The 72,089-nt window shown below is 39.7% G+C and overlaps 1 protein-coding gene across 1 annotated transcript; it reads left to right on the top strand.

Moving 5' to 3' along the window:
• Positions 1–2,528: 2,528 nt before the first annotated feature.
• Positions 2,529–33,325, top strand: CHIC2 (cysteine rich hydrophobic domain 2). The gene is made up of 6 exons (XM_058023980.1): positions 2,529–2,744; positions 9,423–9,477; positions 9,620–9,775; positions 23,001–23,057; positions 23,224–23,283; positions 26,181–33,325. Exons 1-6 carry the CDS (start codon positions 2,626–2,628, stop codon positions 26,229–26,231), a joined length of 498 nt encoding a protein of 165 aa, XP_057879963.1. The 5' UTR covers positions 2,529–2,625; the 3' UTR covers positions 26,232–33,325.
• Positions 33,326–72,089: the final 38,764 nt, after the last annotated feature.

Here is a 72,089-nt window from a genome sequence, read left to right on the forward strand (position 1 = left end):
GTTGCATCCAGAGGGTGGAGGTCAACAGCTCCTGATGGACATCAGTGGTAAATGATATCCCTCAGGGGTCTGTATTGGGACCAGCACTGTTTAATATCTTCATCAGTGATGTAGACAAAGGGATCTAATGCACCTCCAGCAAATATGCAGGTGACACTAAGCTGAGAGGTGGGGTTGACACACCTGGAGAATGGGGTTCCATCCAGAGGGACCTGGACAAGCATAAGAAGTGGAATCTTCAAATGTTTAACAAGACCAAGCACAAGGTGCTGCACCTGGGTTGGGGCAGCCCCAGCATGAACACAGGCTGGGGATGAACAGATCCAGAGCAGCCCTGCTGAGAGGGACTTGAGGGTGCTGTGAGAGGCTGGACATGACCCAGCCATGGGCACTCACAGCCCAGAGAGCCAAAGGTGTCCTGGCTGCATCCAGAGCCCCGTGGGCAGCAGGGCAGGGAGGGGATTCTGCCCCTCTGCTCTGATGAGACCCCACCTGGAAGGAATTTTGCACCCAACTCTGGGGTCCCCAACACAGGAAGGACATGGAGTTGCTGTAGTGAGTCCAGAGAAGGGCCCCCAAGTTGATTAGAGGGCTGGAAAACCTCTGCTAGGAGGAAATGCTGAGAGAATTTGAGGTGTTCAGCCTGGAGAAGAGAAGGCTTCCAGGTGACCTGAAGGTGGCTTGCATACCTGAAGGAGGCCTACATGAAAGATGAAGAGGGACTTTCTACAAAGACATGTATTAGACATTAGCAAGAAATTATTTACTGTGAGAGAAAGACACAGTTTTCACATTTTTTGTGAGGGTGAGACATTGGAACAGGCTGCCTGGAGAAGCTGTGGATGCTTCATCTTTGGAAGTGTCCAAGGCCAGGCTGGATAAGGCCTTGAGCAACCTGGTCTAGTGGAAGGTGTCTCTGCCCACAGCAGGGCAGGATGGAACTTGATGATCTTTAACATCCTGTCTAACCCAAGGCATTCTGTGATAAGCAGATTTGCCTTTTTTTTTTTTTTTTGACTGTTTCAGGCTGAACCCTCTGCCATTATATATTAGATACTGCTGTAAGTACATAATCCACCACTCCAGTTCACTCTGTCAAATAAAAAAGATCTGCTCCCCGTTTTTAAAATGCCATCCTACTAGTGCTATATCCCATGTCACACTGCCTTCCACTGTAGTCACACCAGCTGATGGCCTACCTGTTGCTGAGGTCATTATGCCCACACTGGCATTTTCCAGTCTTTGTCTTAAGTTTTGGTTATGAAAAATACCAAAACTGCCAAGAGAGAAGAATCCCTGCCATTTTTAGGGTTTTCTGCTTAGCATTCATCAATGTAGTCCTAAAGGGGCTGTTCCTCTGCAAATTCATTGTTCCTCTGCTCTGCAAACAGTGGTCTTAGCATGATCCTTTCCATGGAGGATCCAAGGCTGCCGCAGGAATGGCAGATCCAGGAACTGATAGCACCAAAGGACATGCTGGTCTCAGCCTCCACATGAGCAGGTAAGCCTTGGCCAGGGGCCACTTTCCTTACACTGCCTGCTCCAGAGGCACTGGTGGGCAACCCCTGAGCTCACAGCAGATGTCCAAACACACCATCCACACCACCCTCTGCCCTCAGCCATGGGCTTCATGGACACCCAAAAAAGGGTTAAAGTCTCGTAGTGAAGAAGGCCTATGGTATTCTAGGCTGCATTGGGAAGGGCAGGCTGAGGGAGGTGATCCTGCCCCTCTACTCAGGCCTGGTGAGGCCACATCAGGAGTGCTGTGCCCAGCTCTGGGCTCCTCAGGGCAGCAGAGACATGGAGCTCCTGGAGCAGGTCCAGTGGAGGGCAACAAAGATGAGTGAGGGATTGGAGAGCGATTTCTCTCTCTCCAAGGTCGAGCAAAGGTTGAGCAAAGGTCGAGGGAGCTGGTCCTGTTCAGCATTGAGAAGAGATGTCTGAGAGGGGACCTAATCAGTATCTATCAGAATCTTCAAGGGAGCATGTCAGAGGATGGAGTCAGGTTCTTCTCAGGTGTGCCAAGCAATAGGAAAAGGGACAACGGCCAGGAATTGATGTATAGGAAGCTCCACCGCAGTGTGGAAGGAGGAAGAACTTCTTTACTGTGCAGGTGACCACACTCCAGAACACATTGTCCAGAGCGGCTGTGGAGTCTCCATCACCGGAGACACTCAGGAACCGTCTGGACACAATCCTATGCCCTGCGCTCTAGGAAGACCCTGCTCGAGCAGGGGGTTGGACCCGATGACCGCTGTGGTCGCTCGCAGCCGTTCCGTGCCCCTGGGAGCACCGCGCTCCCGGAGCCCCTCACACCCCGGCTGCCGCCAGCCCGCCCCCGGCCCGCCCCGGCCGGCGCGGCCCCGAGCGGGGGGGCGGGGCCGGGGCCGGATGTTGTTGTTGTTGTTCCTGCCCCGCCCCTCGCCCCCTCCCCCCGCGGAGGGTGACGGGCGCTTCCCCGCCCGGAGCCGCCGCCGCTTCAGCCGCTGCCGCGGCCCCGCTGCCGCCCGGCCCGGCCTGGCCCGGCCCCGGGGCGCCCCCGCCGGACCCTCCTGTGTGCCTCCCTGGCCGGCTGCCGTCGCGTCGCCCCGGCTCCTGTGGCTCACCGGACGCCCCGGCCCGGCCATGGCGGACTTCGATGAGATCTACGAAGAGGAGGAGGACGAGGAACGAGCGCTGGAGGAGCAGCTCCTGAAGTACTCCCCCGACCCGGTGGTGGTGCGCGGCTCTGGCCATGTCACCGTGTAAGGGCCGCGCCGGGGCCTGCGCGGCCGGGGCGGGCGGCGGAGGAGGCCCGGGCGGCGGGACGGGGGCGGCTGGAGCGCCGGGCTCGGGGGTACAACTTGGGGCAAGTCGGGGGGTGGGCGTGGGCAGCACCGGCGGGGCTGCCGCCCTTCCCCTGCGTCCGTGGGGCTGCGAGAGGGCTCTTGTCGGCCCCACTGGGCAGCCGGGAGCCGCCTGGAAACTCGCAGGCGGGTGCAAACCTCTAACTAGAGATGAGGAAACAAGACTGGCTTGGGCTGTGACTGGCAGAGGAATGTGAAGTATTTGTCCAAAATGATGAGCTGTCAGGAAGTAAGGTGCCTCAGTTCCTCTGTGTAACAGGTATCTGCCAGCACATGACCGTCTGGACTATTGAACAAGGTTGTTTGTGTTCCTGTTACCATTTAACTTGTGGCTGCTAATAAACCTCTGAGGATTTTAACAAAGAGAAAGGCATCAGTTATTCCGATAGCTATGTGTAAAATGATGTTGTGATTACTGTGTGTTGTTTCGCTGTGTTTGACATGGAAGCAACTTTGTTTTGTGTGTGTTTGATATCTGCATCTAGCAGCAAGTGACCATGAGCTTGTGTAGTACTTGTCAGTAATGTAAGAGATGAGGGTATCATTCCTTCCATCAGTTCTGTCAGGCTCACTCCGTTGAAGTGTAGTAGTTGTCAGTTACAATGTATAATGTCAGAAGCTGAAATACAAACCTGGAGACAAGGCACAGTAGAACAAACTTTTGTACAAACTTGGTTTCTTTTGTGTTCAGTGTTCAGCAGAACTAGGTTTGTAGCACAGACATGAAAGCTGAACATACAGTGATTGGCTTCTCTGAGTCTCATAAACTCTATTGATTTTCAGATACTGACTTGACAATTTTTTTGGCACTTGGGTGTATTGTTGCTTTATTATTAGGTTGACACAGGTGCTAATAGCTGGGCAGTGCAGTTAGCTGTCTAGTTAAAAATGGGAAGTTATGGATAGACAGAGAGAGATTTGGAAAGTTAGAAGGATATAGATGGGGCTGGAGGCCAAGGAGGCCCTGTGAAAGAGTAGAAGCATGTAGTCAGTGTGTTCAACTTATGGCTGTTTGTTGTGAACAGAAGCTGTACCAGTGATTCACTGAAAATAAGCCAGTAGCCTAGTCTGTTTCTGAAAAACAGAGCAAAGCCACAATGAAATAGTTTTCATATTAGCAAATGAAAAGTACAAATAACCAAAACAGAGGCAAACATTGGTTTCTTCTCCAATACTTGAAGGTAAGCTGTGCAAGACAAGATGCAGGCCAGTTAGTGGAAGCTTGTGAAGCATTGGCTGTGACTAGTAAGGGCCTTGTGGTTGAAGGATGGCTAACTTGATAATTGTTCATTAATAGTTACTAGCTCATTATTACTTTAAGATCTTCCTTGAAGTACTTGTTCTTTAGGTTTTGATTGAGCAGTGAAATACCAGTGTGTGCCTCCAAAATTAGGCAACTGATCTTCATCTACTTTCTTCACTGTGCCAAGTGTTAACAGTAAACTACATAGCATCAGCCACTTTTACCTTTGTACAGCCTATAATTTTTTTGGTCATTGATCCAGAAGCTTATTATTAAAAGTTAAATCCCTTTTAGAACATTCATTTGGTGAGTATAAGGAATAGGTCTAGTCCTGTGTACATGATGAATTAGTCTTGCCAGCATAAAAGCATGTGTGCATTTTGAAGGTCTGACAGAAATGATCAGCAGTTAAGCAAATACTGGGTTGATCTTTCCCTGGCTCTGCAGTTTGAAGAGTTGCTGACTGCTTCTGCTGTGTGTATTTAAACAGAAGCTCTCTTTTCATAGTCTGTTGTCATATCCATTCTGATCTTACATAAAGTTGAGTTTGAAATATGTCAATTCCATGAGTACATATTAACATCAGAAAGACATTTACCATTACTTGATTTCATCCAACAGAGAATGGAAATGTGTGAGTCTTTTCTAAGCTGAGTAATTAAAATCAGTTAAAGGAAAGCAGTTAAATATTATCCAAATAAAGCATATGAAGTCTTTGCCTTTTGAGGATGTGGAGCTTTTGGTTAGCACTAAGTTTTCTCCTTAAACTCACTGTTTGAAGCAGGCGGCCGGCAATGCTGATATTTTTTTTTAACATTGTTTTTTAAATATTCAGTTAAACTGTTTTCACACCAGCAGAGTTTTGATAGCTTGGTAGACAGGAGTAACATCACCCGGCTGTTGAAAATTTAGGTTCTCTCTTGTAATGGCAAAAATTTGAAAACACTGTGAAAATAGAGATCCTTACTTAAAACTGAACTGAAAGTCCAAGGTGTTTCATATTTGTTTCTGAAATCTGTATTATGGTAGGAGTGGAGGTACATGCTGTGTCTGACATCCTGAAGAGAATATTTATGGTAGGTGCCTGATTTCCAGTCTATTTCCCGGTGACTGTTTTCCTGTTCCTCGACCAGTTGAGACATGTCTCATATATATAGCAGACTGTATTAACTAGTAATACTGGATTTGTTCTTGCAGTGCTGGAATGGTGGTGAGCCATTGGGATGTGCTGATGAATGCCTTTCTGTGCTGTTGTTACAGCACCTTATATCTTAATGCAAGATAACTTTTTGTGGGGGGAAAAAGAACTTATAAAAATGCATTTATCCAAGTAAGTTCTTTATTATTAAACTGAAGTCTGCTAATGTATTTTTCAACCTGACTCTGTATCAAGGACATGTGGGTGAAAGCAGGGCTATGTGAGACTGAAAACAGGGCTATGTGAGAATCATGAAGCATGTTAAGCTTTGTGAAATGTATATTTATTTGTTAAGGGTTGGGAACATGTGGACCTAAAGAGTAGAGTTAAGGCAGTGAAAAAATGGTTTAGTGTCCCCATAAGAGAGGACAAGGAGGAAGAGGATAGCGTGTGTCAAATTTTTTTGTTAGGGTGATCTGAGCTGCATGCTGGAAAAGGTTCCAGATTGTCTGTGTACTATACTGTAAACCTCTGTACTTTAAAGTTTCCACCTCTCACCATTTCTTTCTCCACTGTATACAAGGGCAGGAATTTATCTGTACCTTTGAAGTGGAGTCAGGTTCCAGAAATGCTTGTTCAGGTCCAGGAAGGGTAAAGAAAGTGAGGTGAGCATGGATCTGTTGAAGACATGATGTAAAGTGGGAAGGCACAGAGCAAGCAGAGAAGGGTGTGTGTCACTGGAGATGCAGTATTGTACTAAAGAAAGCTAATAGGACAGCTGTCTGAGGAAATGCATCTCCAAAACATTGATTTCCAATATTTTATTGTAAGGCTTACTTTTGCTATTTTTTTGGTCACAGCAGTTATATTTACATTGAACGTGTAGGGTGTTCTGTGGAGTTTCTAATACTTTAATTTCCAAATTTCAGCTTGCAGTCAGGAGTGAAAATTCTGAGATCACATAACTACTTACAATGTATGGTATGCTTTTTTACTACCTGCATATGGTGACAAGACTCTGATGTGTCAAGCTCAAAATTATGCTGGTAACTGAGTTAGTTTCAGCTTTGCTACCCTGCCATGTATTAAACATTACCACAAGCCTTGAGTACAGGCTCTCAGTCTCTTTGCTTGTGACTTCAGCCAAGTGTAACTGCATTGGTTTGACGTTTCTGTGCCTCACTCTGCCTCAGTGTTTGTAATTTCAGGTAGCTGTAGAGCTTTTCCAGTGGGAGCTGCTTTTGTCAGGCATGACTTTTGTGAGCTTTATGAATATTTGTGTTTGATGGAGCTTTCAACATTTGAATACTTCACAAGTACTGATTTAATAAGCTAATTATATAGTAAAGTGGCATTTTAGTTTTGAGACTTGGGATGGCACCTCTGTATCTTGAGCTTGAAGTCATTCTCCAGGCTTGGGTGCTTCTAAAATGTATGTGAATCCAAGGGTTTTTTGAGACTTTGGTTTCCACTTCAACTTACTAGCAATTTTAAGTAGGGCATGACACTTAATTGATAGGGCATGACTCTGACATTTATGTAACTTTTGCCTCAGTGCTTACTTTCACTCAGCAGTTTGCAGAAAGGTGGATGGTCCTCCTGTCATGGAGTATTCAGCAAGATTTTCAATGGTAGCAATGTTTCCAGTAATTTAAGTTGCCTTTGTTCTGTGTTGAAGTAGTAAACTTGCCATATGTGTTTCTCTGTAACAATTCTCATTTGTTCTTTCACGAGTTTTGAGAGACTTACAGGCTTGCAGAGCTACTGTTCTAGTTAGAATTACTGAAATATGGTAGATTACTTCTGTGTAAATAAGGTTTCCTGTGAGATCTTATTGCAGCCTTTCAGTATGCAAAAGAGGCTTATAAGAAGGGTGGAGAACGACTTTTTGCTTGGGCATGTGGTGACAGGACTATGGGGAATAGTTTTAAACAGAAAGAGCATAGGTTTAGTTGGATATAAAGATGAAGGTGATGAGACACTGGAACAGGTTGCCCAGAGGAGGTGTGGATGCACCACCATTGGAAGTATTCAATGGAACACTTGGTTCATTGGAAGCGTTGATTGGATGCAGCTTTGAGCAGCCTGATCTAGTGACAGGGAGATTAGGCTAGATGGTTTTTTATTCCTTCCAACACAAATAATTTTATATTTCTATGATTCTACTGCGTGTAATCGCTGATAGGAAAATTACCTGCTTTCTTTGCCTTAAGACCTTATGAAAAAGTCACCTAAATCCTCCAGCTACATAGCCCAGTGTGCTGCTGCAAACTTTGGCAGCAGGTATTGCTGCGTATGGATTGCACGTGAGTCTGGCTGTTCCTGGTGTCCAGTCTGTTACTCTCCGGCATTGGCAGCTATGTGAGTGATGTATGCTTCAGCATTGTCTTTGCTTTAGTGTGTCTGTCAGGGAACCTGTGTAATCTTGCTTCAAATCCTTTGTCACTGTTTGCATCAGTAATGTCAAGTGGAAACAAACCCAGAACTTAGCTACTTGCACTTTATTTTTAGCTGCACTTTCTTTTAACTGTTTTAAACCAATTTCTGGCTAATTTCAGTCAAAGTGCTCTGTTGTGGGATTTGTGGATGGACACTCCCCTTACCATTGCCTTCCTGAAACTTTGCACTTTAATCATGTGTCCCTCTCAGCCTTCTCTTTTCCAGCTTAATGTCAGCCTTAGTCTATTGAGGCAGCTGTTTTATTCCCTCTATTATACTAGCCTTCCTTCTCTCTGTATTTTTCTAACTCCAAATCCTTCATGAAATGTGGATACCAGAGCTGCACCCAGTACTGAGTATGTGGGTTTCATGGAGAGTCAAAATTGTTAATCTCTTTCCCAGTAGTGCCCAGTATTTTATTGCTATTTCTGGTGACTGGTGCTTGCACTGAGGTGATGTTTAAGAGAATCATGAGTGGTGATGAAAGATCTGTCCTGTGAGCTGTACCTGTCAAACTTTAGTGGAGTGTCACATAAGCATAGTTTAGGAATCTCAAAATTCACCACCTTTTATATATCTACAGAGAAACTCATCTGCCCCTTTTTGTCCGCAATAGCTTTTTTGAGGTTTCCACAATAGCTTACCACATAACTGCCTATTTGATTACTTGGACAAAGTTCTCCATTGGCATGCAGATAATTCAGTTCAGTAAGAAAAAGAAAAACAACTCTAAAACTCTGGGAAGTACCTAGCTGCTCGATAGCATATTGTGAAAGCAAATTATGTGTTTAAAGTCTTCAGCTGTCAAGGCTCAGGTAAGCTTTTCTGCATACAATGCAGCAATGTGTGATACGTGTTGCTGCCAGTATTTCAAGTCTAGAGTAGTTTAGTTTCTGATTTTTGTTTGTAGTATCTGATAGACTGCTCTGTTTATATTCAGAATTTTTTTGATTACAACTTAAATTTTACACTGACTGCTGTATACCAAATTAGTAGCCAGTCGCATTAAAGATTTTATAGTCTGTATAGTCTCTACTTGAAGTTATTGTCCAGCCCAGATGCCAGAAAATAATAAGGTTGTCTTTGAGGTTCATGTATTTGTGAACCCAACCAAACAACTGTAAGGTAGAAAACGTTTTTAATAGATAAGCTGACATTCTTCTGACCTTTAAGTCTTGTAAAACCCAGTAGATTTAGTAACTCCAGCTCATTTCAAACTGCTTTACAACTTCACATTTATAATTAGTTATTGTTTAAGCCTTGTTTTGTTACTTAGCATTTTGTATTTTGAAACTTATTATGTATTTCTTTTCTGAAAATTAAGCTGGTGTTTATTCTGTTTTTATGCTTAGAACAGTTATTTAGCGCTGGATGAGTTTTTCTTCAAGATGCATCTGTACTGGTGCAGGAGAGAGGTAGTTCCAACTGTGGCCTTAAATTGCTTCCCTTTCCCCTTAAGTACTTCACTTAGCTCGCTTGCCACTCTTGCTTATAGGTTTTGCTGACTTTGGGGAAGAGTCAGTAATATCAAGAGAACTAGAAGAAGATACTATGGGCAAGATGGCTTTTAATCTGTGTACAATGGTATATTTTTGTTTGTTAGTATAATTTTAATAATTACTCTTAATAACTACTAGTGTTTTCCTGAAATGCTGTTACTGATACGGACCCTGAGAGTATTATGAGGTGCTTGTAATTTGTGGCATGGATTAGGGTTATTTATAATTTTGCTACAATCGAAATTTTGTTTTTGCAGGTTTGGACTAAGTAACAAATTTGAAGCAGAATTTCCTTCATCTTTAACTGGAAAGGTGAGTACCTTTGAATAGAGGTTTGGAATTGGAGTTCAGGTTTTATTACACAAACAAGTGTTCCAAGTATAGAGAACTGTAAAAGTAACAAAGTACAATGCTGTAGTACTAGTTTGTTTCTTCTTTTTCATTTCCCTTGTAGGTTGCACCTGAAGAGTTCAAAGCCAGCATCAGTAGAGTTAACAGTTGTCTTAAGAAGAATCTTCCAGTTAATGTGCGATGGCTTCTATGTGGATGCCTTTGCTGCTGCTGCACTTTAGGTTGTAGTATGTGGCCAGTTATCTGCCTCAGTAAAAGAGTAAGTTGAATTATTAATATCATTTTGATAGTTAGAATTGTACTGGTTTTGTTCTCATTTTGGTTTTTTAGGGTTTTTTCCTCCTTCACCATTAAAAACTGTTACTAGAACTTACTTAAATCACTTTTATTTTGTACATTTTGGTATCAATTGTCAGCTGTACTGGTTAAAGTTACAGGAGATACCAGTCAGGACTTTGAGCTTGTAACTCAATGAGAGGTTGTATAGCTGAATGCCTCCTAGAGCCATTTATAAAGCCTGCTATTGTTTTTGAACCAACTTTCAATATACTCTTTAATAGCTGAATCTTCTCTGTGATACCTTGAGATGATGAGAATTTGCCAGTGAATGAGTGGCAGTTTGTTTTTGAGGAGCTTCTGATTACACTGTGACCCTAAAGAACCACATGTTTTTTTGTTAAAAGAGCAGTTTTTAAAAAGAATAGTTGATTTTTCTTTTTAAATTTTCTTCCCAGTTTAGATGAGTAAGATGCCTTTTTTGTCTTTTTACATGAAGAACTTGAAAATAGCCTTTTGTCTATGTACTCTTGGCACTTAGAGCATTGTTCACCAGAGAAGCTCATTACACATGCCTGGTTTTCACTTCCTTTTCTCAGTGCAGTTAATTAGACTATCCTGCCACCTTTTCTGTGTGTGTAAAAATTGTCTTTGGCTAGTTCTATTTCACTAATGCACAAGAAGTCTCTGTGCCTCCCCATCATCTCCTCAACATTTAGTACTGTTCATCTTTCAATTTCATGTCATGGTTCTCTCTTGTGTTATCCCTCTTAATGCTGCAACTTGGGTACAATTCGGTATATGAACATTGTCATTATTTTCTTTATCAAAATCATCATTTTTTTAGACTTAATAAGTAAAGACATTCTAAAAAAAGATTTATGGGGTGAACATTGATTATAGCAAAACCGGTATGCATTTTTGTATCATCTGACTATCTGTGTTAAGATCTTAATGCTTAGTTTCTTTTAGAGATTACTTAAGGCTAATTTTAATTGTATACAAAATAAAGTAGAAAAGCCTCCTGGTAATGTTGGAGTCTGTGGAGAAATGAACCAAAACAAAAATATTGGTGTCAGTGTGAATTATATCAAACCCTAAGTTTTTTATCTTCAAGCTGTTGCAAACTGGTAAGTATCCTGTAGCATGATCATACATTCTTAGCCCAAAAATCTGCTAGAAGAAATTAGAATCTGGTGATTGCTTCTACAGATAAGCAGGTGACTTCACTAGCTTGTAGAGAAGTCCTTTACCAGTCAAGGCCTAGCACTGTAGGTAGCAAACACAAGAGAAGCATCCATTACTACTGTCCATGTTTAACTTCTATATGTGAATGCTTCTGCTGTTATGAAGTTTGACCCAGTTTTCTCACATTTGTAGCAGGAAATGATAACAGGATGTAACTTGGTAGGGGCTGATGTCACAAGCTCTCATCTTCTAGACTGGGTCCTATAATCAACTTTTTATACAGTGTCAAACAGTGTCAGAAAAAAATACAAGGGCTTCTAGCATCTGGAGTCAGAAAACAGTTTGAAGCTGAGGAGAGAGGTTCTGTGTGGGAACCTGGTCAAGCAGCAGTTAGAGAAGATGTGTGGGGTAAGGTAAAAAGGTAAGCTCCTTCCAAAAGGATAAATCTGGAAAAAAAAAGCCCCAACCACAGATACTTTCTTCAGAGGATGCTGGAAAGAAGACAATGGTGTCATTGTTGCTGTAATATAGAATGCATAATGAGAGAAGAGTCCTGGAAATAATATGAACAGCAGGAGCATGGACACAGATTTGTGACTGAACTTGTCTAAGTCATCCTAGAGTGTGGCCCAGACTATCAGTAAATGTTGCATTTTTCCTGTTAAGGTTGGCACCAGAAGACATTTATGGACCTTTGCATCTTTTTCTGCACTTGGATATCCAGCATTAGTGCAACTAGGGCTCAGCTGCCTAAGCAAAGTATCTTGTGCCACTGTAGATGGCACAATGGCACTAGACACTGATAACAGTTTGATTATTCTTCCAGAGTAAAAGTAATTTAAATCAATGGATCAGCATCCCTTGTCCATGTCTGCAGCTTGCCAAATGAATGTGTCTTTACAGGGTTGTTTCTCAGATAGAGAACTCACAACTTGGTGCCTGTTGGACATCTGAAGAGTGTATATAGAGAATTAATTAACTTGTGTTCTAAAAGGGAAACGAGAGAGTCTGCTTTCCCAAGCTCCTAACCCTTCATCCTGGAAATGACTGAGAAGGAGCATTTTTCTGTGCTGGAGGAGTTAAGGGGGAAAACTGTGGAATATTTTTCAAGGACATGTTTGGAAATTCTAGCGTAGGAAACAAGCAGAAGAGTTTTTAATGATTCTAGTCAGGGCTACTACTTTTACTTACAGAAAAATGGTGAAAAGTTACTGCCACTTGGGTTGCTTGTACAGATATGGGTGGATTTAACTTTGTCTTGGTTGATCTATAGCAGAAAAATATGAAGTAATACAAATCCCTCTTACCTGGAATTACAGGGTTTGAACCCTGTAATAATAATAATTCAATCAGTATCGAATTGTATCCACAAGCTTCTGCATAAAGGAAAAATCTTAGGACTTTCTGTCAGTTTATGTCAAAGTACTGTGACAAGAGCAGGAAACTAACATTGCATACTTTCCTAAAGTGTAGAAATAAGAGAAACTGCATTGTGAATTACCTGGAGCTGCTTAGCAAAAACAGCAGTTGTAAAAAATACCTGGTTCATCTAGGTTCCAGTCTGTTATTTGCTCAGTAGATTCCAGTAGAACTGTGACAAGAAGCAACTTCATATTCTCCCACTATCACCTTGGTTTGCTGCTAATGCTGCAGATTTGCCAATACATAAGACTAATGTATTTGGTGTGAACTGCTCACATTTGAACTCTCAAACTGCTTGTGTCAGACTTTACCTGTGTCTTGGAAGAGGATTGTGTTGATCAAATTACCTTTCATGCTTTGACTTCTTTAGCTATCCCTTCCCTGGCTGGACTCAGCCACAAGTCACAACAACCAGGATTCTTGAGGAAACAGGGGTCTGTAAAGATGTATGCTTATTTCTTCCCTTTAATTTATAGATACAATGAATTATTTAGCACTTGTACTCATACTGTAAAACAAGTGTAACAAATGATCAATAAATAAAAGGCTGCTTCTTTTGCATTACTTGCACTTTTCTGAGAAATGTTACCCTGAGGGCTTTGCTAGCTCAGCCCTGTTCTAAGTGATTCCCAGAGAAAGGACAGTTACTTGGAGCTGACTTCTGTTGTATCCTTTGCTGCAATGATCACAATAGACTCCCAAGACTTTACAATTAGAGAGTTTGATTTCTGAAAGCATGATGGGAGTGTTCCCAACCTGAAATTTGTGCAGATTGTGTTTTAATTTCATAACAAAAATGTACAAGTCTTCATATTTGCTCTTTTCTGCTGAAACAGAAGACTAAATAATTTGTTTTGTTGCATTACAAATATAGGGAGCTAACAAGTGGGAGAGTTTCTCAAGGATTTTATTAAATGAAACAACAGTTTTAATATAGAAATTTTTCCACAGAATGACCAATTGAAATACCTGTTTGAATGAGTCTGAACCAATCTACCCTGGTCTTGAATTGCTGGTATAGTTTGTGGCTCTTTTTCAGATAAAGGTTTTTTTTCGTAATGGTTTATGTAGACAAAATGTCAATTGCAGCTTCAGAGTTAGAATAATTTTTTTAGTAGTTCTTTTCATTCTGTATTTTTACTGTCTTTCATTGACTTTTTAAGTTTTAACATGAGAAAGTTATCACAAAGGTAAGTACAAATTTTGAAATTATTGAAAGTTTGTGTATAATAGGAATACATGCTTCATTTCATGTAGTGAAATATATGGTAATGGTTTGTTTCCTTAAATCAACAGATGCTTCAAACTAGGAATTAATTAAGCAACAAATGTTTGTAAGTTTAATTGTTAATTATGTAATTTTTTTTTTGCTTCTATGCAGTGAAAGCTTTCCCTTCACTGAATTTTTCGTTTCAGTGCTGGTTTTGGAGTCCTTGCATAGTCTTGTTTCCTTTCTCCATTTGCAGTGAGATATTTGGAAGAAGCCTTCTACTCTTCAGCAGTAAAATAAGTGTTTTGTTTTATTCAGTATCTTATTGCTTCTCTCCTTTTATGTGGTCTTAATTCGATTTTAATGAATAAAAGCTGCAAGAAAGTTACAGGAAGTACAGTCCCTCATTTGCAGATCTGGATCATAAATGATCTTAAGAAGTTTTACTCATAGAATTTGCCATCTTCTCTGGGACAAATTCCAGGTTGTACAAATGAACATTTAGTCTTCAAGTTGTTGTTATTTGAATGAAAAGAATGGCATAGTGAATTATAATTCTAAAAGCACTGCAGGCTGAGGTGCCCATTTGAAGCCACTTTTTCAAATGAATTGGCACTCATTTTCAGCATTAACTAAATGCTGTAGTTCCTGATGGGTAAATAGGATATATAATTTCAACAGAAACAGTAACAATGAAAACTATGATAGCATTGCAGTACTGCTAGATTTTTTAAAAGCTGGTATTGTACAAGTAAATTGCATGTTTCAAATGATTCATGGGCAATCTTTTAAAATTAATAGAATTAGATATTTAACAGTGTGATCTGTACTAATACTTTTAAGAGTGATTTGTTTGTTTGTGAATTCACACAAAGCTGATGAATGCTGCTTAAGCCTCATCATTAGTTGTCACTTTCATAGCAGTTCACATCTTCAAATTGCTGTATAAACATAGCTAATTACAACTTCCAAAGTATAAATTAAATATGTGGTGGAGGAGCTGGAATGAATTTCCCTAAATTTTGTAGTCTTGTTTGTCAGTGGATGACACTAATGTTAAAATACATTAGATCAGTTTATTGAATTTATAAATACATTTCATTTATTATCAAAACTGAAGAAAATATATGTTTTTCTCCTATGCCCATCTGCAAGGGACTTTGCTCTCGAGGTACTCTTAATGGTACCTTAATGCTTTTCTGAGGAGTTCCACAAGGCAGTTACTTAAAACAAAAGGTGCCTTGTTTTTGAAGTGTTTAGACAGTTTATATTATAGTTCAGTTTGGAAGAATCTTTAAAATTTTAATGTATTTATTATGGTTATCCTAACCAGAGCACGTAGAATTTCTGTGTTGGCTCTAGTCAACTTAGTAAAACTTTTTTTTAAAGTGGAACTTGTATATATCAAATATGCATTCTTGACCATTGTTTTCAAATGTATTTGGAGGAGTTCTTTTAAAAGTGTTAACTATGAAAGGAAACTTAAAAAATCAGAAGATTCAGGCCTGGTGTGTTTTGCTTTAGCTGTTATTAATTATGATTTTGGTCAGAAGAGTCACTAAGTCATCTATATGCTCAAGCAGCTCAGCTTGTAGAGCAAATAAATGTAAAATCATGATGTGTATACCTGTGTGGTTATTTTTTTTTCTGTATCTGAAATCAGATTTCATTTCCTTCACAGCAACCTACAAAAACTTACCAGGTTTTCATGTGCTTTCCTGGTGCACAGTGGGCTGTGGGAGCAGCTAGTTTTATCATGTGTTTTAATTTGCAGACTTGCCTGGTGGAGGACAGGGCAATAAGATTGGCATGAAGCATACTTACAGATAAAAGGAGATCACAGAATACTAATTTGGTGCTTTATAGATCAAATACAAACCTTTTTGTAGTTCAAAAATATGTATTCTGAAGTTAAATTTGTGATTTTGTTTTTTCTTGATTTTATATAAATCCTAAATATTGTGTATCTCTGGGATGTATCATAAATATTCTAAATGCTATTTAAAATTTAATTGCATTTGTAATTAGAATTATGTCTCTGAACATTTTAATATTAATCAAAACAATCTGGGTATAATTAACATTTCTGTGTTACAGCCTCTTTTATATTGTGCTGGCTAAGGTATATAAAGGGATCGTGCAGTTACTTGGGTTTAGTGTTGCTTTTGATATTGCTCTTCCTGTCCAGGTTGATGTGTTCCTGAAACTACAAGCATGAGTTGGGTGAAATTTGCATAGAGCTATTTTGAAAGAGCATGCTAAAATGATCTAGTTAGTTGTAAGATTTGGAAATTAGTTTAGAAAGGAACATTTTTAGGGTTCTGTCTTTAGCAACTTAAATATAATCCCAAATAAGGGACATATGCAAACACTGTTGAGCAAAGTAGTAGAACACAAAATTACCTGAAATTTATATGATAAAATTAAACTAAGTAGAAAGCACTTGACAGAACAATAGCTTGTTAGACTTTACTGTAAAACATAAATGCAGAATGGAGTTCTGGCAAGTGTGAAGTAGTGACACACTTCTGTGCCTCTTCTCTTGATTTTTCTCGAAGTACCCTAGGTCTGGAAAGTATTCATGTTTGCACTTTATTAAAACAAATCACAGTAAAATGTTATTTCTGCTGAAGTGTAGCATTCTCAGTAATTCAAGCACTATATATAAAGAAAGTTATTTAATGAAGAAAACAGTAGTTCAAGAACCATTACTGCTGATAAAACAGCTGGGAGGATGAGGGGGCAGTTCTACAAAGGAGAAGAGTGAAGGAGTTAATAAATCTTGTACCATACCAAACACATTTAAGTGTGAAGTGACCAGCTACTTCTAATTTTGGAGCTCATAAAAATATTTTTTGCTGAATTTTGGAATAAATGACTGAATCTAGAACTATAGTGATGATGGGAAATACTAAGTTGCCAGATTTATTTTTTCTAAATTGGTAAAGTAGCTACAGTATTTTTCTGATTCAGCCCTCAGATGTACAAGGGACTGTAGGAGCTGTCCCTTTAAAAGGGATCATTCTCTTCAGCATGCAGATTAATGAAGTGATGGATTTTACACTCTTCTATGGAGTTTTGTGCTGCCTTTCAGTCTTTCTGGTCATGAGGCTTCCCTCCCATTCTTGGCCACTGTCCTTAGACACTACTAACAGCAGGAGTCAAAGGATTCCTATGTACTAATAAACTAAACCTGGGAATGTTCCTAGGAGTTGGTGCTTTATAATTTGTACTTTAGGCTCTGGGTCTGTATGGTGTAACAATTCATAGGCAGTATCAGAATGCTTCAGGCACTGTGAGTGGTTTGGAGGTTATGAAAGCTTACTGATAGAGATGTAAGCTGTTCCCTGCCAGCTGGCTTGAAATGAATGGGAGTGTTTCTGGGCACAGTTTCATTTCTTAATAGAGATGTAACCAGAGATTCTTTAGCTTCTCAACCTACATTGGCCTTGAACTATTTTCTGTGGCATACTCCTGGATATTTTGGAAATAAATGACAGGGACCTAAATGAACATCTCTCTAACCTTAAAAGAGGAGATGGAGGTGGAATTTTCGTTCATGTTCAGTGTAAAGTTTCCCACAGAGAATGACACCTGATGAGTTCCTTGGTGGAGATTTGATCCTATTTTCATCCCCGTTATGGTCAATTCCAATTTACATGTTCATTTTCTGTGGCCTTTTCGGTGGGAACGTCCTTCAGCAGGAGGTGGATGCTTTAGATTGTCATGTCTAGATTTGAATAATTTCCTTGGAGGGATCAGAGCTTCATGGGTTTTTTCATTATGATGACAGAATCAGAGCTAGAATTTAATCCTAGAATGAATGAGTTACAAATATTATTTAAAAGTTCAAGTAACAGGATGAAGTGTAGTCATGATCCTTCATGGATCAGTTGAACACCAGTCTGCCTGAGAAAAGTGTTTTTCACCACATTTCAAGGCCTTCTTAAGGGAAGTGTGTTCTTTTTGCCAAGGTCAAGACTATTTCTGCTACAAGGCTTCTCCATATTATGAAATTTTCACAAGTGGTTGCCTCTAGTCAGTGTTACATCCTTATAGAAAGTAGCTAGCAATGCTTAGTTGGTGACTTAGCTCTTGTAGGACAGCTAAAATATGCAATGGCTAAAATATCAGTTAGCATATTGAATCTTTTGGATTTTGTGTATTTCAGAGGAAACTTACAGAGGACTTTAATCAACTTCTAGAAACTTTCTTTGATAGTTTCTCTCTGCTGAGTGTTTCTACTGCAGACCAAAATGCCTTTGGAAAATACTTGTTCAGTATCTGTCAGTTAGCACATTGGTGATGATTCAATACCCTCTCCATTTTACTCCTGGGTAATATACATGGGCTGTATGTTTCTGCACACCTTCTCTATCCTGCACATGTTTAATGGCTTTACTACTTTCTTTAAACACTCCAGGAATTTGACAATCAAAGCAACCAGGGTAACCGAGGAATCATCTTGAGTTTAGATATTAAAAAAGTGTTACCTGCAGTAGTGTCAAATAACACTGAGCTTCTCTTTGTGTCAGCAAATAGTTTGGTGGAAGAGACCTTTCCAGAAAGTAATTGGTGTGATTTGGTTCACTAAACTTGAAGTTAATCTCTTTGTGATGTACCAAGCCACAGTTGAGACCTGTACAAATGAGTTAGTTTATGGATCGTGTGAGACCATATCCTCAGGGCTGTATTCCAGAATGTGAAGTTTCATGAAGTCAACTCGATGTCATCAGTTCTGCTCCAGAATTCTGTTGATTGAATTTCTCTCTGTATGTTATGGAGTTTTGATCTGTGCTTTAGGCTGACTCACCTTCTGCACAGAATAATCGATCTAGTAAGGCAAATGCAGCAATAGCAATCTTGTTGGACAAGGCAGTTTTTCAAGATCCTGTAAAAACCACCAGACTGCTGCATTTATTTCCAGATAATCTTCATTCTTTTTAGTATAGATTTCACTTGCTTTCTTGCATGGATGCTGAAGTGGCTTCTGGGATGAGCAGTCTTACAATGGTCTAAAATAAGAAATATCTTAGCTGCTAATAGGAGAAAGTACTCAAGATCTCCGCGTTCACCTATGTAGTAGAACAGACACCTTACCAAACAAGCAGATAGTCCAGATGCCAGGGTGTGAAATCAAGTCAGGTTTCACCTTTGTGATTTTCTCCCTTCACAAATGGAGAATTCCTTAGCAACACGGCAGTCTTACCAATTTGCAGTTTACATTGGTTTACTTGAGGTATGGTGTTCAAGATGAGGACATTCTCAGCACAGATGTGCATCATTCAGTTAAGTGTGTTTTGTGTACAGCTTTGGCATTTTTGTGGAACCACTATGGGCCTCAAAATTGGCTTAGAGTATGTTCTGGCATATTGAAAGTGAGCATATGTGACTCAGTTGTTATCTAACTTTCTATTTCACCATTTGTGGTGATAGCTAAATTACTTGGGTATAAATTTTGTAGCCAGAATGAATAGAAATTCCTGCTTCTGTAATTTCTCTCTTTGACTGAGTGGAATATAGTGATACTATAGCTCCGACCTCTCAGGATCTGTTGACTTTTTTCTGTGGTGGATAATATAAATTCTGGCCATGTGAGAAGCTAACAAAAGTCTGCCCAGTGTTGTCTCTTTGTATTTTGAGATTTAAGCATAAAGTATATTTGTTCAGGGCGATATTCAAAACCAATAATACTTGATTGTGGTAAAGTTTTGTATGAAGGAGTTTGAAAATCTCATGCTATTTACTGGGCTAATAGTGCACAAGGTATACATATGTGTGTTTTCAGATGAGAAGTCAAAGATCAAATGCACATGGGGAGAGTCTTTGGTTTTTCCCAAACAACTACAAATACAATTGTTAGTGGAGGATCGAGTTGTTGCTATCCATGTTGTTTCCCCACATAACAAAGACAAAGGGAAGTTCTCCAATTAGCACCATTTTGGGAGTCATGTAAGATCCTTTTGTTTAATATTGTACCAGTCATTCACTGATTTACAGCAGGACTTGAGGGGGCCTTGGCCCATTTGCTAGTGTGGTTTAGTGCAGTGTGCGTGTTCCTGGCTGTGCACTGCCAGAGGGGTCCTGTTGCTGCACAGCCTTCCTGTCCAGATGAGAATTCCATCTGGAGCTAACTGGATAGACCCTGCAAAGGTGTAACAGAAATGTCTTGCAGTTGGTAATATATTCAGTGCTATCCTTGTTTCTGCATGGAAAGTTCATATTTAGGCTTAGATTTTTTTTTTCCTTCTATGTTTGAGAGAAAAACTTTATTTTACTGAATCAGGAGTGATAAGCATTAGTGAAAGTGTACTCTGTGCTAGAGTTTTTGGGAGTCTGATTCTTCAAAAGATGCTGTTAGACATTAATATCTTTAAAAAAATCTGTTGTTTTACAAAAATATTTCATTAAACATTGCTTCTAGACAGTTGAAGAGGTCTGTTTAACAAAATTCTGTGGATAGCATTGAAGACGCTGTTTTTTTTCATAAAATATATTACAAAGCATATTTTCTTATCCTTGGTATGCTGAAAAGTGTGCTTGAATTGCAGGTTTTTTTCTTTGCTCAAATATTGGACTGAGTTTTTAAGAAAAAAAAAAATGAAAAGCTGGATAGCATTAAATCTTCCTAATAAGCAAGTCTCTCTTCCACTTAATTTGTGCTTTTGTTGTGGCTAACAAATAATTTGCTGTATGGGTTTTTCTGTACACCATTGATAGAATATACAAGCTTGTCATCCTAGTGCGCTGGAAATGCTACACTCAAATCAAGTGTTCCTTTCTGGTTTTGTATATCCTCACCTGCTCCTCACTGTAAATCATTGAGATGTCAAGAGCAGTGATTAATTAAGCTGCACGTGCAAGTGCTTTTTTTCACCTGTCAAGTAGGAAGAAAACTTACTATAGTGAATTGTGTGATGCTGTTTAATGAATTTCTTTTTTATTCCAAGCTCTGAGGTTTGCAGAAATATTTTACAGTCTAATTTTTATTAACATTTCTGTATTAGTGATATGGTGTGTTTGGGAGCTATGACTATTCCAGATTATACTATAGGAAGGGTAAGTAGTATTTAAGGCCCTGGGAAGATAAAGAATCATGGTCCCGAGTCTGCATGTATTTTTATCTCATGCTAGTCAAATGTCTTTAAGCTGTCCTTTTATTTGAATAAACCAATTAATAGTACCTATCAGTTTCTTATTTATATTTATGTATTGTAATATAGATGTAATTTTATTGGAATTTGAAAAGCTTGGATGTTTTTCACAGTCTTTAGGGCAAACAATGAAATTAAATTGTATAGTGATCTTAATCTATTATTAAAAGGTCCTGGAAAGGAAGATTACAAGGTAGATTCAGGTTTTGAATCAGTTTTACCATTGGTTTAGCAGCGGGTGGGCAGGCAGATGCCTGCTCAGAGTAGAACCTATTGCCATTTTTCACCATTGATAGAGTAGCCTTTCAGAGTCAATGAGCTCTGTCAATGTGAGCTTGTCAAGGCTACAACTTCATAGACCTGAGAGGCGGTTTGAGAGGTCAGCCCTTTTCAGGTTTGCTGTGATGCAAATGAACTTTAATGCTTAAACAACTATTGGAATTTTTATGTCTGCTCCTTGTTCTTTTTTCTTCACAAAGTCATTGACGAGACATTCAGTGCTTTTTAAATTGGAAGTTGCATTGTGCTAAAGACCTAGTACAGATTTACGGAGGGCTGAAAGCAGTTAGATCATGTTCTTTTCATGGTGCGATTAGAATCAAATCGATTTCCCTACAGCCTTCAGCATTCAGATGGCAATTTTAACAAAGCTTGGGGGCTAGACAAGGGACAAAACGACTGAACTGAATGTTAATTACACTCTGCAGCCTTATTTTCTTTTGATTTGGAGCTGACTGGCAACTAAATTAACAAAAGTGTGACCATAACTGCTGCCCTATTTTCATTTAAAAGGAGAGCAGACTCTAAAAGGCTATCTTTACAAAGAAACAAGTGAGGTCTACTGATTATTGTTAAAGGGCACTGTCTTTAAAAACATAATAATAAGAATAACCCGAAAATACTCAATTTCCATTTGATGTGATAAATTAGTCACTGGTATGTCCACCTTTTGATAATTCCTTGGCTTGTGATATTGAAATAAAACATAATAAAAAAATTGCTGTGATGAATGCTGATAGATAGCAATGATCTAATTTTTAATCATGTGACCACAGTACGTGTTTAGCTGTGTTTCCCTACAACTGCTTCAGTATTAAACTAGAGGATGTTTGAAAACCAAGATGTTAATATTTGTGGGGAAATTAACAATTTGTTGTCGAATTTTTATTTTACTCAGACATTTTTGTTTCTCGGACAGCATTGAGTTTGGTTTGTTAGGGTCCATTTACTGTATTTTGTAGCAATAACAGCAAGATGCTTTCTCATCCTTTCCCCTGACCCCGCTCTGCCTTGTGAGGAAGCTGCAGCTGCACTAAGTTGTATTTGATCCTTGTCATTGCTCCGTCCTTTTGCACCTGCAGCTCTGTTGGTCTCATCTTAACACCTGGCACCATGAATTATCCTCTTTTTATTCACTGTCTGTAGCAAATCCCATTTAGAGCTAAGCAATATATATTCTGGCAGTCAAATGACCATAAATGTCACTATGTATTTCTCAAATGTAAATATAACTGAATAATTATACTCAAAATGCTGTGAAACTTTGCAGCACAGAGTGTCCTTTAATTCTAGTATGCGTAATCTTAAAAAGCTGTGCAGAACAGCTTTCTGGATTCTCTGTCTGAAATGTCAAGTATGGATGACACAGGCAGTAAACCTTTCCTTTAGAATCCTAAATATTGGGTTTGCTCTCTATACAGATCACAAACTTACTAATGCTTATTTGGGGAATATACTGTAACTTTCTGCATTTGGTTTTTCACTCTCTAAAATCTGGATGCAAATATAACAAAAATTCCTCATTTATTTAGAGTACTGTGTATTTGCACTTGACATACAGCACTGCAAAATAGTTTGCAACATTTGTGAGTTTATATGCTGACCTTAGAAGCAGTACATTTAGATCACTGATCATAGGGGAGCAGTGCTCCTGCTTTTTATACTTAGATCACTTTGAAATTTCTGTGAATTTAAAGTTAAAACTGCCATAAGAACCAGAGAGCATGCATATCAACAGTTTTTGTTTCAAAGTGATTGAAAGTACTTACTCGGCTATCACAAAAAGTAGTTTCTGTTCTAGATACTTTATACCAGACAAGTTTTGATCGTACTACAGACCACCTTGTACTCAGTCACTGTCCTGTACCTCTCTCCTTTTCACACAAAAAGCAGCTGCAAAACAAAGTTTTTCTAAAACCAGTCAAGAGTAAAATTCTTTCTCATTTGTCTTCCAGACACGAAGATCGATTGAGAAGTTATTAGAATGGGAAAACAATAGGTTATACCACAAGGTGAGTGCCGCAGGGAGCAGCTTCGTACTGTTGGAGTTTGAATTGCACAGTATGGAAACAGATGCTTTTGTTGAACGAAAAATATGAAAGGTGAACAAATGGGCTAGTCTGTGTGCTGCAATAAAATACAGCTCATTTTTCTTCTTTTTCTTTCCTCCTTGTCTAGCTGTGCTTGCATTGGAGACTAAGCAAAAGGAAATGTGAAACGAATAACATGATGGAATATGTAAGTTAAAGGGCTGTTTTGTGAGTTTCTCTATTAAATGATCATTTATTTTGCTTCTGATCTTATTCTTTTCATGATTATTAATCAGTAAAGGTGTCAGGAGCTTAATCGCCTGAGTGCAAGGATTTTCTACGGTTCACAGATGCATGGTTTCATGTGCAGGACTGATTTATAAAGTTATGAATGACTTGAAAACAACGCTTCACTGTGTTCTGAAAAATAATAAATTAATTGCCAAGATAAAATAGCTTGAACATGTGCTGATGGAGTGTGAAATTTTAGATGCTGTATAAAGAATAACCACAACTTTGGTTACGCAGCAAGTCAGATATGGCTATTTTATATAATGCTAATCAAGTCCAAAAGTATGGAAGAAGACCTTTCAACTAAGCTGTTGGAGCTTAAGAAACCTTTAGCTCCTTTTTAAGATTTTAACCTTTAAACCTTTTTTAGATTTTAAGTGCCCCTTACCTCAAGTATCTTGAAAGTATCTTTATCTCCAATTGGTGTCACTAAAATATTTTCAAGTCAGTCTCTGGAATTTTAATATGCTTTAGTTTTTGGCTGAGACTCCATAAACCCATCTTGGAAATATACAGTGAGAAGTTGTGTGGTTTAAAATGAACTATGTCCTGCATAGGATTGCAGTTTATTTAGCTTGCAACTTGTTCTTTTTGGTGCTGTTCTTATTTCCATTTTCAATATATTTTGGATGTACATTGGATAGGATGAAATTAATCTGATAAAATGTAAACAACATTAGAATTTCCATAATTTCTTTTCATGCTTTAGTAGTTACTAAAGGCTGTAGGAAGGTATGCTTTTTAAAAATAAAGATTATTTTTGGAGAAACATTTACTGCATTAGGTCTAACTTATCTGTGATCTTCTATTACACAATACTTTGTCTGTTCTATGAAATAACAAATCTATAATGCCTATAAAAATTTTAAATGTGATTCAAAATTATATTAAAATTATCTTTATCTTTTAGTCTTCTCCTTTTCCCTGCCCCTCCACTGGATCTTATCTCTTGCTTGAAATACAAGGTCTTCAAAAAGAGTTTTTTACAGAATGGCTCTATTCAGTTCACTGAATAAGTACTTTATTGTAAAATTTATTCTACTGAATCTTTTAGGTTGGATATATGGGTGTGACTGAAAATGGAATAAATCAAATTTCAGAAAATAGACCTAAGCTTTGCCTAAATGAAGCGTTTGCATTTTGCTGAAAACTTTATTTTTCTACAGGAAACATTGTCAAACCCAATGTTCTGCAGATTCAATTGGAAAAAACATAATGTGAGTTTGTAAATACTATGGCCCAGCAAGATGTACAGATGAATATTCATTCTATCAAATATAATTTCAAATTAGTTGACCTGCTTACTGTAATAATATATGCATGGGCATATAGTTTCACAGGATAAAGGTCAAAGATTTTATTTTCAGTTTGTGAAATGTCAGATATTATCTTTGGGTATATTAATGAGAAAATTTTTACAAAACCTCAGTGTGACATTTTCTCGCTTTCAGTGAACTGATTTGCTAGTGTCTTTAAAAACTGCCCCTAATATGATTGTGATTTAATTTTAAATAATAAATGCCTATCCTCAACGTTTTGCTAAACAGATGATTAAAATTAGACTTTTGTACCCAAAACTTGGTACTTCACCAAACTGAGGTTTGAAATGCACTGTAGTAGATGACAAATCAAATAAATAATTGATCAAATTAAGAAAGACAAGTTTGTCTTGTACCTTTGGCATAAACACAGTGCTTCAGCTTTACTTCTTGCTCCCTTTTTGAAAACTTGCCTGAAAATCAGAAGCCCTGGTATGTCTACAGAATCCAGTGGTTGACTCAGGTCAGTGATCAGTGGATTTTGAGCAGTTTGCATTACATCTGAAGATAAGTCACCTCTGAATATCTCAAAAAATAAACTTACCTACCTAATTTCAGATTTTGTAATTCCAAAAGTACTTGCCTTAGAAATAAGATTGGAGACTTTTATTTTCTGAGGCTTTGTATGCTTGCAAAAATAGAAGTCTTTATTTTCTAAGCAGCTAAGTTGTATTCTCCTTTACAATCACAAACATTGAGAAATAATTTTTAACTTCTTAAAAAGGTGAGTTTCCCTTACAAGTAAATAAAATCCTTATTTATGTACCAGATGGATTTATTTGTTTATAAATCAGATCATGCTGCTGTGTTATGACTGTCTCCGAAGAAAGAATGTGCACAAGTCAACATTTTCTTCAAGCTTCCTATTTAAAGAGGATAAATACTTGGATTGTGTTCTGGAATGAACCCTATAGTGTACTTAGCCGGGAAAAATGCAGTTTAAATTTGAATTGAGACCATAAGAATAATCACACAAAACCATTAATCAAGTTCTTGCTAACTACTCGAACATTTGTAGATATGGGAGCTTTGCAAAAGTTGATACACTTTTAGAATCCTGTGTTAAGTGACAACAATTCTGAATTAAGTGAAATTGGAATTGTAAACTAACTTTTCATGCATTGTGCATTCAAGCGGTTTGTTAGTTTATTTTTTTAGTGAATGCATTTATATCTTTCATAGTTTTTCCCCAATAAATAAATTACTGTATAATAATTCTTGAACATAATTACTTCAGTTTGTGTTTCATATCAGTAGGCAAACTTTTCGAGTTGAATTTTATTCCATGAGTATTGGTTTTCAACCCCAAACCAACTATCAGACATGACTTTTCTAATGGTCTCCTACCTGAGACAAATGCTATGCTTTTTGTTTTTTATCACAGCTTGATATACTAATTAAAAAAAAACCAAACCCAAAACCATATGAATTGTAATTGTGATAGATAATAGGATTGCTGCCATCTTTAATACATTTTTGTTTTCTTTTTGTACAGGTCATCCTTATAGAATTTTTACCAAAGACACCGATTTTTCGACCGGATTAGCATTCAATTTATTTATAGAGACTTATTCAAGTATGTTGTCTTTCCAATGGTGCCTTGCTTGGTGCTCTCCTGGTAGTGACATAACTTTGGTTCTACAGAATCTTGTGGTGGTTTCATTTGGTTTTTGTTTGTTTTGGGTTTTCATGTTTGTTTGTTTTGGTTTATTTTTTGTTGGTTAGTTGTTTTCTGTGTTTTTTTTTTTAATAGGAGTATGTTCTAAGTGTATTTGGTCAAACTCTGCAAAGTAATTTCATACAAATGTTAATTACTACTTAAGTTATTTTTACTTTTGCTACTTCTGTTTATTAATGTATCTTGATTTTCAAAGGAGTCTTTTATATGTGTGCGCGCGCGTGTGTACATATATATATGATATAAATACACAGCTGAAAATGACATACAAGTGAACAGATATTTTTTTATCCCTATATGATACAACTGGTTGACTGTACCTTGTGTAAATTCCTTTAGTCATTTTGAAGCTGCTGAAGTTGCTTCTAAGATTTTTGGAAGCTTCTGTCAATGACTAGTCAATTGTAAATACTTTTATTTCTTTTTGGGATATTGACTAGTCTCTTCCAGCAAAAGGAGACAAAGTTCTTTTTGAAACTGTGATTTTTGGAATCCAGATATTGATAGTAGAAATCTCTATGCTTTTCATGAAGAAGTCCTGTCAACTGATTCTGAAAAAGTTTGGCTTTAAAAAATTAAAAAAAAATAAGGCAGCCATGTGGAATAATTTTACTCAGACTAGAAGAATCACTGAGAGCATTGCATGCATCTGGTTAGTAGAACTCAAGATCACAAAAGTATATTATTATTGCATCTTATAATGTAGCTGTTTTAACTCAGTCAATTGCCATGTGCCAGCTTTATTCATGCTGTTTACCAGATCTTGTACACAGGGGTGCAGAAGGACTTGTTTTAGTAAAACTTAATTGCCCAAGAAAACCTTTCATGGTTGTTTTTTTTTGTTTCTTTTAAAGCCACAGATGCAGGGAAAAAGTTCCTGAATTCTTGAACAGTACAGTTCCAGATGCAAATGCCATGTATTAAAGTAATCAAAGTAGGGTGCACCGGGCAACCTATGTTTAAATGTGTTAGGCAGTTATTTATTGCACCCTTTCTTTTGCTCATTTTAGTTTACAAGGTTTATTTTCTGCACAAGTATAAGACTTTTTTTAACTGGATATGTGATGTATGCTTGGGTCAGGCCAGTTGTATTTCATTTCTTCTGATTATACTTTAGTTTTACATATCTTCACACATAGCTTTTGGGGTTTTTTACTTGCAACTCTCATAACTGGAAAATTTACTTAGGTGTCTGAAATTACTGTACACAAAATTGATGTAAGTTAAGAACATGTTCCTTGTACAGTTGTGTTAGCAAGCAATAATGTGAATATATTAAAAAAACAGATATACTCTGCTTAATATTTTATGAATGAAAAGTTGATACCACTACAAGAATAGTCTTCTCTTTTTAATCTTTTAAATATACAAGTTTTATTTCAAGGTAATGTATTACATGTACCTTGATGCTGTGAACTATTTTTCTATGTCTTCAAAATATTTATTCTCTGTAAAATATTCCCTAGTGAGTATTATATTCCTAAATTGTCCATAGTGGGAGTGGTCTAGAAAGTTTTAAGTTTTCTTAAATCTAAGCCTTCTATATCTGTTACCAAAATTCATCTTTTGCACAGCTTTCATCTGTGGATTCCTACTGTTCACTTTGAGAATAGCTCAGCTATGCTTTTCATATAAGCCTACAAGGGTGTTTCTTTGACTTGACAGAATATGATTTTTCATAAACAAATCCCAGTGTTGTGCTGGCCTCAGGCATCTGAGTGCCACCCATGCTTTCTCTACAAAGTAAATGCTTATAATTTTCTAAAAATCAATTTCAACCTCTTCTTCAGTACAAATCTAGGTCTGCTGCCCTCCTCTCACCCAGAAGTATCAATTGTAACCTCAGAGTAGAGTCAGCCTGTGGGAGCACAGAAACCTTACATTGATGGCAGCAGGGACAGGGGAGGTTGGAGGTGCAGAGGAGAGGTTGGAATTGAACAGAAGTGATAACTGGTGATAAATACTTATGACCAGAAATATAATTGATTTATTTTGTGTCAGTTTTCAATAAAATGAATACTGGATCATATGAGGCCTAGATTTTATAAAAAAATTTCATTTGACTAGAATTTGTGTCATGGATGCAGTTTTCCACTGAAGTGGAAACCCATCCCTTCACTCTAGTGGAGGATATGGCTTCTGATATGTTCATAGCAGCTATTTGCCTTAGTTTACTTCTCAAACTTCCCATAGTATGTTCTGTCCACATCCACAGCTACCTTGCCAGCAGCACCCAAAGCCAGGGACAGTAAAGCTGCTTCAGGTGTGATGTGTGCTGAGACCAGAGCCGTGAACAGTGTGGCTTACAGGTTTACGGAGTATCCCATTAGTAAAGCTTCCTCATCAACAGTAGTGATGCTTAAGATCTTGTCTACTTCTAGGTGCATCAGCAGTCATAGGCTTGGTTGGCAGGCAATTCTATATTATACCCGTGACTTTCTTTAAGAAATAATATAAAGATCCAAAGTAGAGCTCCGAGCAACTAAAAAGTTAAATTCCTTTGTAAGGAGGCCAGACCTACTCCCTCAAAAAGTATTTTGGATATTTTATTAATACAAAGTCTCTGACTTAAAATATAATCAGGAAATTTGAGAAGATGCCTATATTGAGAGATGAATTTTATCTCAGAAGTGGTACTTTCCTGAAGAAGTAGTACACTCACCTAGTAAGAATGTTACAAAACATTTTCATACAATCCTTTTCAATTCATTAATTATAGTGATGGAAATTGAAGATGGCAGGAGCTTTAATCAACTGTTTAATGCCTGAGGCAGTTGTCAGGATTTTCTTTTGATGTTGCTTCTGAAATACTAAATCTATTTATTTTGATTGCTATTGAGAAGATAATATATTACCTTTTTTGTCACTTGGCAAAGAAGAAAATTGCAGTTTGAGCAGACCAGAAGCTGTAGTAGGACTTCCAGGACACAGCCTACTCTTTGCTAAAATAACTATTACATTATACTAACTTGTTTAGCTTCTTGCAACTCAGCAGTTCCTACAAATAAACTTACCTATTTCAAATTTCCGTGGACATTTAAGTTAGGTATCAAGTTGATAATAATAATTTAGCAAATTATGCCTGTTTCATCTTTACCCTGCTGAACTAATGGTGAAGGCATCAATGAATCCCTGTGAGAGCTAATTATTAGTTTTAGATATAGTTGCCTTTAACTGGTGAATAAAGATTTCTTAATTATTGTCATATAATAGAAACAAATTATTTTAAATTTTTAGTCATAGGTGGAAGTAAGTTCTGAGGGAGAAGGACTTTCTCTCTGACCCTACGTGAAAAATTCTGAAGAGCTCATCTGCTGTTAAATAGTTGTGACTCGAAGTTTATATTGGGATTGACAAACTTCACCAGAAATGAAAATGTTTATGGAGATACAGGAAGTCAGTACATTTTTTGTAATAGGTCAGTAAGATAATTTTAATAAACTATTTATGCAAATCCAGAATTTCCCATGATACTTAAACCCCCAAAAAATAGTTTGTAAAAACATTTTACAGTACTTAGATGTAAATTATAACCTCTGATTCAATTTGTTAAATTATATGTTTTTGTAATTCTCAAGACCATGATGTTTAAATGTAACACACTGTCTCTCAGACACAGGCTTACTTAAAAGTCAGTTTTAATTTTTTTTTTCTTAATGTCATTATTTAGCCCCAAAGATTGTGGGGAAGAGCTTTAAAATACAATCTGTACCTGCTTAGAAGCCAGGAGCCAAGGAAAAAGAACTTGTCTTTTTTCCCTTCCCTCCACCCCCTACCCTAAAGTCTTAATTTTAAATTGGTCCCCTTGTTTTGTAGCCCTAGTTTATGGGTTTTGAGCAGCTGGCAATAATGCAAATTGTCCACCAAAACCCCCATTTGAATTCTGAGCAGTTTAAAGAGATCACTTTAATTGAAGAGGTGAAAGACTTGTTAAGCAAAGAAAATCCGTGGTTCTTTTAAGTTCTCCCAGCACTGCTGTTGAGTAATTAAAATAAGGATCATGATGACCCTACATTAGGTAAAAATCCAGATGATTTTGTGTAAAAGAAACACTCAATTAGAGAGATTTCAGAGCCTCAAATGTCTTGGATTCACAGTAGTGACTTATTAAGGATAAGTGGCGCTGGCTACTTTTGTACCTGTGACTAAAATAATTTATGTTGCTCTTCAGTAACCTTGCTTATGAAAAGAAAGCATTTCAGAAATCTATATTCATCACTGCTAATTTGGTGTAATTTCTGTGCTTCTCCCTATAGCCATGTTGCATTTCCATGACAAACAGCCAAGTGTATGATCATTATAATGCCTTTAATAGCCATATTGTAGGTAGAAATATTAACTTCTCAGGGACTAATAGGAAATACAAACTTGGAATTAATGAGCTGAATGCCTATCTGCATGAAGGCTTACTTGCAAATGTCACCCTAGAAACTTGATTGTAATATGCATGACCATTATGAATGTTCTCAATATAAAGTTATGAGAGCTTCTTTTACCCTGTATTACTAGGCTGCTAAATGTCAAAGTTGGATGAGGATAAATGAAGGGGTTTTTTTCTGATTTGGATGGAGTGATTCTTTCTAATGGTGCTACCTTCTTAACTCCTGTGTTTATTCTTTGTAAAGTTTTCTCTGTAGGCTGGGTGAATCAGGGGATACTGGTGTACTAAGAAAACACTCTTATTCTTCTTAAGAAAGTAGAATAATTTCAAGGGGCAAAGTACTCTAGAATTGAAAAAAAGTCACTGCTTAAACCATGCATTTATTCTTAATTAGATATTCATTTGGACTGTTTTGTTGGTAACAGTACTTTGCAGTTCATTACTTTTTGAACTTTCATCTTCCTGATATGTCAGTCAGTGTAGGCTGAATTAGAAACCATGTTTGAAAGATTAGAACCCCCTGATTCCTTGCATGAAAGGTCATATGTTGACACTTGTGCTGATGTATATATGTGTCCCTACCACATAACACCTGGGTAATATACATTTTTATGAAACTACATTTTACTGGTTTCATGGAAGTTGTCCTTTAAAAGAAGTCTTCTGGTTTGTTTAGCTCATTAATATTTCATTAAGATTTATATTCTTGAAAAGGGGTTCATAAATGCTTGGCTCTTCAAAATACAACAGACCGGTAGGAAAAACTTAGGCAAAAGATGAAACATAGGAATTAGGAGAAGCAACCCTGAAAAGATTGGACTTGATGATTAGGTTTAGAGTTCTGTGAGTATGGCAGAAAATAGTTTTGAACTGAATGAAATTATATTGAATGGTGCAAGTTAAGCAAAAGCTAGCAGTTCATTTCAGTAGTTATGTAGACTGTGTATTAACTTCTGTTCTCTTTTTTGTTTTGGTGTGTGATTGATTTGTTTTGGTTATGCTCTAGTTGATAGACAATTCTGCTATCATGTAGAATAATAATGCAGAAGGTAAGCTTCCTTCTAAACTCAGCATCTCTTCATTTAAAATAGCCAGACCAAAATGGAATTGCTGATGAGAGCTGCACTGAGTGCAGAACAGTCTTTTCCTAAGCTGGAGCCTGTAATGCATGACTAATTGTTTCCAAAGAAAATTCTTGACCTGTCCAGACAGCTCCTGTCATGTGACAGTATATCTAAGGCCCGCCAGTAGGATCCAGTTAGAACAATTTATGTTCAGGTAAGTAAGACTTTTGTAGTTAATTGTAGTTTTTATGGAGAAGGGAACCATTGACAAATGCTCACTTTGAGGGAACAAATAGATTTTTATGTTTATTGAAACATGCTTTTTTCTTGTTCTTTGCTCCTCATTTATAACTTAATAAATGAAAGTTACTTTGCTTCATGTTGAAAACTAGAGTAGTAGTCAGCTGAATACTTTTTTTGTTACAGTATTTTAGGTTTATGAATACATTTTTTAAGTCATGTTTAGAAATGTTTCAAGAAGTCATATCCTGATACAATGTAACTGATATTTTTAGTGGCTGTATGTTTAAACTGGTTTCATTGTGCTGATATAAATATCTAACTCATCCACTCCAAGTGTGTATCTCTGATCCCTTTGTGCTAGCAATAGGCTTTCTAACTTGTTAGGATATGCAGTGTACCTACTGGTTAATATTGTCAGTGAACAGTTTGGTTCAGTGAGATAACAGGGAATGTGAAAGTGGTTCCTGATTTGAAAAGTCTAACCCAGACTCTTTTTTTCATAAAGGATGGAGTCTGGCAATCAGAATATGAACTCATTGCAAACATAAATTTGAAAGAGAATAGTAAACTACAAAACAGTGCCTAAATGTTGTGTGCTAAACTAGACCATGTGTAACTCATGTTGCAGAGAATTGAAAAGAATTTGCAGAGACTTGCATTGGACTGCGTGTGCTTAGGAAAGACCTGTTAAATGTATGAAGCAGTTATGATCAATAAGTCACTGAAAAGATGTTACCATCAAGAGGGAAACTTAAACCCCAATATTTTGTAGTATGTTAAAAATCCATTTCAAGCAGAAAATGTGTAAGCAATAATTTAACCTAAAACTGGAAATTAAAGAAGCTGCTACTTCTAGAGAGACTTGACGTTAATTTTGCCAGTTGGGCATCTCTCCTCTCACAGAGTTTAGATAGATTTGCTGTGATTTCCACTATTGTAACATTCCTCTTCAAGTATCCTAAGTCCAGATGAGAGACGCAAAGCTTAGAAGCCAGCACTGTGTTTACAGGGTGCACAGCTTTGGGAGGAGAAGATAGGAATTAAAGGACTTCTTTAAGGCTGCACAATTGTATATATGCATATTTAAGAATATTTAACCGTGTCTGCTAAATTACTGAGGCTAATCTATTGTTGACTTATAGAATAATATTTAATACATCAACATTGGTTTTTCCTGACCTGACCCGGAATTGGAAAGGACTCCAATATAACTTTTTTTAACGCGTTTCTTAAGTTGTATGTATTATAAATTAATAAAATAATTGTTTAACATACCTTCTAAGCCTTACAGTTTTTCATCTGTGTTGGGGGGAGGGTGTGGTAGGGAGAGGAAGAAAAGGAAAAACTTGAGAAACTGCTGTATTGTGCAATGGTCTCATCTTACTTCCAGTTGATACTTTTACTCTAAATGGCGGGGGGTGGGTGAGAGGGGAGAGAAAATTATTTTGGTAATTTAGGTGGCTCTAGGACTGGAGTTACCAAATTACAGGCATTGCCTGCTGTAAGTGTTTCAAACTGGTTTTTCATTAGGTCCACATTTGGAGTTCTTTAAGCTTTTCAAGCCCTAATGATAGTAGGATTTATTAAATGTGCTATCATTATGGTTGAATGGCGATTTTGAAGCTGTGTCTTTTTTTGAAGCTTTTATGTTTTATTCACGTGTCCTCTAGCTGGGGCAGACACCACCTATTCAGGAAGGAATCATTCCCATCCATGCAATTCACGTGTTTTTCAGACTATTCAGTATGAAATGCTGGTTAACCTGAACATTATGAACAAAAACGAAGTCTGTGCTCTCCGCCGTGCCGAGGATGGCCTTGGTTCTCATCAGCCGGCAGCTTTTCCTTGCATGAAACGTTTTAAGCTCGTTGGTTACTCCAGTATGGCAGTCTTGGCAGTCCCTTTACAAAGTGCATGTGTATAATGTCTCTAGCATGTATGAGAGGTGTGTTAGACATGCTCATGTCCCAACGTGCGGGTGGGGAGGGGTGCTCCTGCCCGGCGCTGTGAAGCATTCCGGGTGTTGTAATGTGGGCTTGCAAAGCGGTAGATACAATGTTGCTGAGCAGAAAAGCGCACGATAGATTTAATGTAGCCAATTGTGTACTTTTGAAAAAAAGAGTAACTGTTCAGTGTGAGTTAATTTTGGATTTTTTCAGCATCTCTCTTTTAGGCTTTGTGCTGCATTCTTCTAGACAAATGCGTATTCCATGTGGGCCACTGTTCTGCTAAATGCTCTCAGTTCTCCTTTTGCAATCAAGATTATGTTGCTAAGGAGATTTTGCTTTTATTGGTGCCATTGATTTGTGTTAATACGTTTTGAATACCTCTCGGTATTCTTCCGTAGACAAGGCCAAAAGAAAAACTTCCCTGAGTTTCCCGATTTACATCACAAATGGAGCGGTGGTGTAATGAAGCCGATATAAAGTGGGCAGTTGAAAGGGAACTAAAGAAGGGCACTCAAGTGAGAAATGAAGAAATGTGCCGAGAGCGGTCTGCGGGCCGCCTCCGGCCCAGCTGCGGGAGCGGGAGCGGGCCGGGCCCGGCGCCGGGGCAGGGGGACAGCCCGCGCCTCCGGCCGCCCGGACCACCCACTCGCCGCGCCCCGGCCCGCGGATTACGCGCGGCTGCCGCTGCTGCTGCTTCCGACCGCCCCGCGGGCACGACGGGCCCTCCCGGCTCCCCGGGGCACGGCGGGCACCGGCGGCACAGCGAGCTCGGCCTCCGCAGCCGTGTCCGCACCGCCCGTCTTCCCCGTGCCCTCCGGCCACGCCCTGTGCCCCGGCTCCCCGCGGCTCTGGGATGGGGCACAGAGAAGCGGCGGCCCCGCTCTATCCGTGCGCCGCCACGGGCAGGCTGAGCTGGCAGCCTGCACTCGGGCACTCTGGCTTTGTGGCGCCCTTGGCGAAGGGCTGGTGGCGCTTTTTGGGCACTGCCTCATCTCTGCGAGCCTGCCTGTCCTTTAAAAGGAAACAAACAGAAGAACACCGCCGCCCTGAAAAAGCAACTCCACCAGAAAAAGAAACAAATAACAAATCCCCCAAACTAGGCCCAAGAGTTTAAAAAAAAAAAAGATTAACTTTAAACCACCCAAAGCCCTTTAACCTCGTGTTCATAGATGGCTCCACTGACGCTTCAGGAGGACTTTAGGTCTCCTGCCCTCATGTACAAGGACAAGGACCTCCGTTGCCTGCTCTGGCTCTTCTGCATTGCATAGATAAGCTCCTGAATGACTCAAAGTGCAGATAGCTTATTTGTATGGGAAGATTATTCAGAGAACATTTACACCAAAAAGCCAAAGAGCATTCCCATATTCCAGGGTTTGCCATCAGAGAAATCTGGTAGTGTAAAACTCCTTCCCTGTTTGATGCCAGGAGAGCAGGGAAGGTCTGTGTCTGTCCACAAACAAGGTAAAGGAGCAGTGTTTATATGTGCAAAGCGCAATGGTGGTTGCACATATTCAGAGATGAGGATTTCTCTTACGCAGCCCCCTGGTGAGATGGGAGGCAGTGTGAGCACTGTGGATGAGCTGGGATGGTAACTGGTGTTACACCTCATTTAGATTTTGGTCTTCGCCAAGATAGAAGTGACCCAAAGTTGCAGATTCACATGGCTTCTGATTCAGAGGAGCGAAAGTGATTTATATATAGAAAAGATTGCTTTGTCTTTTATGTCAGGACCAGCAATCTCCTTTATGATATATATTGCTTACTGTGAAAATGTCCCATTGTGTTTGTGAAGGCTCAGCTTGCTTTTTCACATTGGTCAAGCCAGAGGTCTTTATTCGTAGTATGTTGATCATATTGCATGTAGAATAAACTTTGTCTTGCGTTTTTGCTCTCTGCAGTATTAAGCTCCTTCCAGGTGGATGAGAACAGAGGCTTGCGGAATGGATGGGAGTAGAACTCAGCCTCTTTACTCATTTTTGAGGGGACCTTTTGCAGACTCCAGGTGTTAAGTGACTTCTTCCTGTTTGTGTGCCTTTGAAGATCTGGATCTTGAGTAATTTTTAAAAAATTAGAGAAATAAATAAGATAACTATTCTATCTGAATGATGAAAAAATAATTTTATCAGTGAGTCTTACTCAGGATTTTATGCCAGTCTGGTTTAATTTCACAGTTGTAAGTGAAATACTTCATCATGTTTCCAGAGTGTGTGCGAAAATGCATCTCTAGTTTGTTTTTTTCATAGTTTTTGCAACATATGCTATGGAAAGGGCCTGTTTTTATATGAGATAATGAGTTTTGAGGTTAATGAGGATAAGGCCCAGAATTCGTACTGTATTGTGTGCCATTGAATATACAGTAGAAACAAATTGAGAAGCAGACACTGTTTTAAAATCCTCTTTCATTTAGGCATTTTGTTTAGCATTCAGAACACAGCCACATTACATGATTAGCTGATTTTAATGACTGTCCTCTAATCAGTTAAATGGAACTATGTGAAAAACTCAAAAAGATTATATTTATGGAGACAGTCTGTTTACATTGTTACACTTCAGCTAAAAGGATATTTGGCGTGTATGATAGAGCGAAGAGAAAAATGTGGAAGGCTAAGGAAAACTTGAAGACAATTGGATCCAGCCCATTCTTTCTCTCCCCACAATGCAAGCTCTGATGACTTAGTATTTTAATTAATGTCAACCCTTACCGTCAGTGCTCATGGGAACAATCATTAAACCAACACAAAAACATTTTAAATGGCTGGCAACCTACCAGATACTGAGCTAAGCATTCCCATGGTAGAGTGGATGGTTTCTTAGCCAATTCTGCACTGGATGAAATAAGTACTCTAACAGTACTGGCTCGAAAGGCTATTATTTTCATATTAAACAGTGCAGTATGGTTTCTAAATTCTGTTATTAAATGTTTTATATTTACTTCCCAACACTAATATCAATGTTATTTATATGGATGCGGTTGAACTTTACTCTTTGTTGTTACTAAAACTGTTTTTTTCTTTTTCCTTCTGTTCCCCCCTTTTTTGGTTTCCTTGCTGCTAAACCAAAACCATATATGTTTTATTTTTTTCTCTCTTATAATGCATATTATCAGATACAACCTAAACCAATAACTGGTTTCCAATGTAGCTTAAAAAACTGCTGGCCAAGTGAATTTTAAAACTGGAAAAATGGTGTATTTTTGGTTTTGTATTATGTTACTTTGCATGGTAGGAACTGGGTCGTGTCTCTAACTACCTGATAGATACTCCATTGTCCTCACCGCTGCAATATTTGCTTGTCAAGTGTACTAAGTAGCCTGTTCTTGCTTATTCCTCGAAGGTCTTTTTCCCTCCTCCCATCCTCTGTTTGCTGTTTGCTCAAATTGTTTAAACGTGGAGCTCAATGACAGGCTATTAGCGCTGACTGGAGCCACACATAATGTGGCCACATGTTGTGTAAGCTTCACAACTTGTCTGCTAATTCGCCTCAGGCCTGACCTGAAATACCCTTGCTATTCTAGCTCTTAGCCCTTCCCCAGCACAGACAGACACTCGTGCTAACTCGTAGGACACATTGGTGAGGTCTTTGATGTGGGGCCAAATCCTGCCTCGCTTTGTGCCAAAGATTGTGCGCGGCAGTTGGTGAATCTCCCCGAGGAGGAGGAGAGGACAGATCCAGCTGTGCTGTGAGGATGGCGATGAGGATAACTCTTCCTCTTCTGGGGCAACCCATCAGGAGTGGAAGCCCACAGCTGAAGAACATTGGGTGGGCAGTGCAAGAGACACTGCCCTCCTCTGCCCATGGCTCTGTGAATCCCACCGGTGGATCGCTAGGGAAAATACAATTTCCATAGGAAGTCCACAAGCTGTGAGGAAGTAACATGGCAGGAGAAGCCCAAGCTGGCAAGCAGAGGGAGCTCTCTCTTTCGTGCTTGTCATGAGGCTCTCTGATGCCACTATGATGGGTACTAAAAGGGGGGAATATTTTAGTTAAATTGGGAGGGGAAAAAAAGAGCAGTCCATGTAGGAAAAAAGGTAGTGATAATGAAATACATACTGAGGAGCTCAGAGAATGCACTCATTAGAAGAGGAGCTTATTGGGCAGTAGATAGATGAGCCTAGAAGGACCCAAGTCCCAGAACGTCAAAAGATTAATGCAGATGTATAGCACTGGTATCCAAAACGGAAATTAATTGGAGAAATGGATTTCAGGTTATGATATTGACTACAAAGAAGAGTGCTTGGTAAATTAAGCAATAGGACTGATGGGTTGATGTGGCTGATTGGAAAATTAAAATATATAGAGGAAGCCTTAAAAAGGCAATGGAATCCTCAGCAACAGTATATAAACAGTGTTTAAATAGACTGTAAAGCAATAGCAGACTAGAAAAGGGGAATATGAAAGTTTTGGGAGTGTGGAATTTAGGAGGACATGGAAAAGTTTAGTGAGAATTAGAAAATTATGAGCAAGGAGCACTGAAAGAAAAAGAATAAATTTGAAAGGCCAGAAAAGAAAGATTTTACAAGTGAAAAGGGGAGAGTTATGTGAATTAAAATCGTGGGGGGGAAAAAAGTGACGTGGTAACAGAGAAAAATGGGGGAAAAGAGCAGGAGAAGTGTACACACAACGCACAGTCTGTGTTCATCTCTTTAAAAATACCTTTAAACCTTACAAAGGTGGACACCTTTGGAAACTGCAAACCCCAGGATCACCAGCTCTGCTTTGGTGTATCCGTCTTCATCCTATAGGACGAAAAATTGGGACGATCTTTACCATGCCCATTTTGTGAATGCACTTTCCCACTCATGATTTTTAAGTTATAGGAAGAACTCGCACCCCATTTATTTTTCTTTCTGCAACCTGTCACCCTGAAATACTTCCAGTGTTCAGTCCCACATGTATCTCCAAGACTGAGACCCACAACATGCTATTTTCAGATCTTTGTTGAGCTTTTCCTCATTCACAACCTGAATTTCCTGACTCCAGGAGATACAAGTAGCAGGGGAAGATACATTTTACCCCTAATAAGCTGCTGCAAACGTCTTCTTCCATTAAACTGGGATTTTTTTCCTGAAGATGAAGGGTTGTTTTCAGAAGCACTGTAATGATCTAAGGGGTTTTTTTTCCCACTTCAATTCAGTTTATGACCCATATTACAAATGTGGGCTGTAAAACCTTCAGTTGTTACAATGTCCAGAAAGTTTCTGGCAAAATCATCATCTGTTTCATAAAGGTGAAATTTGCTGCGGACAGATGAATTGTTTTTCTAGCTGAGGCATATAATTAGACCAACAGAATTTTCATGTAAATTCCTCCCCTGGGAATAATGAACAAATATACAGAATGCCATGCCAGACCACGGGCTAAGGACAGATGTTCAAAGGATCTCAAAAAAATTGAAGCCAGGCATATAAAAACAATTTAAAGTTGATGTAAGCAAGTCTGTGACAAAGATTGTCTTTCCTTGAAATGTGTGTACAGAGTGCACAGTGCTTTAATTTACATAGCAAATAGATGTTCTCATTTATATAATAAAGCTCAAAAGTTTGAATTAGAAAGGTAAGCTTGTTTCCCTTTGTGCTGTACAAATATGTGTGCTAAAGATGGACCTTATTTCAAAGAATGTGCAAGTAGTTAAACAAGAGAGGCAAAGAGAGAAGCTGAATACAAGCAAAATATCTTGTTAGTTCCCTTAGAAATAATGGTGCTTCTTCATCATTTCCCCCTACTCATTTCAGCCTTGCCAAAACATGCCCTGCCTGTCACAACTGCATACCAAGCATCCTCTGTCACCCCCACTGCAAGGGTTTAGTTGGGGGGGAGGTGTGTGTTAATCAACAGGATTCTTCTGGTTTTCTTCCCTTCTGAAGAGCGATTGTCTTTCTCAGGTCTGGTATGAATAAAAAGAAGGAGTAAAATCAGCATAGCTGACAGAAAAAAAACCAAAAAAAAAACAACAACACTCCACCTAAAGACAGTTTGGGTTTCTTTCCAAAATACAAGGCATCCCACCCCTGAAAAGTTTTACTTCTGTCTAGTAGCATATAGATGTCCTGCTTTTTCCCATTCAGGTTAGTTGAATGTTAAAACTGATTTGCAAAGATTCTCTTTCTTTCAGTGGAGAACTGACTCAGCATCCCAACAACAATGCATTTAGAGCGGGCATTAGTTTTGAAAATGTTGTTTCAACTCTGTGAGAGACCATGGCAACAAAGATAGGATGAAGACCTTTGAACAAATCTTTGAATGCTGTTTAGAAGAAGGAGAATGGATAGGAAAAGAGAGGGAAAGAGAGTAGGATTCATTTGCTTCTTAGTGATGCTACCATTTTAAGGGGCACTACTAATTCCTATAATAGATTTCACTCCTGGGCAAAGAATGCTATGGAATGAGTGCCACTTCCCATTGAGATAAAGTCTAGGCTTGTACTGAGGGTTTTTTAGCCCATGTTTGTTTTGACAAGTAGATTCTTTTGCTTTATCTCTCTTAAACAAGAGAAGTTTTAAGGCTGAAAGATTTGAGCCCTCTGAGAAATCAAAACTTCAGTCTTTGAGATTGTGCTAAGTATATTTACTCAAGATTTATGACAAATCCCACAGAAGTAAGGAGAATGCTTAATACAATTCAAATAGGCTGGAACTTACCATCAAAATAAGGACTAATCTACTGCCTGCCTGTGCTTCTCTAGGAAGGGACACCACCACTCCCAGTGTAAAACAAAAGAGGACTTTAGGGAAATAGAAAGTCTGAAAATCCTCATAGTCTATTCATGGGTTGTCTCCTTTTAACTGACATTTCAAAAGTTATGCCCGCTCATGACAAATGCACTTTTCAGGTTTTGCATTCTTTTTATGATTTTCAGTCTGTGCTAAGAAAATCCTATAATACTTTCTCTTGCTCTAGCTATAAACATGGAAGAATTCTGATCAAAGGAGACTGTTTCAACAGCTGTGTTTCAAGGCAACATGTGCAACTCTCTTGGCAGCTTCAGCTTGTAAGGTTCGAAGAAAGCAGAAGTATTTGCAAAGTCTTTGCATGTTTGAATTGTCAAAAATATTGAATATATTGTCTTTGCTTGGTGCTTTGTGGGATCACAGAGCCATAGTCAGGCAATAAAAAAGCCCTGCAGCAGGAACCCTTAATTAGTTCAAAGAAATCAGAATGATTGCTTTTGTGATTTGGGTTTTTTGGGTTGTTTTGGTTTTGGTTTGTTTGGGTTTTTTTTAGTGAACATAATCTGCCTTATCCAGCTATTTGTCATCAGAAATAAAATTTTATTTTCTTGGATAAATGGTCTCGGATTAGTTACAGGAGAAAAGGAGGGACTGTTGCTCTTTTTTCCTAAACAGGGAAGAGGGACTCCCCTCCCATTACTTTTTCACAGCCAGGGAAATGAACACTTCCATTATGCTGGACAATGTGGAGCAGAAGTAGCAGGTGGTGATTGCTGCTAATCAGGAAGTTAAGTAATAGCCATACTTGAGCACTCTCTAAAGGATTACTGTTTATGGGAAGATTTGTCCCCTATCTGGGCACCACTGGAAAGAAAAGAGAGTGAGAAAGATGAAGATGCCTATTAGTTGCAGATTTTCCATCTGCTCCCCAGCTCCTCACACACTACACACACTGCCAGCTGCCTTCCCTTTACTGCCCAACCTGTCCAAATGATTCCAGCAGACATCCAATAAATCCATAAAAATAGATCCTTCACTGAATCCTGTCCCTGCTCCTCCATTCCTGCTGAAGGAAAGCCAGCCTTTGGCACAGCATACTGGCTGGTGCCCCTGTGAGCTGTTACTTGGCTGATCAAAAGGAACACTGATTCCCCTGGACTAGGCTTATAAATTGAATCTTCTTTTTTTAACAGCATGCATTGTCAGGAAAGGGAAAGGAAGCTGTTAGTGCCACTTTTACTCTAGGAGTTACTCCTTTATTGTCAGACAGATGCCAATAAGTGGCTTGGAGTTGCTAAATAGGTGTAACTCTGTGTCACAAACCTTTCACCATAAGGTACCACAGAGTTCATCCTCCAACACAGCAAAATCACAGAATGCTTTGGGTTGTAAGGGACCTTCAAAAATCCATCCCTTCTACAGGATGGACAGGGTGATCATGTTTCACTAGATCAGCCTGCTCAAAGCCCTGTGAAATGACATTGAGCACTTTCAATGATGGGGCATCCACAGTTTCTTTGGGCAGCATGTTCCAGAGTCTCACCACTCTCACAAAACAAATTCTTCCTTATATTTACCTTCTTTCACACTGGTCCCACTGATCACCAAATCTTGTTACTGCAGGCAGAACTAATCCTCTGAATCCTCAGATAGCTGAGAGCTTGAGTGGTATTGTTACACACATCTAGTTTTTCTGTCTCTGACACTTTTCTCTGCTCTAACATCAACAAGGACATGTCATCCAGATCCAAAAGTAGATCAAATTTGATATACAGATTCAAGCCCCAGAACTGCAGAAGCCATGAGATTCTTCAGTCTCCTAGCATCTCACAGGTTGCCCTCAGGACACAGGGAGATTAGCAAGCCAAGCACTTTGCTGATCCAGAACACAGCAGCCATCCCATTAAGTTCAGTGCTTTTCTTTCAGGGAGGACAGTAAATGATAGACAGAGTGATTCAGCACTGCCCCACATCTTGCCAAGGTTAACTTACGTGTATTTTATATGCCTTCTTGAATTTGTCCAAAAGTCAAAGCCACCTCATACTGGTGACACCTAAAAGACTATGCTAATTAGGCCTGACATTTAAAATTTTTTGGATCAATATAGGGCATATCATTCTTCTATGCTATGAGCTACAGATTTTTAGGTCTTTCCTCTGGACTAATGCAATTTATGCAAATTAGGTATGACCCCTGGACTTTGTTGTACTGCCAGCATGTCCTGGAAGCATAAAAGGATATCCTAATGATCACCAAGTACAGAGCCCTCTGAATTTTCTATAATTCCTCCAGGACAAAACCTTCTTTAAATACTGTTTATTCCAGTCATTTCAGTACCACTGTTTGCTTTCTTATCTGTTGACATGGAGGCTTAGCTTCCTCAGAACATTTTTGTCTGAAGGATCATTATTTTCTTTTCCAAGCATCCCATGAACAGACCAATTGTACTTCATCAATTTTAAATTTTGACTGTCTGCCAACTGCTTTCAAATCTAAAGCAAATCAAAATTTAAGGAGATTCAGAAAGCACAGAAAGAGGAGTATATCCACTTCAAAAAGGTTACCCAACTGTTTGTTGTTGTTGTTACATTTTGTCTCAGGCTTTATAATGATGGCTTTCAGCATTTTGGCTCTGTTTATGTGTCCTTGTTTAAAAGTCAGGGCTGTGCCTGCCCTTCCTGATTCTGCAGACACACAGTGGGCTGCTGTGCAGTTCATCATTCACATCCAAGCCTCTGCTGACTCCAGAATCCAGTCTGACAAATTGCCAAGAAAGATGCCTTCTGCATTTACTTGGAGGGACTTCACTTTCACAGCTGCTGTTTATCATAAGTAATTTATCTTGGAATCGTCATCTAATGTCAGTGGGTTTTTATGGGCATTGAATTTTACTTAACAGACTACAGATAAGCCTCATATAATTATATCTGTTGGTTACAGATATAATTATGAGTAAGACTCTAACCTAGCTGTATGTCAGGGAAATAATAAATACTGTCAGTACCTGGAATAACTGAGATCCAATGCTACTTAGCTTCTCAGATATGAGATGATCCATGCTGTAACACCTCTGACATCAGCATGACCTCAGCAGGATGAGTTAGCTGAAAGTTTTCTCCTAAAATTTGGAAAATTCTAATGATATCATATGAAACTATGTAAAAAGCTACAGCTGTATCTCAGGTTTTTTACTGACCACAGGGACTATATCTTCTGAGGCCATCACCTTCAGGAGCAGGCCTGCCACCCTTCTTGGTGATTGGAAAACTTTCTACCAGTAGGAGGCAGGGGCAGATGGCTTCCTGCCTTATAGTGACGCCTTGATTTCTGTGTTCTACCAGATTGGCATCCTACAGAGAATTTTAAAAATCAGTGCTTCCCTGCAATGACCTGTGGTCATTTTCATTATCCAAACTAAGCCAAAAACATATAATATGGACAGAAAAGTACTAGGGTTTGAATATTTCAAGAGTTACTTTGCTCCTCCTGCTTTGGAAGATATTTTGTCTGTGATAGAAAAACAAAGAGTGAAAAGTTATCGCAACTCATGTAATTATGACAGGCTTTTGCTCCATTCTTCATGTTTAATAAAAGAGTGTGAGAACAGACAGAAGACTAACATTACTGGAGGTTTACTTATGAATAGTACAGAAAATGAATGCTGCCTTTGCTACAGTCAAAGGTGACAATATTCTTATGGGGTTTCTTTTTGGGGCCCTAGAAAAGAAAAAGTTACCAAAGCAAATATGTTCATTCTGTGCCCCATGTATTTGGGTAGTGGCAAGGCAAAAAGGAGGGCTAGGAGACAATCTCAGATGTGGTAAATCAGGTTTTGTATGCAGGAGGCAGGCATGTACGCTGAAAGAGTGGAATCAAAGTTGAAAATTACTTTTCAGAAGTTGGCTTAAGCTGTGAGACTGTATCTTGGGAAGGAAAGAAGAACCACAATCCACTGTTCTTCTTTTGCCAAATTTGAAATGAGAAATGTTGCCCAGGGGCCAGTGTCTTGGGGAGAGTTTCTGGGCTGTGAAACTCGGCCTCAGAGAGAGGAAATTAAGTCAAGCTGCAAGGAAGAGTCAATGTCTCAGAGATGGCTGAATTACAACCACATTTCTCTCTCTGTGTTCCCAGGGTGTTGAGTTCAGCTTCTCTCCAGTCAGTAAGCTCAAAGTTGCAAGTCCCATTCAGGTACTCCTAATTCTCCCTATACAATGTAATACATTATTTTCTGCTGGGACTACAGTGTCTAACTCAGGAATTTAACTCTGGAAAACATAAGCTGAAAGTTATGAGTGACAATGAAGAATATAAGTTTTGTGGTTCAGGCTATAAGCTGATGTAGATCTGCTGTGACTGCAGACAGTTCATTTCCCTAAGAAATCAGTCTAACTCTTTTCATGTTTCCTTAGTGTTGAAAAGAAAAATTGAGGAAAAATATAAAATATCTAGGAAAGTGAGGGGCATATGATTTTAGTTATAGGTTAATTTTTAGTATAATAAATGAAATTGGAATGACTGTAAAGTACCTCCTAAGTAAGTATTCCTGTATTTAAGCTGATAGTTTGTAGGATGCCATTTTGAAGTGCTAAGTTGTAAAGTGCTTAAAATAGTGATTTATAGAAATCTAAACACCACCCAGAAGGAGAGCTTTTTTCCCCTAGAATTAATGGACTTTGTTTTGTGGTAAAGAAAGCTTTCTTTCTCTTCAGAAAGCTTTGTATAATGTGAACAGATTCTGTATAGATGAGGCAGAATGCTGGAGGAACAGAAAGGTTTGGTTTGTTTTCTTCAGAAGTCAGCTTGAGCCTTCTTCCAACAGAAAATCACCGGATTGTTTGGGCTCTTGTTTGCTTACTTCAGTTCTGGGTTTCTGTACTCTTGTCCTCCTGGGAGATTTCTTGTTCATTTCCTTATTCCTGTCTCTTAGAATATTGGTGTCATCCTCAAATGCTGTAACATGGTTCAGACAAAAGAGCAGTGAAGCACCAATTGCAGAAAAAAATCACGTATGATTTTGTAGTGTGCAGTGCAGGGTTCCTGTCTAACTGCATGGCCAAGCTAACCAATAAGATATAAAATATTTTTTTTTAATTTTTATATGCAGGGCTGTTTTAATCAATATTCAGTATATCCTTGTTAAATGATGTTTTGCATACGTACCCTCTAAAGGGTGCATTATAAATACATTAACTGCAGGAGAAAGCTTAGCCCCATTTTATGTTTGTGGGAAGTACAAAATGTAAATTTGCATGTGGTTTAGGTAATTGAGAGTACAGCATATCTGATGGTGATGTGAAACAGGGCAAGCGCTCTGTCAACATCACAAAAAAAGTGTGAAACCTACACCTACAAGCTTAATTGAAGCTAAGGTTTGCTAGCCTGCATGGACCACCAGCATCATCTAAAGAGGAAAAAGAAACAAATGTTGAAGTCATTGAGCATCCCCACCCACGCTCCTGCCCATTAGTTCCAGCCAGGCTGTACTAACACTGCGGTTGTGCACCAGCAGCATGCTCCGACCATCTGGCTAACCCCAGAGACGCATGTGGGCAGCTTGTCTTCAGACATCAATGCCAGCTTTCAGCCACAGCACTAACAGCTGGATCAAGCCAGAGAATGGAATATGCATCTCCCAAGTTCCTCTTTTTCCATAAAAGACCAAATGACCTGGGGTGGACAATGTTGTTTTAAGTGAAGACTCTTGGTCAGATTTGCCTATACATTCCCTGTTTCTTTGTGAAATGTGCTGTACATCTGATTATAGTTAAAGAGCACCAACGATAGTGTGAATCTCCAGTATCTATTAGCAGGTTAATATTTTTAACTTGCTTAGTGGAAATGAGGAATACTCTATAGATAAATAAAATGGGAAAATTACCCACAACAATTCTCATCATCTTTAGCATTCTATGCTTAGGAAATATTACTGCAAGCTGTTTGAAACTCATTATGGATTTGTCTCCTTAACCTCTTGCAAGTGAACTTTTGAAACATTTTATAAAAATTTAGGACAATGGGATAGAATATTTGTATTTCAAGTACCACATAGCCCATCCAGCAATGAGAAGTGTTACATTGCTTCCTGCTTACCTGTTGTGAAACTAATATTTACCAGAAAGGATAGAGTTATCTGAGCATCTGAATTCCCACAAGGAACTGACCTGCTGGCAGCGTTCTTCCTGATGCACCCCAGCATGCCACAATTCTCCTCATGAGGATGTAGGGTATAGAGATGCTGAATGCAAAACTACCAGTCACAGAGAATAAAGATCACTAAGGAATAGTCATATTGGAAACAAAAGTAAAAATACTTATTTTTTAAAGGGGAATCCCATTTACCTGCGTGTGTGTGGCTGCAGTATCATATGAATGAATCCTGAATAGCTCATAGTGCTGTGAGCTCACAGTGGTTCTACAACCACCTTGTCAGCCTCCCTACAGAACCCTGTACCTGTAAATATGTGTTCTCTGTACAAATGGTATTTCCAGTGACAAACTTACAAATGTATCATTATACAGGCAAGCTCAGTCCCTGCAAATAACCAAGAAAAACAAGAACACAGATAATACTTTGATAAGTGATTCTTTTCATCTTAACCCCTTCCTTTTTTTCAAAGCTCCATTTTTAGCCTTACACATGGCAACTACAGATATACAACCGTGTGCTTGGAAGATAAAGGGCAGGTAGAAAAAATTCCTCTGATCTTTTTTTTTCCCCCCTCCATCTGCAGGGTGCCCTGGAAGAAGCAGATGAAATAAACAAAGTGCACAGATCCACCTCCAGATTGTCTTCCCTCAGTCATGACTACCACCAGGCTCTTACTGATGTTTCCTAAAGAAACCCTGATTAACCCACACACCCACATTCAGTATCTCTACTTGGATAACACACTTCTCTTTTTAATTGAGGCTATTCTCTCCCCCACACCACCAGTAACTAACCACAAGGCCCTTCAGACAGCTTGTCCAACTGCACACTAACAGGCTGTTAACCCTACACTTTCCCCAAGTATCACTTGTTCTTCCACCACTCCCAACCCACTTCATTGTATAAGACCCTCCCTCTCCTTGTTTGCTTTGTAAAGATCAGGAACTGAATCCAGCTGCTTCTTGTTTCTGAGGTAATTGCCAGCATTTCCACAGCTGCTTCAGGGATGAGTTGAGGTTTTAAGTGGCTGGGGTGGTTTTTCTTTTCTCCTTGTGCTTAGTTTCTGACCTTGTATGCTGATACCTGCTGGCAAAGAGATGAGCACCTCACTGATGTGAAAGTGCCTTGGTCCTAAGCAAGATTTTTCACAAAGCAGGAAAGGATTCATCACATCTGCAGAAGAAAAGGTACAGGTTAAGGTTTTATTGTGAGGTGTATATGCTGACTTGTAATCAAACACACATGCCATGTTTCTTCAGCAGGTTAACTCGCAAGCATTTCAGCAGGCTTTTGGTCACCATCTGGAAACAGAAAAGGCAATCAAACTTTACCTGAATAACACTGGGAAAATTTCACCCTGATTATCAATGTATACTGTGTGGTTTAAGTTGCACAAAATATATGGAAAGAATTACATCAAAGCTGCAAAGCCAAGCAATCCAAAGATTGACTTAAAATTGCATAATAGGGCTTCTAAGTGCATACTTGTTCTGGTGGTCTCTAGTAATTTATTGGTCCATATTGTTCATTTTTTTTCTTCATCCTTGCTCAGAATACTCTAAAAAAATACTTCAGTCTGTTTAGCATAAAATCTTGTTTCATGTCAGAACTTTAGAGACAAAATCTGGTGTTCCCAGAAATATTCAGTAACTTCAACTGTACCACTGTCTTTGCTCTTGCACTTTTCATGCTTCTAAGAGCTACTTTACCTTGGGACTCTGGCACTGCTAGAAAGTGCATCCCATGCACTAGAGGAAGGGCAGGGTCCCGTGGATTAAAAATAAAGACTGCAAATATATGGATTTACTGCGACAGGAAGATTAAAGCTTCTAAATGACTCTATGTTAGAAATGGCTTATGCTCTGCTGATGTAGAATATGGGCAGATCTGTTGTATGCCTCTCTATCCTTGCTCAGCAGAAATCTTGGCTAGGACAAGGACTACTGCAGGCCAGGCTGTGTGAAAAAGCTTTGCTAACTCAGAACTACATGTACATCTGCTGCTGCTGCTGCTGGTTCTGTCTGTTTAGCTTTGTAAAAATAAATATGAGTTAACCTTCATCTGCAGAGATGTGAAAGACCTTCCCTTAGTCTTTCATTCTTGAAGTCTAGATGCCAGAGATGTCACAGTGTAAGAGCCACAGTGAGAAAAAAACTTTTGTCAAGTTTTTGCTCACTTGAGAAAAGTACAAGTGTGCCCAGTCTTAGGTACAGGCTGGTGTCTGCCTGCCTTGGGGCTGGGAAGGGGGGGAACCATGAAGAGCAATGCTCCTGTGGTTCACTCATCTGACACAGGGAGAATCAACAGTGTACCTTTGTTATTTCAGTTCTCACACTCTTCTGTCCTTGTTATTAAAAAAAAAACCAAAACAAAAACAAAAAAAAAAAACCAGGGGATGTTTGATTGTTGATGTTAACTGTAAGGGAAGCATGCGCTGAAAATGGTTTGAGGTTGAATACTAAAATAAAGGGTTACCATGGATGGTTTTGGGGAAAACTGATAGGCCATTTTCAGTCACAAATGCAAAGGCTCAGAGGAAGTCCGAAAGGTGCATTGAAGACCTGCTTGCCCCCTTTTGTGTGTTAACAGAAAGGTGTTTGATATACTCAGTTTTTGTGGCACTAGCAGGATGCATGAGTTTAAATATCACACCAGGATCATCAGACTGTTGATTCTACCAGTCCGAGAAGTAAACCCTGATAGAGAAGTGCAGTGAGTTTAATGAGAAAGAAGAAGATAAGAGAAGGTGTTTTTGGGTTTTTTTCCCTCTTCTAAAATACCTAAGTCTTTTGCCTTGTGATCTCTTTCCCCCTCTTAATAGTTCTGCGTATTGGTTTGTCTGCTTTGAAAAATGGAAGGGTAAAATGCATGTTTGTAAATGTAATTTCTCTTAAATACTTCTGTTGACTTTATTATTATCATTTTTCTATGCATCGACTTCTATGGCTTTAGAAAGGAATATTTTCTGCAGATCCTTTACTTCTCAGGGGCTTGTGACTGTGCAATTTTGTTGTCTTTTCACAATAGAACATGAAATTGTTATTGAACTCCTGATATTTGTTGCATTGACTCATTGGTACCTTTTTGTACTGGAAAGTTTTCCAGGAACTATGCTTGTGTCAGCTTAAGCATTTCTGGAAATAATAGCAACTATCTGATTTTTTTAATTGATCCAGAAATGGTCTGACTAGCATTGTGGGCTGGCGCCTTATCCTCTATTATTTGAGGAAAAAAAGGACTTTATGTAATGTCTGGTTATAGAATAACATCTTTTTAACTTTCACATCCCTCTATTTTTTTCCCTGTGGTAGCTGGGAACATAATCTGGCAGTGTCTTAGTCACTGTGAGCTTGCTGCTTTGGGATACTTTAACAGATAAAGGAAAAGTAATTCTACAGTAGGTGAATGGGTGTCCTCTATGAAGTAAATCTATGAAAAATTACTTTCAATTCCAGGTAATTTAAACAAAACTGAGTAATTTATGTGTAAAATTTTGTGAAAAAAATGGTTATTTCATTTTATAATTATGTAAACAATCTATGTCACAGTATAATTTAGTGCTCAACTTCCTCTTCTGTTTGATTATTTTTAAAGACTCCAACTACTTTCACATCTTAAAAGTTACTTTTCAAACAATGCTTCAACAGTCTAGCTTTACACTGTTTGAAACTTTACCTAATGAGTGTCAATATGAGAAAAAACTAGTGATCATGTATTACTCTTACTTATAAGCACAGGGTAAATTAAATTCATAGGGTTATTTAGTGCAACTTGTCACCTAGTGTCCCTGTATCTGTGGGAACCACTCTGCTTGAAGTCAAAGGCTTTCTTTCTCTAGACATATGCAAATTCACCACTGGGGAGAAGAGGGAATTAAACTCCAATACCAAAACCTCAGTAGATGTACTCTCAAGCACAATGTACATCTGTCTACAGAGTAATTTTTAGGTAAATGCCTACTTGGGAATAATGCAGAAAAAGGCCTTTCAAAAAACCCCCCTATGAACTGTGTAAATTTACTCAGCCTCTCCTATTTTTGAAATAAATTGCTTCCATGTGTGTTCTACCATTTCTAGGTAGACCTCCTGAAGCTATTCCAGTATAATTCACTTCCAACTTATATAATAGAGTAAAAATATCTCATCTGCTAGTGTATGTCCAAACTGACCCAGAATTGCACATTCAGGACCACTTTATAAGGAAAACTTGGTTGAGCAAAAAGAAACAGATGTTTCCTGCCTAGTAGCATGAAGTGTGTTAGTGTGTTGGACGGACATCCAGGATTGCAGTTGCTATGATATTCTCTCCAAGCAGCTTCAGCACTAAAGATTTTGATTTTCAGCAGCTTTAGGAGGGGGCCAGCATCCACTGTGGACGCAATTGCCAGAGCAGAATGCGGGAGGGGAGACAAGGATTGCTGGGTGAGGAATCAGCAGTGAGTGACTGGGTACAGGGAGGTTTTGGTTTCAGTGTCAGTGCCTGGGTGCCCACCTCACCACACACTGGGGTGGGCTCTGGGGTGACACCAAAGCTTCAACAGTGGCTCAGGACTAAACTACCCCTTGTGGTGGCTCATCAGCTGCCGGTACCCAAGGGAAGTTACTGTGGGTGCCTTGCATGCCTCTCTCTGATTGGAGGCATGCTGAGAGTCCTCGAAAATCCAGACCAAGGCATTTTATGGCCACAGAACAACAAAAGAAGATAAGGGTGTGGGGTGGAGGGGGAGAGTGTGTGTGTAAATAATGCAAAGGCCTCCTGTTTCTCCAAAATGCAAGGCAGCTGTGGCTTCTTCTGTGGCTACATGTTTTTCTTGTGGATAATGGCTCCCCTTTGTAGATTACTTTTTTTCCCCCAGGGCCACTTTTGCTTCTTGTGGACTGCTGTTAACTTCTCACTTTTCCAATTTCATTTTACAAGCTAGAATAAGTGTCTGGAAACCAAGGTTCAAACCTTGTATGCATAGTATGGGTTGAAATCAGGGTATCCCACTTGCACAGAGTGCTACAGATGCCTGTCTATATGCCACCCCTATGTAGTCACATTTTAGACTGTTCAGGTTTCCCCAGGCAATACGGGTAAAGTTCGTGAGGCAACAAGACACGGAGCCACACATTTGTCCTGGAATGTCAAAAGGCTTGTGTTCCATGCCTACTGTTATGACTATTTCTGTATTTTGTTACATGAATAATTTGAGAAAGGTGATCTTTTATTTATTTTTTATTTACCATTGGATTTACTACTTAACAAAGAAGCCTATGTAGGTTGTTTTTTTTTTGTCACAGAGGGAGTTTTTACTCCACATTATTTCTGTGTCAGAACACTGCAGAGGAGTGATGGGTTCAGAAGAGGTAAATCTTTGCTTCATCAGCACTCTGTATGCAAACAGAGTGACTGATGCAGTCTGGAGCTCTTTCCTGAAGGCATCATGCAGGAGGCTGGTTGCTGGAATAATGAGTAGAAAGATAGTGGGCAGATTAGCATCCTATAATCACTGTTTGAGCTAATTTATGATGAATTATGATGAATTTCAATCTACTGCTTCCACAAGGTTTCCAGAGACTTTACAAAGTGAAGCCAAGGGAGGGGGGCAGGGCAGAAGTCACCACCAAAACCCTCCATGTGTGAGGGCTTTTATCTACTGATTAATGGCATGGCTTGTGATTGCACTTTGAAAATAGTGACAAGAGAAACTGATACAGTGATTGTGTTACGTGGTCTACATCCAGAATAGTCATCTACTTTGACTTTTTACTATTATTTTGATAGGAAAAAAAATTTGCTTATATAGAACATTCACTGATTTATTATTTTCACTGATTTGTGGTAGTTTCTGGTTTTAAAGAGTGGAGCAATAGGTACCTTGAGAAAGTTGTTTATTGCAACTGCGTTACATTGAAGCAAAGTTTGATTTAGGAATAAAACTGGGGGTCTTTTGTTTTATCTATGAAGATTGGAGTGCATTTGCATTAGTTGTGCTGCTGCATAAGGAAGAGGAAGTTGCAATTGGGAGATTGCTTAGTGGAATTAAGGAACTGGGAAAGTTATTTTTAGACTCAAGTTTTCTGTTTTTTCAATATTTTGTCTGGACAAGAAAACTGGAAACAAATTGAACACTAGGGATTCATGAAGAGAAGAGGCTGCCTGTGACATCCTCATGGGACTGATGAGTTTGTAAATTGCTGCCACTCATTTTACTTATTTGAGTTTCCAGGGAAGGTCAATAGATGTGAAGGCACTTTTAATTGGTTGCAGCTCTCCACTGCTGTTGCCCCCTCTGCACACATGACCCGAAGGTCTCCCACCCCTGTAGCAGGGAGCTGGTTCCCTCTGAGCTAGCTGATCCATGCAACCCCAGAACAGTGTTCTCTGGCAGATTTCTCTTTTCAACTATCATATAAATAGACAGGAGCAGATGGGGCATCTTTCAGGTTAGGGATTAAGAAGAGGCTGAGAGAGGAGATGGCAGAATATAGGAAAGTACAGACCTTTATTTCTAACCTCAGTTTTTCAGTAGTGCAGTGAGAAATTAGATCTAGTATATACAGTTCTTAGTTTATAACAACAGTAAGCTTGAAATTATACTAATACAAGAAAACTTTTACAGCTAATTTATAGACAAAAACAGAGGAAAGAATTCTTAAGTTTGTTTTCCAAACCTTGAGCTATTACTGCACATGCACAGGCACTGTTCTCAAAACAATCCAGTAAACAATTATGGAAGATCCATCAGAGTCTGTTTTCTGCTTCTGATGTTCAAGTCAGTGACTGAAGACATTGGTAGCCTGTGTTAGAAAAAGCTTGTATTTTGTTGAAATGCACTGTGCTTACTCCTATAGGTTTATTCCCAGGAATTTCTGTAATGCATAATCTCAATACTGGTGATTTAGCTACTACCTAGTCAGGTTGGTGGTGGCTCATCTTTGAAAGCCACTCTCCAGACACAGCTGGGATAACTCTGGTGCTCTCCAGCTATTTTCTGCTACTGTATCCTAGAGTGTGACTGCTCTTATGAATTTTGATTCCTGAAACTTCTTAAATAAGTTCTCACTTCTGTCCATAAGCCTGCTGAGAAAGTATTTCTAAAATAAGAGCAGAATGAATTTATTGACTTCTTAAATATTTCAGTGACTCTTATATTAACTTGTTTCTGTTGGTATGATAAATATGTGCATAACTGTAAGGAAAAGTCCCCATCTGAACTCTCTTGGGCTGTCTAAGCACAGAGCACTCTAAGGCTTGTATAATGCTCCTCAGTGGACTGTGCAGCAGCTTAGTTAGAAGTTCATTGACACTGTGCTGGATATGTATCATCCATCTTGATGTCAGAAAAGACACTTTAGGCTGTCAGTATTGGTGCTGCTGTTTTAGTGTAGGTAAGGATATAAGTTTATTCCACTTACAACTGCTGGCAGTGAGCATGAGGGTCCATGGGGATGCAGTGAAGGAGTTGCTCAGAACACAGCTCAGCTTCATGTGGCAGCTGCTGTCCAGCCCTTCCCACACAGGCTGGGGGTGGCACTAGGCATCACCTGAACCAGCACACACAGATCCGGTGCTTGGGAGAGCATGCCTGTGGAGGACAAATGCAGTGCTGGGAGGAGCAAAGGGCTGTCTAGCAGAACTTTTGCTGTTAAAAATATATTGGTGAAGGAAATGAAAGTTTTGTATTACACAGGTTGCATGAAATCGTTAAGTCCTATGCACCATCTGCATTATTCATCTCTAGAGCCATTGGGGTTCTGGTCACTTACCATGGTAATAATGCTGCATTAATAAGGAACAGCTTAAACATAAAAGAGAGAGCATTATATTTATGGCAGTTATATAAGTCCTTCAACAGATTAATGCAGTTAAATGAAAGCTACTGCCACTTAATCTAGTCACAAAACTGTATAGTAATTCTTAGATTTATCATAATTATGATGACATTGAGTCATTTCTGTTTGTTCTTGTTTCTTTGCAAATGAGATTGACGTATACCTTACAAAGATGGCATTTCTAGCTGCATGACTTCCAGGTGCACGAATTCTGTTTGTCTGCTAATCCCTTGCTGGCTCTGCACTTTTTTGGCAGCTAAACATTTCCTGGGGTGCACTGTAATAACAGGCAGCTGTCCTGTCAGCTCCACTGAAAGAGGAGATAATATGGCAGACAGCATTTGCTTTTTCCAGACCCATTTCTTACAGTACTTTAAACTGATTCAAGTAACTGCTCTTAGTTGATGATGTAGTCTGTGTAGAACAAGGATGGATTTCTTTCTATCTGCTGCAGAGAAGGCATCATGAAGTAGTTTCCAATCAAAACATCAGAATACTTGTAAGGAGTTGATATGTTTGTATGGAGGAATGGCTATTTCAATACAGCTGAATATTCCCACAGACTTTAATCTGCAAGAAGGCTCCATGCAGTGATGAACAGCCCCTTCTGGATTTTCATCTCTGCCCCAGTTGTCTTGTCAACCTGGGGATTTAAACTAAAGAGCATATCTAATGAGGCGTTGAGTTTTCTGGGTAACATTTGACTTCGTGTCTTACTGAAGTCTTTGGTCTCTCCTCTGAGAGGCTGAACATCCTCAGCCCCCCCTGAGAGAGTTCAGCTTTTTGAGTCTGCAGTGGGAGTTAATGTTCATGCTCACAGTGGCACTGAGCACTCTGTGCTGGGACATGTTCCACGTGCAGCATTCTGGCTTGAACATCCCTGCTTGAAGCACCCGTGGGAAGCAAGAGGTGCCTAAGGATAATTAGCTAATTAGAGCAGTTTAATGCTTTGATATGTCTAGGCAATGTGTTATGGGGAGATATTTTTTTAGAAAGGCTCAATACTCTGAAGTTAGCCATTCTGGGATTGAGGTTCCATGGAATCAGTCCTTCAGTTTATGGGTGCTAAGTGGCTAATCCCGACCACAAAATTTCTTCCCAGATAAACCTTTTCATTAAAAAAAGTCTTCCTATTTTTATTGTCACTTGCAGACATGAACAGTTCTTCTAAGTGAAGTAATTACGATTCATTTGCAAAACATATTTCCACATCCCACATCCCAGTACATCTAGCTTTTATGTTTCTCTCTAAATCAAACTATATTCTTTTGCACTGAAGTTGCATTATCCCCTGGGCTGGTAACCTTTGGAAAGTTATATGTGAATCCAGTTTATCTTCAGAGCTGCAGCACAGCAGCTGTATTCTTAGGTCTGTGCATGGGTAAACTGTTGCTTTAAGTAATCTTGGATCACTGGGATGGAAACCATGTGATGAACTGCTGCTCAGTGTTTATTCTTTTATCAGCTCTTTGATGCTTGCACTTTTATCCATTTACTGCTCTTCTCTAAGTGAGATGGGTAGGGTGGTGTTCAGTGTCGCCGTAACATTTTGTTGTGTGCTACCTGAAATCAGTAAAGCCCTGGTGTTAGCCCTGTGGCTGTTCAGTAGGAACACACTTCTGTCCTTTGGAAATGAAGAACTATCTTGATATAAAGCGAATTGGTGTTCAAGTTTTAAAAAACAGACACCTTGTAAGCACACCTAAGGTCAGCATATGATTCCTAGAGGGAAGAGAGAGGGATTTCAGCCAGAAATTTTCCGTTTCTGAAAAGTGGTGGAGAAGGGAAGCATTGCTGACGTCCCAGCTACTGAAGTCCTTGAAGCTGATTTAATCCTGATGTCAGGCACTCTTTCCAACATGGGCAAACAGCCCATAATGTAAACTCTGGGGATGAGGCTGAATTTGGTGGTCACTTGCATGTCTTGAGGCATGAGAGCAAACTTGTGGTTAAAGCATCTGTCAGGGGATTAGGAAGGTCCAGAGTTGAAAGCAATGATCTTCCAGGAAAGCACAACAAGGCTCCTCTGGGCAGAGGCACGTCCGGCTGCTCCGCTGAGCGCTGCCCGTGCACTGAGCGAGTCACCCTGGGGTGTAACAGGGCTCCCTGGGCTTCCATGCTGCACTGCCAAGTTATGCCTCCACAGCCTGCTAAGGAATGTGGGTCTGGCATGGGCTGGGGGCAGGTTCCATCTCTCTAATAGCACTGCACCACCCTTGCTAACAGCATCCCCATTTGATGGGAGACTGAAAGACAACATAACCCATTCTTGGACAGGAAAGGGGGTAGTGACTTCTTGTTGCTCCTGAAGCAAGGGATGTATAATCCCTCCTCACATTATGCAGATAACTTTTGAGCTCTGCTTGTAATTCTGACCAAATTGGCTCAAATGTGAAGTTGAAATTCACTTTTTTTGAGTGCTTATTTCCATTTTGTTTTATCAAGCTCTTGGAGGAACTGAAAAACAACTTAGGGAAAAATTTACTTGAAAGTTTCAGAAATTTGGTCTTTGTATGAAATGAGGCCAAGAAGGTTCTATTTACCTCAAACTTGCATGTAAAAAACTTCCTTAATAACATGGGCTGAAACCTTCCAGTGCTTCAGTCTTGCTCCTGCGTGAATCTGGGTTCTCTGGTCTTCAAATTTACAGTTCAAGTTTCTTGGAAACCTTACAGTGAAACGTGTGATGCTTCTGTTACCAGCTCCAATACTTTGTAAGGCAAGTGAGGGAGCAGTTTGGGTGGAATTCTTGGGTCTTTTTCTCAGGAGAGTAACTGACAGCAGTGGTGGCAGTGAGTTTGAGACAGAAATACAGAATAAGGAATTCCTTGCTTCTTAATTCCTTGTGGCTATTCATGCAGAGATGCTGGTCAAAATCTACCTTGGATTTTTTTATTTTCTTCAACTCACCATCGAGATTGCAGTTGTTAATTTGTTGATACCATATTGTGTGGCTCTTAGGAATTAATAAAAAAAAAGTTTTGTTTGCACAACTGCTAGTGGAATTGTTAGATTACTGAAAATCCAAATGCTCTGAAGTTCATGGATCTTGTTTCAAATATCCCAGCCAAACTTCATTATAAGAAATTTTCTTTTATCCATTATGTTTTCCAGACTATCCCCTTAAAACATGTGGAATGCTGTGATTCCTCAGTGTGCTTTCCCAAGATGAAATTCAAATATTTTGATATCAGTTGAGTGTGACCGCCATAAGAGAAAGCTGAGATAAAAATAAATGGTTGCACCTACTTTGAAGGTTTGCTACAGAATAGAGCTTTCTGTAGTGTATCAGAATATTGCATGAGCGTTGTGAACAGTTGTGATGCTGCTAACATAGTTTTCCCTTTAAATCATACTATTGAAATTGAAACTAAGCCAGAACAGAGCCTAGCTCAGTGCCCTGAAGACCAGTGGACCACGGCCTCCAGCAATCAAAGGGTTATTTTCAGTCCAAAGGCAGCGCCTCCAAGAGCAGTGCCATGAGCCATTGCACGGGGTGACTTGGTGCTGGTACCCAGGGAAGGATGCTTATCCAGGGAAATGTGGTGTTTGGCAGTGCCCAAAGCCTGCCACAGCCTGCTCAGTTTGCGGGTGCTGAGATCATTATGTCAACAGCCCTGAGATTGTGGTGGGCAGCACTTGCTGGTGGTGTCTCTTGAACTGGCTCCTCTGCATGTTTCCAGATGTTTGTTGTATTAGAAACAATTGAAAATTCACGGATGCCTTCCAAATACTGCTTATCCGTGTAAGACATGGTTCTGGTTGCCAAAACGATGTACTGGGATCATGAATAAATAGAGATGTGCAAATGGGATGTGAGAATTCCATAAAACAGTTTTTTTAAATGAAGATGTTGTTTAAACAGTATGTAATGTTGGGAAATAGCCATATTATAACATAAACTGGGCTTAATGGACTGTAGTGCAGGAATGGTGGTGAATAATATCTAGAGTCAGTTGGTTGGCCATCAGTGCTTGCTGTTACTGGTTCTCACTGATTTTTATGATCCACTCTGTGGATAACCCAGTTACAGAACTGCTCAAATGCCCTCTCAATTAAAAATTCTACTTCTGCCAATGTTTTCCCTAATGCACAATGCATTTTGCCTTCTCACAGTAAACAATACACTTGGATTTTTCTGTTTTCTGGCCTTTTGCAAGTCATGAACACTGCAGCACATGTTGGAAGTTGCAAAATTGTCCTGCGTTTTGATCCAAGCTCACTTAAAAGAAGGAAAAAAACCACAGGCCTGTCCCTTTCTAACAGATTCAGAGATCCCTTATGCCTGGATTTAGGCTTCTGGTTTTGGAACAAGAGGTGTAGACTTTGAAGGTTTTTTTAATGTCTTAGTTCTAGTGTGAGCACTCTACAGTTTTTAGAATGGTTGGCCAGGTCGTTTAAATTGCCACTATCTAAATTGCCATTTGCCAGTTGATGGAAGCCAGAAATAACACTGTGCTGAGTGAAGTTGCTGGAAAGATGCTTCACAGAAGTAACTGACTGTTTTCAGTTCTCCAGCTATTCCTCTGCAATTTGCTGGTTTCAGTATCAAAAGAAGTATGAAGATGCCAAGACTGATTTATCTGCCTGTGTGACTCCAAGTACATGCAGCTGTCTGGTATCTGACATTGGGACCTCAAAGCCAGCAGTTTAAAAATGGCAGTGACAAAATGAGTATGTTGCAAGAGAATAATGGGCCTTCTAACTGAATTTAAGTCATTTATCTCTGCACTTTTCAATGAGGACAAGGGAATGCATAATAAGAAATACTGTAGAGTGAAGGTTTGTGCAGGATGGATTTATTCTCTGCCTTGCTCCATAATTAACTCTCCAAATACAGGGATTTTATGGTTGGAAATGGTCAGAGGTGTTTTCCTCCACCATAGAATAAAGGGCAAGCTAGATCTATGCAGTACCACATCTGATACTTGCAAATGTTCAAAATGGTTAAAAGTAGATTTTGTGCAAACCCAAGGTGCTCTATAGCAAGCTGACTGCACTATTTATCTGAACTTCCCTGCGCAGATAAGGCTTGTGATCTCCGATTGCAGCTTCTGAAAGCCAACTGTGTTCAAACAAACGCTCTGCAAATCAGTTTGGGCTCATCTGGCTGATGTTGATGGAGCGCTGTGTGGAGAGTTGATAAGATATGTCAGTGTCTTATCTCCCTGCTTTATATCTGAAAGAAACATGTGGTGAAGAGTCTTGCATGGCTATGGAGAGCATAGATTTGATTCTCCCTGATGCTTCACAGCAAGAGTAAAAGGGTGTAGAGGTGTTTCAAACCCTCTCAGCTCTGCTGCCAAAGGCCCCCAAAAGGCCATAAATAGGTGAACTTGCCTGAGACAGCCCTGGACACAGCACTGAGGTTGAAATCTTGTAGATTTGTGTAGGCTTTTACAGGTTGGGACTCATGTTTCAGATGAGTGTTCTGCGCAGCAATAATATTGATTACTGATATTACTGACAAGTCAATTGAGGTATATAAATATCACGTGTGTGTGACTTGATTATATCACTCCACCAACAGAGCAGAAGCGGAGATCTGCATCTGAATGTCGGAACTGTCACGTCAATGTTGGTTACACCACTGACTTGGTTGAATTGCCACCTTTATTAAGTGTATGTGATATATTGTGGGCATGTATATGTTACTGAGGAGAAAGTGGAAAGAATGAACTACATTTCCATTGCAATTAATTTTTCTGGTAGGACTGATATCTCCTGAAATCCAGGATCTGAAAAACAGTGAATACTGTATCAACATTTAGAGTAACAGGTAATTTTGCTGCTACAATGAAATCTGACTATTGGAATCAAGTCTCAAAATTACACTGAACTATGTACTAAATAATATCTATTCCCTAATGATGAATTCATTTTCAGTTAATAACAAATCTTTGTGAAGTGTAATGAAAAATACAGTGCCATGCATGGTAAACTGGCCTCTGTTTTCTTTGACAGCACGCCAGTTTCTCAGCTGCAGCACTACTATAATATTCATCTCCATAAAGGGCTTTTTTGAAAGCATTATTAAACAGCAGGAAGGAATGGTGTATGACAGCTTCATTAGTCACTAGGAGCCAAACCTGGCCACTTTCTGCTGGGAAATATTAGCACAATCGAAAACATGCCTGGGTTGATGGCATCCAAACATTTCTTTCCCCCCAAATTTTTGGAGTATGGCCAGATCTTGGTTTGAAGATCCTGGAATGGCAGCTGTACTATTAAGTCCTCTTTAGGTGTAGTTTGTCTTTTTCTGTGAGGAAAACATGGACTTCTCTGTCTTAAAGTCCAGAAATATTTGCAGGAGACTTTTTAATCTGAAACGCACAGACAAAGGAAGTTCTCTCCAAGTGCACAGTGTGATCTTGCTGAAACTGCAAATGTCCCAGTGCCATAACTGCAAGGAATGTTTGATCATTTTGCATGTTTCTGTGCAATGTTTGCTAAAGGTGCATCCGGCTGGCAAGGTGCTCTGATGTGTAAAGATGCTCAGTTCCACTGAGATCAGTAAATGTGAGGTTCTGAGCTAACAGTATTTCAGGTTCTATTTGTCAGCCCGAGACTAACTGCATTTAAAGTGAGACCTTCTGCATCTTTCTCAACAAAAGCCCAAGCTACAGGATAAACATCAAGGATAAAAATCAAGTTCCTGCATGCATCTGTTGCACAATTTATTGCTCTTTTGAAATATAACACGCAATTAGTAAAGTGAATTACCTGTCTAAGAAAAGTAAAATGAGCAAAGCTTGCAAAAATCCTGTGGAATGCTTTAGCTAGCTTTGATTCCAAGAAAACACCACCTAAAAGTCAGTTCTTTTTTCAGCAAAGCCTCAGTACCAGAGAAGTCCAGGGAACTGATGGAACTCATATTAAAAACAGTGTATACAAAGAAGTATTTTATGGTCCAGCTGTTCTTCATTTCCTGTATATTTGTAAAAATAAAATTAGCCCTTAATACATAGTTATTTATGCTTTTCTACCCACCTGGAATTTTCTGTGAATATTTTACAGGTAACACCATTCATAATTAAGAGTAAACCAACAAATGCCTGGTGCTTGAGTGATGACTTAATGTACACTTGCAGGCTTAGCCAAGGCCTGGTGTGACCGAGCCAAACGCAGGAGGGGAGGTTGTGCAAGAGTGCCTCTGCATGATATTGGAAATCCTGATTTTTTCTATGTCAGCTGGTGTGTCCACCCCATTTGGACTCCTCTGTGGGCTCGAGCCCAAGCAACAGACTTGGCTCAGAGTCTCTGGAGGCTCCAGCTCTGGCTGAGCTGCTCTTGCAGTGTGTGCTGGGTCATTGTACTCGCACAAGCCTGCAATCGTCAGCTTTGGTGTCTCCTGCTGCCAGTAACAGCTGAGACCCTTCAGCACAGAGATCACAGCAGGCAGTTCTCTTCCAAACCTTTTTTATTTAAACATAGAGTATTTGGTGTGAGAGTCAGTTGTCATGATTCTTGGGGACTCCTCCTTGTTCAAGCTATCTCAGTGACAGCCTTGAAGTTGGCCCACAAGCCTTGTAAGGGCTTTACTGGTAACAATAGCCACAAAGCCACAACTGAAAAGCCGTGTGCTTTATCTACAGGATTAACACAAACAAGATGTCCTTGAGCAGGATAGGTTTACAGCAGTCTTGCAGGAGTCATTTTCTCCGAGAACAGAAAACAAAACCTTTGCAGGCAGCGCCTGGTGAGACGGGAGCAGAGCAGACCCCCAGGGTGACTGTCGGCAATGCGCTACTGCCTCTCCCTGCTGCTAGCCCACAGGAGCTGCTCTCCAGCTCAGTAGCGTGTGTCTCTGCCTGTGTGTGATCCTCTGATGCTGAAGCTGCTTCCAGTTCTCCATAAGCTGGAGCCATTGCTGACAGAGCTTTCAGTGCCTCTTGTCCTGGTGCTCTGAGGTGCTGGTGAGCAGGTCTTGGCCATGAAGTGTATGACACCTGAATGCACATGTGTGCTTCCTGACCTCTCTTGGTGCATGAAAGCCAGCCTTTGTTTAAAGGTAGGATTGCTGATGGTGGAAATAATCCTCTGCTGCCAGGGGCCTGGAGAAAAGGGCGATGCCCACTGGGTAACTCCATCTCCTGCTGCAGCTCCCAGTTCCTTTCCAGCAATAACATATTTCTTCCCACACCTTTGTATTTGTTTCTCAGTTAATGGCTCTGCAGTTCATTTTTGTTCAGTGGACTTTTGTTTGTGTGTTCTCTTTGCCTTGGCCCACTTGTTCTTGCTGTTGGACCTCGCTGAAAGCCCTTCCTAAACATAACAGGCAGACAAGGAGAAAAATGTTTCATAATTCTTACTGTTCTCAAAACTACCAGGTGGAGTGAATTTATCTAAAAACTCTGGTTTAACCCTTTTCTACTCCTCAATGTAAAGGACACCATGTCTTGTTGATGGTATTCCTTGAATATCAGCTGTCCTGATTCGTACTTTTAAGGTGGTCTCTGCATCCAAGAAGACTGGATCTTCCCTACGAAAATTGAATTTTATTTTTCGGATTTTATTTTTTTATTTTTAGATTAAAGAGAATCCATAACATGCAGGAACTAAAAAAAAATCAAGCTCTCAAAAAAAAATTTCCCAAAAAACCCATATAAAGCTTTAATTTTTATAATAATTCTTTACCAGTTGGAGGAACTATGCTTACTAGGAAATGCAGTATTTACTGGGATAGCACGGGTTTACAGCAGCTTCCTTGGTAGCTGATTTCTACCAGAGTACAAAATGCAATCCTAGCCCAGGAGTTTTAGTGGACTTTATGTCCATGTGCTGCAGCTTTGCAGGTGTGATGGATAAATTAAATTTCACAGCACTCCCTTGAGATGGTGCCCAGAGTAAGATTCTAAGCCTGGAGATCTGAAGTTAAATCCCTCTGAATAATTTTAAAAGCAGATTGGTGGCACTCTAGAGAATAGTGAAGTGAAGGGGCTGTAGGGGTGCTGCTGTCCAAGCAGGGCTGAATCAGAGGGTTAAGGAAGGCATAGCAATAAGGAATGGAAAGACATAGCACTCTGAGTTAATAGGCGACTTTGTGATGGTAGGAAAAAGATTATTTACTTTTGTAATGCTAGGAACAAATTGATTGCTTCCTAATGCTGTGTGTAAAGGCAGATGGAGCAGTGGTGGGTGAAGAAGGCAAGGGAAAAAGGCAGTGGGTTACATCTTCCTTTTTCAGAAGCTGCTTATCAAATAAATCAGCAGAATTTGTACACTCCTTTGAAGATATTTCTAGCCTTAAATACAATAAAGATAGCTACTTTGTACAGTGAAATAGCACATTACAAAATAATTTCAGTTTCCCTCATGCCTTATATTGCCCTTGCATTTACAACTCTCTGTACAAAATAGGTACTGCCTACCTGTGTCAGCTGAGTCTCAAGCAACATCAGTATAAAAGCTGCTTGTGAAGAATGTGCTGACCCTGGACAGTGTCAGAATATTTCACCAGCAAGACCTCAACAGGCAAAGGTGAAGCTCTCCTTAACTAGAGTAGAAAGACCATATATTAGATCAGTTATAAGGAATAGTTATAAGAAATCAAATAATGCTGGAAACACTGGTCAAGAAGGATCCTGTTTCATTACAGATGTCTGGCAATAAGACTTCTGACCTGGGCTTATAGAAGAGAGTGAAAATCTTTCACTTATTCTGTGAAAGATTTTTACCATAGTCTCTGGGAGTATTTAGGTTGTTTGAGTTCTGAATCATTTCTGATTAACAATTTTCCTGATTTTGTCAGTCTTGACTCATCAACCTGTAATACATTACCTGACACACTGACCTATTAACTATTCTTCTATCTGAGATGCCATAAACACCTCTGCACTTTCATTTTGCAACAGCTATGAATTATTTTGGAACACACTAATTACTAAAAGAAGCATTTTGACTCTGGAAAACAAGCAAACCACTTTGAAGGTCTGTCATCCCCTCACTTTATTTAAGATGTGACTGTCAGCATTTTATCCTGGTTGTGGGTTCGCTCTGTTGGGCCTGGTTTAGACACAGTTGCCTCAGAGCTGGCCTCAGGCACCATCACATCTCTTTGCACAGACAAAAATGATAGTGAGACACTGAAGTAGTTGTGCAAGAGAGCAACACATGTCCAGCATGACCAACCCTGCTTTTGGGCTTCCAAGGCTGGGTGGACTAGAGAGTGCCCTGTGCTGTCAGCTGGCAGTCGAGTCCCTTTCCAATACCCATATTACACAGATATTTTCTAGTATGTGGAGCAGAAAAGTTGATAATTTCTGAGTGATTTCTTCTCTATCATTTGTGAAGTTAACCACTTCTGCAATGACATCTATTTATTTCGAGAAGGCTTAGGAAGAGACTGAGGCCGGTACAAGTAGCATTCAGTTAATAGAGTAGAAAATGAAGACTCGAGTGCAACACATCAAAGACTTTGCTTCCATTAAGCTGTGCCAGTGCTTCACATGATCTTTTTGAGTGGAGAATGATGAATATATGATTTGAAGTGTATCTGCATATAGGACTAAGTTCTCCAAGGCAGAAATGGCTTCATAAGCCAACATGACCTCTCAAATGAGACTGCAGGGCTACTGTGCAAATGGGTGCCATCCATCTGCTACTCAGCTGGCAAAGGCTGACTGTTTCAGAAGCTGAATGTTCTTCCCATGCAGTTAATTTCTTCCCTGGCAGAAAATGCTGATGTGGAGTTTGATTTTAAACAACGAGGAGAACAATGGGAACTACGAAACGGTCCAAGGAACTCTGTTTTTTTCACTTGGCTCAGTTCCTGTCCTCAGGCATTGCACTGCAAGAAAAAAACCATTCTGATAGAGTTCAGGAGATACCCTGCCTGGGGGTTTTTCAAAGAGTGTCTGAGATGTACCGAAGGCTATCTGTGATTGCACCAAACCAGTGCTGCAAAGAAAGAAATCTTTCCCGGAAATGGTAATAAGCTGCTCTGCTTGTAAGAGGTTTCTTCCCTTCTGGCCTGGGAATGAGAGGCTGAAGGGATGAGTAGTGAGGGCTGTATGACCAGCTGAGGACTTGGAGCAGCCTTGTGCAGCTCAGGATGGCTGAAGGCTCTGTGTTTCCCCCTGCAGTCTCACTGACCTAAGGGCCTTCCTGATCTCCATGTGCCCAATGTATTGAGTCACTAAAATGTACATCATCTATGCAAGCACTTTTTAATCTTTCTTTTTTTTTTTTTTGGACAAAGATACCTACACCTTTGTGTCTATCTCCCTATTCTTACACTTTACATTTTGGATATTTGTAGAGTTTAAGTATTTGCTTTAAAGAAAATGTAATTCAATGTCTCCCCAAAGATTTGCTGTTCCCCATAAACATTGCCTGGAAACATCTGTTTCCCTCATATGGATCTCATAATTTGTGCTTTGGATTTCTTCCAGTGCTCTGTGGAAAACTGATGCCTTCCAGAGACAGAAACCTGATTATGAGAAACCTCATGGGCAATAGTGAGTGCCTTTGTTGCAACTGATTTTGAAGACACAGAGAGAGAGAAGCAGAGATGGGAGAAGCGGTTTTTATGAAAAGTTTCGCTTTACAGGGACATGCCATGCGCTCTTGTAGTCCTTTCAGGGAGATGCAGAGTAGCCTCTGCCTGAGTCTGCCTCTCTGTGTTTTTGACCCTGTACCAACTCCTCCTGTGCCTGACAGACACAGGGGTCTTGAAGATAACAGTGTTCTTGAAGTTCCACTAAAGTATGTTAGTGGAAGAGGAAAAGGACCCTTTTCTCCAAGTGCTCTGACTGAAGCACTACATTGCTAGGCATCAGAAAATCTATGCAGAAAGAATTTGCAAAGAATATGAGAATTAAATAAGCTTCAACTAGTCACAGAACACAAGTAAATACGCCAGGCTTTCAGTTTCAACATTGATGAGAAGAATTGAAAATAAAGCACCTACAGTCTCCAAACATCTTGAAGAACATCATGTGCTGTGTCCTGTACTGGACAGGAGCTTTGCAGACAGCAAAGCTGTATAGGACTGGGTCTCTTCATCTTTCTCCCTCCCTCTGTGGCAGTGGAAGATGGTCCCTTCTACAGAGCAGCAGTCCAAGAAGGAGGTGGAAAAAACTTTGCCCTTTGACCTGCTTTGGCTTGCACCAGCTGATGGGACAAAGGAAGGATAATGTGTTCATTACCAGCCTATGCACTTCTTGGGGTTCAAATGCTCTTTGGCGTTTCTTAGGGCTTGTCCTTGTGGAGAAGAAGAACGACTTAGCTGAAAATAAAACAGCTGGAGAATAAGAAGTGGTAAAGAATGGTGATGGGAGGAACTTGCCAGAAGAGGCAAGAATTCAAAATTCCTTTTCTGTGTTCAGTGTACGAATCCTGTCCACCTAGCCATTTGTCTTTGAGAACTAAGCCTGAGGAGGAGGTGGCAGTTGTTATATACAGATCTAATGATCAGAGTTTGCCCAGGGGTGCAGAATCCAGGTATGTCCTCAGCCTGAAGTGCCCAGGATCCCTCACCTCCTACTTCCTGGCGTCCCCTGGACGGTGCCGTTGAGCATTTGTGTCTGAATGGAACCATTTTGCACTACAGTGATTAAAATCTGCATAACAAAGTCGGTTGGGCCAAGTTTGCAGTCAGTCAAGAATTTTATTGGATTCAGCTCTGCATTTAGCTTTGCTCCGAGCTAGTAATGGAATTCTGGATAAATAACCAATCTGTGCTGTATTGTATTGACCTCCTAAGCATGTCACAAGACTTAGGAGTTCAGCCTGTGGGAGCAGGAACTTCCCTTGTGTTTCATGCAACGCCAAATTCTTTGACTCACATTAAGAAATGGTCCAAGATTACCATTGTCTCTGCACAGGAATGTTTTTACCTCTGCTTGGAAGAGCGCTGTGGGTCCACCAGGCTGTACATTTGCTTGTGACATTCTACACTTCTTGGCTTTTGGTAGCTGCCCACACCCTTCCCTTGTGTTTGTTGTAATCGGTTACATCTGTCAGTTTGTTTTTGTGCACACACTGACCTCAAATAGGAACAGGGAAATCTCTCTTTGGGAATAGCCGTGATGAGGTACATATCCTTTGTATCGGTGCTCATGATCCCTGCTTGGTTTGGGCTCGCCTCTCCGTACACATATTTGGTTTTGCCAGGCCTCTGGAATTTTCTTCCATTTTGCCCAAAGCAACTCTTAAGGAGAGGCTTTCTTTCTTGAGCAGTGAATTTTGGATGCTCCCATGTCCTCTCTCTGTCCAAATAGCATTACACATGTACTGCTACATGAATTGTTCACTTAAAATTGCTGGGACTGGGGCTTTAGTACTGGGCAGATCAGGGCCATGGTGAATGTATGCATTGCATCTGGGTTAAGTGAAAGCAGCAGCTTCATTATTCCAACACCTTAAAAACTTGCTTTCATTGTAGTTCCTCCTTTCTAATTCTTCACCCCGTGGTCTCCTTACAGCTGAGGAAACCCCTACCTTCTTGCCCCTTGCCACCCTGCAAGAATCCTGATGCGAAAGGGTGGTTAAATGCTAAACTCAGTGCCACTCTCTTGCTCTATCTCTTGGTGCTGCAGAGATGCCCCAGAAGGGTGAGCCTGGGTCTGGGCCACCAAGCAGTCCCCAGGTGAACAAAGTAACCCTGCAAACATGAGGTGCTCAGGGTTCTCCTGGCTCTGGCTTTGCTCCACAGGAATGGAGCTGCCAAGTTCTAGTCAGAGAGCAGAGAGAGAGCAGTATTTATGGGATCTGAGCATTATTTATGTTGCAGGAAGAAGAATAGGGTAGATTATGGTCACCGGTCCATTTGTGTTGCACAGACACACAAGAAGCATCATTAGAGTTTGAGTCCAGCAAAGACCTAGTTTGTTTACAGCATAGCTGGATGTTTTTCATTCCTGGGGAATAGGTGTCTCTTGGTTTTGAGTCAAACTTAGGAAAGAAAAGAAAAAACTGAAAAACAGAAAATGTGAGCACTGCTTGCAGTCTGCCTCTTCCAATTCAAGCTGTGCTGAGGTAAAACACTTCCCGGGACAGCAGCCATCTCTGGGTGGGGTTGTTTTGGAGGAGGGAGCTCAAGTAGGCATGGACACGAGTGAGGAAACTGCTGCAGTTTTCCTGAAAGTGGAATGATGTTTTTAAAATTCCTATCCACCCTCAGAACTTGGGATTTGCTGTCTGTCTCTGTTAGGCAAGAATGTCTCAACTTAAAACCTAGCATGAAGTTCATGTTCAGATGGCCTGCGGGCTGTACTGAACATCAGCAAAATGCTACTTTGGACCTTGCATCTGTCCCTTCAAGAGCCTGGTCCTTTCCTCACCACAATCCATCCTCAAGTCTGTTGCTGGGAGTGAGGGGGCTCTGTGTTTGCGATTGGGAGATGTGACTGGCTTTGGCAAAGCCTAGTGTGTGATCCCTCAGGCCCTCCCCAGCCCTCTGCTTGCTCACCAACCCTTCCTATCCTTTGTTTGTTTGTTGTGTTCTTTATATTTATTGCCGTCTTTCCCAGAACCGAGGAGGCGCCGCGGGGAGATGTGGGGCATGGCTGCTCCCGCTCTGCCCTCTCTTGGGTAGCGGCAGCGGTGCTGTGCCTTCCCAAGGGCAGGCAGCAGCAGAAGTGGTTTAACCAGAAGTGTTTTAACTTGCCAGGAGTGTTTTAACCAAGGTCTGGCACACCAGAGATGCTGAGCAGTGCCTGAACTCGCCCTACCCCCGTGGGATGCTCGGATGCCTGAGCCGCGGTCCCGGCTGTCTGTCCTGTCCGGGGAGGGATGTGCAGTCTGTCCGGGAGGGATGTGCAGTCTGTCCGGGGAGGGATGTGCAGTCTGTCCGGGAGGGATGTGCAGTCTGTCCGGGAGGGATGTGCAGTCTGTCCGGGAGGGATGTGCAGTCTGTCCGGGAGGGATGTGCAGTCTGTCCGGGAGGGATGTGCTGACGTGGCTCGTTTGGGAGCACATGGAGCATCCCAGTGCCGGTGACGGCGCTGCTGAAGCGCCTCGGCTCTGGCACACCAAGCTGCCCTGCTCACATTGTGATCTTTATCGGCAGCAGACCGGCTGCTCTGAGAGCAGGGAAGGTAAAGCTTGGAAGCAATGCGGAGCAGCAGGAGCGTGTTAACCTTTCGGCTGGGCAGTCCAGGGATGTTCAGGGAAAAGAGCCTTCAGGTTTCTTCATTTTTTGTAATGAAGCCTTAAAAAAGATTTGTTTTCCCCCAGTCTCCACACTTTAGAAAGGCGGAGGGAAGAACCTCCAGCTCAATACGAAAAGGTGCCTTTTAAAAAGAGCAACAGTTTAGAATCAAAGGCAAATGGAACTCGTTTGTTTGCTTTTGTTTAGGTTTGGGTTGTTGTGAGGATTTTTTTTTTTTTTTTTTTTTTTTTTTTTGGTAACAGCATTGCTCAATATTTAATCTTCTGCAGAATAAATAACTTCTGCTTCCTGTGTTATGAAATCCTGGAAACAGTTTTGAATTTTAAGGAAAGCAAGCACACTTCTGCAGGGAAGACGCAGCAAAAGAGCTCCCTCTCTTGTCCATTGCTGGTTTTGGCCAGTTTGCTGCAACGTAAAAGTATCAGGCTAAAATCAGAGAGAAACCCCTGTTAAATTACATTGAACTGAGGGTTTAACTTCAGTTTTCTACTTTATATAAATTGAATTCAAACGTTTGGAAAAAGCTGAGTAGCAAGTGCTGGCATTCAACACCCAGATGAAAAAAGTGAAACCAAAACCAGTGAAACATCCAACTGTTTTTGATAAAGTGCTGAAATGCTACCCCTGAAATAAGTCCTTAAAAACACAGTGGGAGATGCGTCTCTCATGCTATCTATAAAATATTCAACAAAACTTGGTTTTGATTCTATTTTTCTCATCAGTTTTAGTTCCCAGTAAAACTTCATTCTACTGGGTAAAAATAAAAATCTCTTTAACCCTCACTCTCAGAGTCAGGTCAGCTGGGCTTAATCCAGTAGTAGAGTAAGACCAAGGAAAAGATGTTTTAACAGCAGCTATTGAGCTATTGCTGTGAAAAGCTAGAAGCAAATAACTTGTGAAGTGTCAGTTTTCCAAGATAGTTCTAACAATCCTGTATATATGAAATGCGACTTTCTGGGCACCACTATAATAAAAATTGCATGTTCAGAGTTAAATGCTCCATTTAATTTGTGCCATACCTTGTGAAGTCAAGTTACTGCATTTGTTTGCTTACTTTTCTAATCAAAATTTTTCATTTAATGGGAAAAATAGCTATACTAAGAAGGCTTCTTAATGATACAGTTCTTCTTCTAAACTGTAAATTTTGCTGTATTTGGAATATGTTTTCTTTTATGAAACACATTCTCACTTGAGATTTAATGTCATGATTAACTGCATTACCAGTTTTATGATTCCAGTCAATATTTTTTCCTCCTGAAATAAATAGATAACTTTCTTACAAGCTTATATCTGAGCACTTTGCAGAAAATCACTCTTATGCCTTAGGAGTAGCCAAGTGTTTTTTATAATTCATCTGAAATGACAAAGCAATTGCAGCATTGCAACAGCTTTGCAAATTCTGCCCTGCAAGAAGATAGAAACCAAGCAGCATGTAAATCTGCTTCCAATATTTTCTTAAGCTCCATGCTGTCCTACCCAAAAGCTCCTACAGATTTCCCTTCGCTCAAGGCCAGGCTGATGTTTGTGAAGACATTTAACAGTGATAGTTTGCCCTGAAATCTGCCAGTCTTATCAAGGTTGGGGGGATACTGACTCTGCTGAAAGAGCTGAATGACTGTGGACACCACTAAATGGATCCCTAGTACTCAAGATAAATTATGTTGCTTTAAAACAGTGGGCAGAAAGGTCTTCAAAGTTTGAGACAGGGATTAATTAAAGAGGCAAAACAGATCTTCCACCCAGCTTGGTTTCTCGCTCTTCTTAAAGAAACATTTCACTTCAACAAAATCTCATGATTCAACAGAAAACTAATTTCATTGCCTTATTTGAAAAAGTTACCTTAGCATTTTCAGATTTCTTGTTATTTCAATAGGATTTTTTTTCTGCATATTATATATTTCATTCAGTCTTTTAATCATATAATCACACTTTTTCACTTTTTTTTGATGGCACTTTCACAGTGTTTTCAAATAATTTGGTGAGTATTGTTACCTTGATTTTAAGTGTTCTACAGACTCATCAACTAATTGGAGAGAGAGAAGTACAACTTGGGAAACTGTATGTATGCTAAATGAAAAATTCTTACTTTAGCAAACACAGAGTATGCAGAGGTAGCAAAAGCAAGTCTTTCTTAGAAAGGAAAACACTTTAGGCTTGCAAAGAAAATAGTGGGAACCTCTTGAAATGCTTGTTTTCAAAAGTTCTTAAAAGCAAGTTGATTTGATTTTTTTCTAATTAAGGCCTCAAAATTTTGTTGTATATTTTAAGTGGTATGCAACATAATGGAGATATTTTCTGTAGCAGACTAGGAATAAATTACAGAAAACAGCCTAGTTAAGT

Source organism: Melospiza georgiana, chromosome 5 (genome assembly GCF_028018845.1).
Source record: "Melospiza georgiana isolate bMelGeo1 chromosome 5, bMelGeo1.pri, whole genome shotgun sequence".
Taxonomy (NCBI): domain Eukaryota; kingdom Metazoa; phylum Chordata; class Aves; order Passeriformes; family Passerellidae; genus Melospiza; species Melospiza georgiana.

Coding starts and splice junctions, on each gene's coding strand:
- CHIC2 (XM_058023980.1), top strand. CDS start 2,626: ATGGCGGACTTCGATGAGATCTACGAAGAGGAGGAGGACGAGGAACGA. Junction 2,745..9,422: donor GGCTCTGGCCATGTCACCGT/GTAAGGGCCGCG, acceptor TTGTTTTTGCAG/GTTTGGACTAAGTAACAAAT. Junction 23,058..23,223: donor ACAATAGGTTATACCACAAG/GTGAGTGCCGCA, acceptor CTCCTTGTCTAG/CTGTGCTTGCATTGGAGACT.